This window comes from Aegilops tauschii, chromosome 3 (assembly GCF_002575655.3).
Source record: "Aegilops tauschii subsp. strangulata cultivar AL8/78 chromosome 3, Aet v6.0, whole genome shotgun sequence".
Classification (NCBI taxonomy): domain Eukaryota; kingdom Viridiplantae; phylum Streptophyta; class Magnoliopsida; order Poales; family Poaceae; genus Aegilops; species Aegilops tauschii.
Genome location: NC_053037.3, coordinates 456755559 through 456827182, shown reverse-complemented (window position 1 = coordinate 456827182; position 71624 = coordinate 456755559). Strand labels below are relative to the sequence as shown.

Genomic DNA, 71624 nt, shown 5'->3' with positions numbered 1-71624 from the left:
ATGCAAACATAGCACGTACCCCGTGCGGAAAACAGCATAGCTGATCATCTGTCAAAGTGTGTTGCGCAAAAGCTTCTTGTGGAACCAGGAACTTTTGTTCTCCATCTTACTCAGCCCTCTGTATCCCCAGCAACAATGGCCCGAAAAGGAGAAAATTGGACTCTGTTAAGCCTCTCCCGGTAGAGCCTCCCGGGGCTCCTGGTAGGGACCCTGCCGGAAACAACTCCCCATCACTTGCCAGGCTGCACCCTCCAGCCGGGCCACTGGACCCCGCGAACAAGGAATGCACCCCCGCGAGCAGGGAGGTGTCGTTAGTCCTTGTTGCCGAGCCTCAGGCTCTAACTTGGGCAAGGCATATAGTCCACTTCCTCCAAACCAGAGAACTTCCCGATGAGCAAGATGAAGCTGAAAGAGTAGCCCGGAGGGCCAGTATGTATCAGTTTGTCGATGACACTCTGTACAGAAGGAGGCCCAATGGTGTGAAATTGAAGTGCATCTGCCTTGAAGAAGGAAAGGAACTGCTGACAGAAATACACAAAGGCATGTGCGGCTCCCACATTGGATCAAGGGCATTAGTTGGGAAAGCATTCTGGCAAGAATTCTATTGGCCCACAGCCCTCCAAGATGCGGTCGAGCTAGTTACCAAGTGTGAAGCCTGCCAGTTCCATTCCAAGAACATCCATCTGCCTGCATAGGCTCTTTAGTCAATCCCTTTGTCATGGCCATTTTCGGTCTGGGGGCTCGATATTCTCGGCCCTTTCCCCCGAGCTGCCAGGGGCTTTGAATTCTTGTTCGTTGCTATCGACAAGTTTACAAAGTGGCCGGAAGTAGCTGCCATGAGAAAGGTGACTGCTCAGTCAGCTATCAAGTTCTTGAAAGAATTGGTGTGCCGCTTTGGGGTCCCTGCCCGGATCATCACCGACAACGGCACCCAGTTCACGAGCCGCGCCTTCATGCAATATGTTCATGCCCTCGGAAGCAAGATCTCATTTGCCTCTGTTGCGCATCCCAGAAGCAATGGACAAGCTGAGAGGGCGAACGCTGAAGTGCTACGCGGACTCAAGACGAGAACCTTTGATAAGCTGCAGAAGTGCGGCAGGCGATGGATCGATGAGCTACTGGTAGTTCTCTGGTCCCTCAGAACGACACCAAATCGAGCTACCGGGTAGACTCCCTTCTCCCTAGTCTATGGGGCAGAAGCAGTTATCCCCACGGAACTCATTTACGGGTCCCCTCGAGTGCTTGCATACGATGAAGTAGCGTAAGATCAGCACCGGCGTGACGATGTTGTGCTACTCGTGGAGAAACGTCTCCGGGCTGCTATGCATGTTGCACGCTATTAGCAAGCCCTGCCTCGCTATCACAGCCGCAGGGTTCATGCCCGGTGTTTTGAGGAAGGTGACCTTGTCCTTAGGCGCGTTCAGTCCGCCAAGGGTGCAAACAAGTTGACGCCGAAGTGGGAAGGCCCTTACCGGGTACTACGAGTCACCAGACCTGGTGCGGTCAGTCTGGAGACCAGAGATGGCATTCAATTGCAAAACTCATGGAATATTGAGCATCTCCACAAGTTCAACCCGTAAGGCGCGGCTATCGGGCCCTACCCGGCAGCCACCCTTTTGTACAGGCCTTGCCTCAGTTGCATGTAACCCCTTGTACAAAGCCAGGCGCAGACCATGAGCAACAGGGAAATAAACGAAGCACTGGGGCCCCCTGACAAGTTGCATGCATGCATAAGCATATCATGAGCATAACTTGCATACATGCATAAGCATATCATGAGCATCGCATCCTCATGTAGATAAGATTGCATCTGGCATCATTTTCATCTGCATAATCGACAGGCTCCTGCCGTGGATTCAGCCCTCAAGAGGAGATGAGAAGACAAGCTAGCGTTGCGATCTCCGGCAAGCCAAACATATAAGTTCTATCTCTTATCCATACGTGTTCTGTAAGTAAAAACTTGTGCATAAGAAAACCTCACCACTTTTTGAAACTTAGGTGCTCCCATCCTTTGACTCGAACGTTGCTTCGGTCAGGATGGTCGCAGTGGCCTTTGATGAAGAAAGATTGGCGGGGGGTTGGTCCCTCGTTACAATTTATGCCCGGCAAGCCTAGCTTCCCGACAGCCAAATAGAGGGTACCGGCAGGATAGCCTACCGGGGAAACTCATTTATTTTAAAATATAGAGGCATTTCACCTCGGCATGGCCATATACATGCACGAGTCCCCGACAAGGTTTATCTTTTTCATTGATATGCTTCAAACAAGTACAAACCTTACAGGACACAAACATGGATTCAAGAGATTACATTATTTGAACTAAAATTTGGCAAGTGCCTACAGATTTAAGATTGAAAAAAGATAAGTGCCCCGTGATGCCTTTGCCCTTGTCCATCTCCTTCAGGGTATTACAGGGAGGGTCCAAGGAGGAAGGGAGCGGGCCTGGCTGGGATTCGGCGCCTCCCCAGGATCAGGGTGGCTCCGCTTCCCAGCAAGGAGGAAGAAACCGGAGGGCAGCCGCCAATGGCGACGCTGAAGGGAGCCCATACGGGGGTGGCGGAGTCACCGGCAAACATGACTCGTCGGAACAGTCGCCCCCGTTCTTGGCGCATCGTCGGTTGCCGCTACCCCCCGTGCCACCACCGTCCAAAGACCCCGTCACGGCAGCCGCGACAGACACCATGCTCTCTGAGAAATTCCACAGAGAGCATGGACGTCCCCAATGGCCCCGACATCAGAAACCATCGCACGTTCAGAAAACGTGTATGGAAGCAAAGAGCCCTCCTGCACGACAGGCAGGCGATGCCCAGGGGAGGTCAGGTTCGCCTTCGCTAGTGGCGAACCTGCCCTACGACCCCTCTCCAACACCACGGGAAGAGAAGAAATGGGCCACGACCGACTACCACGCCCCGCACCCACTATATATGGGCTGCGGCGTGGTGTCGTTTGTGTCGCCCCACACTAAAGTTGCAGCTACGGGCGGCCCGGTGATGAGCGCGCCGGAGTCGCCACCTCCAGCGCTACCACCGCGCCGCCCGAGCGCTCTCTTGAGACTCATGCAGAGCTCTAAGCTAGGGCCCGGCCCCAGGCTCTTCCCTTCAGCATATCCAAGATAAAGCAGAGGGTGGAGGAAGAAAGGAATGAGGATGAATGCCTCCACCTCTCCCTGCTCCTCCTTTTATAGGCAAGCTGGGTCTGGGGGCTGATTCTCCGATAGATAACCGCGGCCCTTGCCTTGATGCTCTCCCGCACCACGTGCCCTCTTTACCTACCCCGCTCAATGCATGCAACATACGTGGCTCAAGATAAGGGCGTGGTGGGAAGAGTGAATTGGCAGTTACCCGCCCATGCGTTAAAGTCATTCATGGGCCATTAAAAGAATGGCCCCACCATGATTGGCATTACGCAACGTGCGGGGAAACCGGAAACTGGCCCGGGCTCAAGGTTAATGAAGAAGCAAAGAAGATCTCAAAGGGTAGATCCACCTCTGCACTCATGTGTGTGCACTGGTTAGGGCCTACCCCGACGACGCCCAGCGGCGCGTTCGTGCCAGGCCCGGGGGCTCCTGTCGGTGCAAGAAACCCTGGGTCCGTTGCCCGAACTGTGCACAGGCCCGAAGACAAGATTACAACACCATGACCAATAGATCAAGAAGACCCAGACTAGCCAGACAAGCAAGATCCTGCTAAGGGAAAAGACTCCCTTGCCGGGCAGGCGAGCCTGGCAAGGACGAGGATCGTCCCGGCAGCGATCCCCAAGACCGTCCCGGCAGGCCTGCCGGGGCCTGCGGAAGCACAACACCCCACCAAGACTCCACCGCACCACCTCACCACAACGCACGTCATCGATCAGTGCGGTGTCAAGCTCCAAGGTGACTAAGTGGCTGCTATATGCCACATGGCAGCCACTTTCTACAGAAAATACCTGCAAACGACACCCGTCCTGTGACGTGTCAAACGAACAGGTGCAAAGCTGGTGAAACAGCCCGGCAGGGCCTGCAGGGCAAGCTATGATGTGACATTGAGCGGCGCATTTAATGCGCTCTGTTAGCCTGCAGAGTTAGGTATGACAGCACTATTTGTTATCTAATCAGTGCATAATGACTGATTTGCCACTGTGGTAACCCCTTTGATCTATAAAAGGAGGCCCATGGCAACCAGACAAGGGGTTAGCGACTCCGGACCCTTGTACACTCATACGCGCGTAGCCGTTCTTGTCCCAAGGCGACCCTGCCGGGCAAGAACTCTGCGTTTTCCACCACAATCCACAAAAGCAGGAGTAGGGTTTTATGCCTCACGGCAGCCCGAACCTGGGTAAAATCACCCGTGTGATCTCTGTCGTGCTGTCTCACGCTCCTCCGCTCTTTGTGCAACGTGCCATCCCCCCGCCAAACCAGAAAGGGGCTCATGGCCCCATAGGTGGCCGTGGTTTCCCACGACACTCATGCTTGCACTCGATGTTGGTTAATCTTAATGCATGTTTATGACTGTTGTCGCTCTCTAGTTGGTCGCTCCCCAGTCTTTTCTAACCTTCACTTGTACTAAGTGGGAATACTGCTTGTGCATCCACTTCCATAAACCCAAAGTTGTTCCATATGAGTCCACCATACCTACATATATGCGGTATTTACCTGCGGTTTCAAGTAAATTTGCATGTGCCAAACTCTAAACCTTCAAATGATAATCTGTTTTGTATGCTCGAATCGCTCATGTAGCAACTAGGGTTGTCTATATCTTCCATGCTAGGTGGGTTATTCTCACGATGAGTGGACTTCGCTCATCATTCATGAGAAAATGGCTGGTAAGCGGGATGCCCAGTCCCATGCTCAAATCAAATCAAATTTATATCAAACAAAACTCCCCCAGGACTGTTGTTAGTTGGACGGAACCCGTTGTTTCGGACCAGCCGTGGAATGTGTTTGTTGGTGGAGCGGGAGTATAAACTTTACCATTCTGTTTGGGAACCGCCTATAATGTATGTAGCATGGAAGATACCGAGATCTCTTGGTTGTTATGTTGACAATGAAAGCATGCCGCTCAAAATATTATTTATCTCTGTTTAAAAAACTCGAGCTCTGGCACCTCTGCAAATCCCTGCTTCCCTTTGCAAAGGGCCTATCTATTTACTTTTATTGCTGAGTCATCATCCTCTTATAAAAAGCACCAGTTAGAGAGCACCACTGTCATTTGTATGCGTCGCTATTAATTTATATGGACTATGAATGTGACTGGATCTCTTTTGCCATGAATTACAATGTCTAGTCAGTCCTTGATCTTCAGGGGTGCTCTGCATTTATGCTTTGCGGTCTCAGAAAGGGCTAGCGAGATACCATCTTGTTATTTCATATCATGATTGTTTTGAGAAAGTGTTGTCATCCGAGATTTATTATTATTGCTCGCTAGCTGATTATGCCATTGATATGAGTAAACGTGAGACCTAAATGTTATTGTGAATATGGTTAGTTCATAATCTTTGCTGAAAACTTGAATGCTGGCTTTACATATTTGCAACAACAAGATCAAACAGAGTTTGTAAAAGTTTTTCTTTATCACTTTCAGTTTATCAACTGAATTGCTTGAGGACAAGCAATGGGTTAAGCTTGGGGGAGTTGATACGTCTCCATCGTATCTACTTTTCCAAACTCTTTTGCCCTTGTTTTGGACTCTAATTTGCATGATTTGAATGGAACTAACCCGGACTGACGTTGTTTTCAGCAGAATTGCCATGGTGTTATTTTTGTGCAGAAATAAAAGTTCTCGAAATGACCTAAAATTTCACTGAGAGTATTTTTGGAATTAATAAAAAATATTGGCGAAAGAATCAACCAGAGGGGACCCACACCCTGTCCACAAGCGTGGAGGGCGCGCCCACCCCCATGGGGCACGCCCTCTGGTCTTGTGGGTCCCACGAAGCTCCACCGACCTCAACTCCAACTCCATATATTCATGTTCGGGGAGAAAAAATCAGAGAGAAGGATTCATCGCGTTTTACGATACGGAGCTGCCGCCACCTCCTGTTCTTCCTCGGGAGGGCAAATCTGGAGTCCGTTCGGGGCTCCGGAGAGGGCAAATCATCGCCGTCGTCATCATCAACCATCCTCCATCACCAGTTTCATGATGCTCATCACCGTGTGTGAGTAATCCCATCGTAGGCTTGCTGGACGGTGATGGGTTGGATGAGATTTAACATGTAATCGAGTTAGTTTTGTTAGGGTTTGATCCCTAGTATCCACTATGTTCTAAGATTGATGTTGCTATGACTTTGCTATGCTTAATGCTTGTCACTAGGGCCCAAGTGCCATGATTTCAGATCTGAACCCTTTATGTTTTCATGAATATATTTGTGTTCTTGATCCTATCTTGCAAGTTATAGTCACCTACTACATGTTATGATCCGGCAACCCCGGAGTGACAATAGTCGGGACACTTCTGGTGATGACCGTAGTTTGAGGAGTTCATGTATTCACTAAGTGCTAATGCTTTGGTCCGGTACTCTATTAAAAGGAGGCCTTAATATCCCTTAGTTTCCAATAGGACCCCGCTGCCACGGGAGGGTAGGACAAAAGATGTCATGCAAGTTCTTTTCCATAAGCACGTATGACTATATTCGGAATACATGCCTACACTATATTGATGAATTGGAGCAAGTTCTGTGTCACCCTAGGTTATAAGTGTTGCATGATGAATGCCATCTGACATAATTATCCATCATTGATCCATTGCCTACGAGCTCGTTTCATATTGATCTTTGCTTCGTTACTTTTCCGTTGCTACTGTTACGATTACAAAACTGCTATTGTTACTTTTGTCACTGTTACCATTACTTCCATACTACTTTGCTACTAAATACTTTGTTGCAGATATTAAGTCTTTCAGGTGTGCTTGAATTGACAACTCAGCTGCTAATGCTTGAGAATATTCTTTGGCTCCCCTTGCGTCGAATCAATAAATTTGGGTGGAATACTCTACCCTCGAAAACTCTTGCGATCCCCTATACTTGTGGGTTATCAGTACCCCATGCGCACGGGGTCTTTTTACCCCCGTGCGCACGGGGTGGTGTGAAAGTCTCTGAGTACCCCGTGTGCACGGGGCTGACTTAGCCCGTGCGCACGGGGTCCAACGGGCAGAAACGGCCACCCCGTGACCAACACTATAAAAGCCCCCCTTCTTCTTCCTCCATCCCCAACCCTAATGTCTTGTTGAGCTCCACCATTGCTACACCTCAATTTGCTCAATACTCTCAATCCCTCCACCCAAACTTGTTGAAACTTTGGGGATTGGGAGAGCAAGACCCGATCTACAACTTGACCAAACCAAATCACGTTCCCCGCAACATTTCTTCACCATTGAGTTGTTACTCTTGGAGCTTGGGCTCCTAGGTGGTTAGAGGTTCCTCCGGAAGCTTCCTTGCTTGTGTGTGCTCCAGAGAAGTTTGTAAAGGTGTGGTGGTCCCCTTCAAGACCCACCCCGAGTGATTCGAGGCTCATCCGTTGGGTGTGACTCGAAAGACGGTGAGCCTTCGTGGCATTCCGCAAGATTTGGCTCCGGCACCGCTCTAAACGGAGAGTAGCTCTTCCCCAAGAAAGAGTGAACTTCGGGATAAAATCCGCGTCCTCGCCTCACTTGTGGTTAATCCTTTCCCGCACTTTACTTTGCATGTTATGCTTGTTGGCTTGCTAATTAGATTGTTGCCTAGCATACCTTGCTTTAAGCTTGCTTGTCATATAGGTTGTGTTCACCTAGTTGCATATCTAGTGAACCCTATTTATCCGCTAAACGTTAAAATTGACAAGAAAGATTAAAATTGGTAGTCTCCTATTCACCCCCCTCTAGTCGACCGTATCGATTCTTTCATAAGACGTTTCCACCATCGCACAAGCTAAACTACATTCTGTAACAATTAAGCACTACCAATGGAACATCTAAAAGAAGAAAACTTATATAAGTCAAGATAATAATTTCACAACCTTAAGGATCAATTCTTCCTGAAGTGCTTCTTGTCCTTCTCGTCACTGAACCTGGCACTGCAAAAATCAATTCAATGGGTTAAGGTCGCATTGTGCGAAGACTAACAAGACAAGATGAAGTGAATGACAAGGCTAACTAAATGAGGAAAATCCAACTAAAATAAGGAGCAACTCAAACTTACGTACCACTGGAAACATCCTCAGCGTCACGAGCAGCTCTTTGATCTCTCCATTTCTTGAGGTAATCTTGCAGCTGCTTCAGCTTTTGATCTTCAGCCTCTTCCATGTTCTTAGCAAGGGCAGTCAGCTTCTGGATATCGTCATTAAGCTTTGTCACTTCGGACTTCATTTGAGCATTGATTATTTTTACTTGATTCTTCAAGTTGGCATTTTCTTTGTACTTCTTCTGCATCTGCTCCTTCAAAGTTGCAATCTCTTGCATCCGAGCTTGCATCTACTTCTTTAAGGCAGTTTCGTCTTGCATCTTCTGTTGCAGCTGCTCTTCCTGGCTGGTGTGGTCCCTAACCGTGTTCTCGGCCGTGGTGATGAACTTGGACATCGTTCGAGATTCTTTCACGAGCGTCTTAATCTAAAACAAGAAACAAACTAAGCATAGGGTGCAAGAGTCCTCTATTGGTGAGATGTATCTATGTGTGTAAGACGTACTGTTTGCACAGTCCGTTCAAGATCATCCAACTCCCAGCAACCCCGTTGTGGACTGTTTTCAGTTCGTTCACCAACTCAAGTGTTAGCAGCTCCATCATCGCAACATGGCGGCGGTGCTGGGTTGGGATCGGGAGGCGGAGGGGTGGGCTAGAAGGGGATCGGATCGGGAGGCGGCGGGATCGGGAGGAGGAGGGGCTGGGCTAGACGGGGATCGGATTGGGAGGCGGCGGCGGGATCGGGAGGCGGAGGGCCAAGATATATATTGTACTCCGTCCAGTTCAACTTACTTTCTTTTTACAAAAAAAACCAAAAACCTCAACCATTCAATTCTTGCCTAGCAACTGGTTTCAGAGTAGAGGAGCAGTGGATCAGTTCAGTTGTACTGCTCATACTTGTGATTGAGAATAAATGATTTGGAATAATTGGATTAATTGCAATAATAGGGAGGGACTATGTCCTTTGCATTATGATGGAGTAAATAGCATAAAACTACTAGTTTACAGGCTATGGTTCCAAAAAACTACCGAATTTATTTTTTTCGCTGATAACTACCAAGTCAGGGGTTGGCTGTTTCAAAAAACCCCAAATTCTCTTTGTTAAAAAATTAAACAGGTTTATGACAGGTCGGGCCCGCCACTAAACACACCGTTTGGTTGACCATTTGTTTGACCGTTAACTGACTTGTGGGGGCCACATGTCAGCGCCTCATCAACAGAATTTTTACAAATTAGCCCCTACAAATATTTTTAAAAAGCAATCAGGTCCCTGGAATCAATTTCAAAAAGCAATCGGGTCCTTGGACTGTCGCCGCCGCGCCTCCAAAGGGCTCTGCCCGTGGTCGCCGTTGCGCATCCATGGGGCTCCGCCCGTGGTCGCCGCTGCACGTCGCCATGGGTGGTCGCCACCGCGCACTGCCGCCATGGGGCTTCGCCCGTGGTCGTCGCCGCGCACGCCATGGGGGTCCGCCCGCGGTCGTCGTCGCGCCGCCACCCGCGCCGCAGACAGCACCAGCAGTCCCCGCCCGCTCCCGCAACCCCTGACCTCCGCCACCAGCGCGACAGAGCCAGCAGCCCGCACCCACCTCGAGTTGGCGCGAGGAGGAGAGAAGAGGGAGAAGCCGCACTATGGGGAGCACACCGCGGTTGCGGGCATGGCTCGCCGGCCGGAGGAGGCGGCCGCCGGCACACACGCTGCACCATGGATCTGTTGGGGCCGAACGGGAGGTCCACCCCGCGCGCAGTGTACGACGACGGGCGACCGAAGGGAGGCCCGCGGCGACGACGGGGCTACTGGCCGGCGAGCTCCTCACGGCTGGGCTGCTGGCCGGCGAGTTCATCCGGCGGGGCTGCTGGCCAGCGCAGCTCCTATCGTTCTGGAGCACAGGGACGGGAGGGACCCGATTGCTTTTGTAAAAATTTATAAGGACCTGATCGCGGTTTTTTAAAACAGACAGTGACATGTGGCCCCTACAAGTCAGTTAACGGTCAAACAAATGGTCAACCAAACGGTGTGTTTAGTGGCGGGCCCGACCTGTCATAAACCTGTTTAATTTTTTAACAAAGAGAATTTGGGGTTTTTTGAAACAGCCAACCCCTGACTTGGTAGTTATCAGCGAAAAAAATAAATTTGGTAGTTTTTTGGAACCATAGCATGTAAACTAGTAGTTTTATGCTATTTACTCCATTATGATGATAGTGCACTACTCAAAATAATAGGCATAGACACTTGTAAGTGCCGAGGTGCGGCAGTCTGAGGCGATCGCGGGCAGCAAACGACTGAAGAAGGTATAGGAGGCCTAGTAGAAGGCGGGAGTGATTTGAACGGGTCAAGCAGTGTTGAGTGGGTCGTCTAGTATGCGTGGGCCGCTGGGCCGTGTAACCACTAGTGGGCCGGCGAAAGATATATAAGCCAGAGTGTAATACTGCTGTAGCATCGAATTTGAAATAGAATCAGTCTGGGCCTCTCATTTTCCCTCTCCTTATCTTATCTTCTACCTTGCGCTGTCCTTCCCTCGCTCAAGTTCGCCATTGCTACCTTCCAATAATTTGGATTAATTGGAATAATAGGGAGAGACTATGTTCTTTGCATTATGATGGTAGTGCACTACTCAAAATAATAGGCATAGATACTCTGCATCTTATATAGATGGCCTATTTACATGCTCCTAGATGGCTCTGAATGTTTTCCTAAAAATATATAGATGGCCTAAAAATAATTCAGAGTATATATAGATGGCCCAAAAAATACTTCTTTTCACTCTGAATCTTATAGACAGTCAAAGAACATTGTACACTGCCTAGCCACTGTTTCATCTTCATCCTAGCCACTGTTTTCAGTAAATGTTTGGATGTCAGGAGTACGATGAAAAATCAAGTTTTCCTCTGTGGTTGTTGATGGTGATCAAACAAGGGGCCATCTTCCTCTAGAAGAAACAAAGGGAGCACTCTCTTTGTGATGTCAGTAAACATGTCACCATGTTTACAGAGAGCGGTTTGAAAAACATGTCAGAATTGTTCCTACAGTTTTTGAAAAGATTTTGATTTTTTTTTTGAAAAAACACGTTTACCGATAGTACTCCTTTTCAAAACACAGCATTTTTACAGAGAGCAGTTTGAGAAAACATGTCAGCATGTTTACAGAGAGACAGAGTACTCCTTTTCAAAGCACGGCTAAAATACCCTCTTTCTAAAATTTTGAAAAGGAATCAAGACCTACAGTTTGAGCACATTTGGCATTGTATTACACACATTTGGCGTGCAAAAAAAAAAGAATCGGGATTCCTGCTTGCGGAAAAAAAAACATTCCTGGAGTTGGCCTTATTTACGATCAGATGCCACTGCGAAGTGGCCCTTACCTGTTCGATGGACAAGCTCGAAATAATCCCGATCCCCATTATCCTCTGTCCTCGGCCACTCGTCGCTCGTCAACCCTAGCCGCCAGCGACGAGGCCGTCCCGACGCCGCCATCTCTCGTCGCCGGTGAACTTCGTCCGGCGACCCCCTCACCACCCCGACTACCGTCTGGTCCTCGAGCCGCCCTTCCCCGACACCGCGAGTCCGTCCTTCTTCCCAACCTGCCAGCAGCCGACCCCTGCCGCCGGCGACGCTGCTCTTCTCCCCCGCCGTCGCCACTTCAGAGGCTCAAGGTGAGCTCGTCCAGAACCAGATGTGCAACCCCATCCCTCTCCATTCATTTTTCATGTCCTCTCTCACACCGTTTGCAGATTAATCCTCTCTCACTGACCCTCTCCTTCGTCCCGAAAACCCTTGTTCCCCTTTCCTTCTTCTCCAGCGGCGGCGGCAAAGGCGGAGGCAGAGGATCCAAGATGATCATCCCGGTTCGCTGCTTCACCTGCGGCAAGGTAAACCCCATCACCCCCACCGCCCCACGCCGCGGCTTAGGGCACATTGCCTCTTAGGGGGTATGCACTCTTCTTCTAGGTTTATGTGGTGGTACACTAAGATTTTTCTCATCGATCCTCTCAAATAACCAGGCGATGTTTGTACCCAAGATTTAATGCTAGGGTGTAGTTGTTGTGTGACACATCAATTTTTCTAGGGTTAAGCTTACTGAAAAGTATTCCATTTAAACTTCTGTGAATAGCTCTGCATGTTTTTTCCTATCTACATGTTCATATAATGAATTGGGAGAATTCTTGGCCTTTGCCTGAAGAAAGAGATCAACTCACAAGATCAGTTTTTATGCTTGGACAGGTGATCGGGAACAAGTGGGACCACTACCTCGATCTTCTCCAGGCCGATTACACTGAGGGGTAAACATTTATGCATCCTGGTTCCTGGGCTCCGGTTTGATTGTGCATATTGTACTGGCTCTGCCTTTGATCCTGATTTGGTGGATGAGGCCTTGAGGGAGCCTGCATTTGCAATGTCGGCTTCTTTTCATTTTTAGCTAGAAGACTAGTATGCTGTATATCTTGTGACGTACATGGTGCACCACTGAACACCATAGCGTACCTGATCCATAATGCATGAAAACTGAAAACTAGTGGCTGTGTCATGCACCTTTTGATGCATTTGGGGGCCCTTACTAGTGTGGTGCTTCCCTGTTTTAGATATTTCATAAGCCTTCTACTTGCCCTTTCACTGAACTGTCACTTTGACTGGGATGTATGGAGCAATTAGAATTATTCCAGTGTTAAACCAAATGGCTAAGAATGGATGATAGTTGCTATGTTTGCATCCTATTACGTGTTTTTCCCTTTGTTAAAGTTTTATCATATTTTCTTAGTGTCGAACGTAACTAGGTACTTAAGAGTATGGTAGTATACTAATCTTTGTAGTCTTTGCAAAACAATATTTCACCTTTTTAGCCATGTGTACTCTCCATACTCTGCATGCTGTGTCGTAATGTTATGTTGAATAATATTGTGTATCTTAAATGGACACTAGAAAGACAAAAAAACAGAAGCTGATGATGACTGTAATTTTTATTGCATACGATTGTATTATATTTTCTTATTATCGGACGCAGCGAGGTACATAGAGTATAGTAAAGAATGTCATCAGATTAGCCATATGTACTCCCCACCCCTACTCTGCATACCGATGTTATTGTGTAACAGTATGGTGTTTCTTGTTAATGAACACTATAATGACAAGACAAATGTTCATGTGTAAAATTGTAAATTATATTACATACATATTATAGTTACGAACACATTGGAGTCTACCGTTGAGTGTGGCTGAGGTGCTTGGTTTCTGAAATGTTGGAATCTTTGCTCGATGGTGTTCCACCTCGACATTTGCGTCTATGTTTTTGTTCCCCATGCTTAAGACTAGGAAATCACTACTTATTTGTCAATACAGTTCCTAAAAACTAGAAGAGCATCCTTACCCTACCTTTTTTTTTTACTTTTCTAGAGATTAGAATTATTAGAAGGGACATCGGTTATGGTTTATTAGATAACTTTATTGCTAATATTGTATATAATGTTTACAACTATTATATTGAAATCTGATTTTATCCATCTTTCTGCTGTTGTATGTTGTTAGGGATGCTCTGGATGCCTTGGGTTTGGTACGCTACTGCTGCCGCCGTATGCTCATGACCCATGTTGACCTCATCGAGAAGTTGCTCAACTACAACAGTAAGTTGATGCTGTTATGTGACTATGTAAGCTATATTCTGCTGCTTCCTTTGTTATTTCTTTTGGAACTGACAGTAGTTCATTTTCAGCCCTGGAGAAGACGGAGACAAGTTGAGTTAATTGAACCCATTCTGCCTCGAAACCCTTGTTCCTTTGTAGTTTTCAAGATGGATGGTATGCTGTTTCTTATGTCAGTGCTTAGGAGGTGCCAAGTGTGAGGTCCTGAAATGAAGTTGGTTTGTTCATGAATCTCCAAGGACTGTTAGTGTGACCATCTGTTTCTACTATCTAATATTCAGGGCTTCTTCTCAAAAAAAAAAAATCTAATATTCAGGGCTATATTAACCAACAGTCTATGCATTATCCAGTTTCAAACTTATTAAGCTCCAAGCGTTGAACATGTTATTCCTGTGCTTTCTGTTGGATCTTGTTGGTTGTGGGCACCCATGGGTATCTTACCATTGAATCGTTACTTGAGTTATATGCATTGAACTTCCACATTTACCTGCATGCTTGACACTATTTGTTTGTTTTCTATTCATGTGATGATATCGATTGTATTTAAAATCAAGATAGATAACAATTGCGGTTTTGAGCACATGCAAACAATGCTCGTCGAACATTTGTTTGTTACTGCTGTTAACTTGAATTGTCATCCATTCATCTATTGGTTGACCTAGGTGGTAATCATATTGCAAGGGTGCCATTCCCATTGTTCTTGACATATAGTGCAACCACCGTACTATTCATTGATGCATGCATAAGTCGTTGTACTGTAGAGATGCTCTGTTTGCGACGGTCGTGCTTGTTTATGGTGATGCTGCAGACATAACATGTTCTTGTAGGCCTAATCATACAATCCACCTCTCTCCTTTCCGTTGACCTGTGAATTTCGTGGAACATCCCCAGGGATTAAGATTAAGATCATGCTGCTTACTTAGCACGATCATGAAGTTTTATTAGACTAGCACAAATACCTGTGCGAAGCAACAGGAGACATTTTTACACGTCTCATGCCTCGGTAAATTCCGTTCGTCCTTGTCTCAGTCCGCGCTCCATATATTTTTTTTTAGTTGGATAGCTTTCCTTTCTTCATTCTGTAAACTGGATTGTTGTGTTGGTTGGTTCAGTAGCAGCTTTGCTACTCGCTGGGGACTCATCCTTTCTGGCCACGTCGTCACGTAGGTGTAGGATTATTGGGGTAACCCCTGACTAGTGATCTCGAAACGAATGACGTTCTGCGGTTTCATGTTTCGGGCCTCTTTGATTCGTAGGATTTTAAAAACGTAGGAATAGGAAAAGTATAGGGTTGGAGTGGCATGCTCACTTGAATCCTATAGAATTAGCAATGAGTGTTTGATGGCACGGGAAAAACAAAGGAATTGTAAAAAGAGGTTGGAGTGGATGTTAGATTTTCTATGAAATGTAGTACAAAAGATTTCATAGGAAAAAATCCCATGAAATTCAATCCTATGAATCAAAGGACCAACATAGGAAAAGATCCTAAGGATTTTAATCCTCCAGAAACTCTATAAAATTCCTTTGAATCAAAGAAGCCCTTCATTCTGCAGTTTTCTAACCGGATCTCTGCATTATTTCTATCCTTAGCTCAGTTTGCGGCTGCTGAACTGTGTCATGTGGTTTTTCTTTGAAAGGTTGTGCTTATTTATAACCAGTCATAGAAAATTGGGCATAAAAATATATCAAACGAACACTAAAAAAGCAATGTTATCCAAACGCAGCCTTACCATTCCTGTACGTTAAATGTTGGCATTCATTTGGTTCTGATTTTGTTATAGACTCCCTCTGTAACTTGATACTTAATATAAGACGTTTTTTGAAATAAATTTGTTCTTTAAAAACGTCTTTCATTTTGTTATACAGAGGGATCCTTTAGTTTGAGTATGTACGTACATAGTTATCCAGAGGGCTTCACTGCAAATATACATATTGGGTGGACATCCGAATATCTGAGCAGTCACTGTCAGATCAGATGTAGTACGAATCATGTACTCCTAGTACTTTTCTTAAGACTGTACGTACGAATCATGTGAGTAGTACTTATGGAAAACTAGCACTTGGTCTGCCGTTTACTTTAGGGAAACACTTTTTGTGTGGAGGGCGTGGGTTACGGGAGCAGTTAGGAAGCACGTAATTAGCTAATCTCATGTGGGCCTAAACTACCAGATCGGGCGTACATCATGCTTTCAATCCAACGGTCTACGACTAGTCTGATAGGTGCAAAGTATCTGTAGTCTGATGCCTAGTAGTGCCCTTTACTTTAAGAACCTTTTCTTCTGCACCGAGAGCGACCGTTCCTGACTTGCGATGGCAACTTGGCGATGGTGATCCGGCGAGGCGGTGACGCCCCATCCAAACAAACTGTTGTCGCGTGTGAACTGGCGCCCCTTTGCCACGATCCCATTTGAGGTGTTTTCACTGCCCTAGCTAGCAGATAACGTGCGAATAAAGAGACCATCGACGTCGAGATCCACCGCCGGTGCCGTGGCAGCGTGAAAGCTAGCGAGCCACGATCTTCCTGGTCCATCGTGTCTGCGTTCGTTTTCTTATGTCACTGATCCATCGTGTCTGTCGGGTGCCCTTGCCTTCCTCTTGGGTTCATCTTACGGTTTGGGCAGCAAATAAGTCGTCCGTGCCTTTCATATCGTGCTCGGTGAGATGGTGCATATGCCATCTGATGTCCTGTCTGTCAACGCGCGTGCTCGCTTTTGACATGACATAGCTAACGCGAGCCAACATATGGTACGTTATCCCCTGGGTTTTATGTTGCTTGATGATAAGACTGTCAAGGATGTACGTTTTGGTTGGTTGTACTTACCATGCCACTTGCCGGTGGGAGAAGCAGCCGTGACCTCCCAGCTCAGCGGTGAAAACGGAATCCCCGGCTGCTTCTGCATAGAGAGGAAACTTGATATTATTGCAATTCCTACAAGCACATATTTCTTTTTCATAATAATTTTTAACACATACTCTCTCCTTTCCGATTTATAGGGCTCAATTCAAAAATCTCACCAACCAACATAGATGATGAATGGTGGAATACTTTTTGTAGTTTGCAAAAGCACCCAATTAATGTTCTTATTTTCCTCAAAATATTATGTTTACCAATGCATTAATTGCAATGCATGCATGCATATAGTACATGTATTGGTCAATTTTCTCTTAATACTAGCATGCAATGATTTAATGCACCTTGGAATCTGAACATGTGATGGGGAACAACCAAATTGAGCCTTATAAAATGGAAAAACTAAAATTTTGAGATAAACCCTATAAACCGGAAAGGAGGGAGTAGAAGGTAAAATAAGCAAAACTTCAAGATTTTCAACACATAGAAGGTAAAACTAAGTGCAATATGGATGGTAGATACAGTTTTTTGTAATCTGAAAATATAAAAACAGCTAGGTAGCAAGTAACAAAAGTGAGCAAAAACGGTATTGCAATGCTTGAAAACAAGGACTAGGGTTCATACTTTCACTAGTGCAAATTCTCTCAACAATGATAACATAATTAGATCATATAACAATCCCTCAACGTGCAACAAAGAGCCACTCCAAAGTCACTAATAGCGGAGAACAAACAAAGAGATTATTGTAGGGTACGAAACCATTTCAAAGTTAGTCTTTCTGATCGATCTATTGGGCTATTTCCATAAGTGTCACAAACAGCCCTAGAGTTCATATTAAAATAATACCTTAATACACACATCAATCAAAACCCTAATGTCACCTAGGTACTCCAATGTCACCACAAGTATCCGCGGGTTTGATTATACGATATGCATCACACAATCTCAGATTCATCTATTCAAACCAACACAAAGAACTTCAAAGAGTGCCCCAAAGTTTCTACCGGAGAGTCAAGATAAAAACGTGTGCCAACCCCTATGCATAAGTTCACAAGGTCACAGAACCCGCAAGTTGATCATCAAAACATACATCAAGTAGATCACGTGAATATTCCATTGTCACCACAGATAAGCACATGCAAGACATACATCAAGTGTTCTCAAATCCTTAAAGACTCAATCCGATAAGATAACTTCAAAGTAAAAACTCAATCCATTACAAGAAGGTAGAGGGGGAGAAACATAATAAGATCCAACTATAATAGCAAAGCTCGCGGTACATCAAGATCGTGCCAAATCAAGAACACGAGAGAGAGAGAGAGAGATCAAACACATAGCTACTGGTACATACCCTCAGCCCCGAGGGTGAACTACTCTCTCCTTGTCATGGAGAGTGCCGGGATGATGAAGATGGCCACCGGTGATGATTTCCCCCTCCGGCAGTGTGACGGAACAGGGCCCCGATTGGTTTTTGGTGGCTACAGAGGCTTGCGGCGGTGGAACTCCCGATCTAGGTTCTGTTCTGGAGGTTTTGGGATTTATAGGAAGCGTTGGCGTCGAGAACAAGTCAAGGGGGCCCATGAGGCGCCGACAAAGATGGGGGGGCGAGCCCTAGGGGGGGGAGCGCCCTCCACCCTTGTGGTGGCCTCGGGACTCCTCTCCGATAACTTTTCGTTCTAGTATTTTTTATATTTTCTGAAAATATTCTCCGTAAATTTTCAGGTCAATTGGACTCCATTTGATATTCCTTTTCTGCGGAACTCAAAAACAAGGAAAAAACAGAAACTGGCACTGTTGAAAGATCGTGGATGTCGCCTAGAGGGGGGGGGGTGAATAGGCGCTTTTAAAATAATTACGGTTTAGGCTTGAACAAATGCGGAATAAACCTAGCGGTTAATTTGACAAGAACAAAACCTACAACAACTAGGCTCACCTATGTGCACCAACAACTTATGCTAAGCAAGATAAACAACTAAGTGATAGCAAGATATATGACAAGAAACAATATGGCTATCACAAAGTAAAGTGCATAAGTAAAGGGTTCGGGTAAGAGATAACCGAGGCACGCGGAGACGATGATGTATCCCGAAGTTCACACCCTTGCGGATGCTAATCTCCGTTTGGAGCGATGTGGAGGCACAATGCTCCCCAAGAAGCCACTAGGGCCACCGTAATCTCCTCACGCCCTCGCACAATGCAAGATGTCGTGATTCCACTAAGGGACCCTTGAGGGCGGTCACCGAACCCGTACAAATGGCAACCCTTGGGGGCGGTCACTGAACCCGTACACTTTGGCAACCCTTGGGGGCGGTCACCGGTACCCGTCAAATTGCTCGGGGCGATCTCCACAACCTAATTGGAGACCCCGACGCTTGCCCGGAGCTTTACACCACAATGATTGAGCTCTGAACACCACCAACCGTCTAGGGCGCCCAAGCACCCAAGAGGAACAAGCTCAAGGGCACCAAGCACCCAAGATTAATAAGCTTCTCAACTTGTAACTTCCACGTATCACGTGGAGAACTCAAACCGATGCACCAAATGCAATGGCAAGGGCACACAGAGTGCCCAAGTCCTTCTCTCTCAAATCCCACCGAAGCAACTAATGCTAGGGAGGAAAAAGAGAAGAAGAACAAGAAGGAGAACATCAAGAACTCCAAGATCTAGATCCAAGGGGTTTTCCCCTCACAAAGAGGAGAAAGTGATTGGTGGAAATGTGGATCTAGATCTCCTCTCTCTTTTCCCTCAAAAACTAGCAAGAATCCATGGAGGGATTGAGAGTTAGCAAGCTCGAAGAAGGTCAACAATGGGGGAAGAACACGAGCTCAAGAGATAAGGTTCATTGGGGAAGAAGACCCCCTTTTATAGGAGGGGGAAAATCCAACCGTTATGTGCTCAGCCCGCACACGAGCGGTACTACCGCTCGGGCGGAAGAAGCAGGGAAACGGATCAACAAAACATGAACCTTGGGGCGGTAGTACCGCTTATAAGCGGTACTACCGCTCACCCCAGCGGTACTACCGTGGAGTCTGGAGGACAGGAGAGTGACAGACCCGAGCGGTACTGCCGCGGTGGTTGGGCGGTACTACCGCTCGTGAGCGGCACTGTCGCTGCGAAGTACCGCACAATCCGACACGAAAAATGACCCCTCGAGTCGACGCGGCAGGGGCCTGGTACCGTAGCGGTACTACTGCTGAGGACCCACCAGCGGTACTACCGCTGCGGAGCGGTACTACCGCTTGTGACCCCTAAGCGGTACTACCGCTGGGACCATCCTAAAGCCACTTCCACGAAAACAAGAATACTCCACGGGAAACCAAAACTGCCATAACTTCTGCATATGAGCTCCGAATTGAGCAAACTCAAGCTTGTTGGATACAAGACGACGAGTAGCATCAAAACAGCGACCGAGAAGAACCGGCATAACCTCCAACATCGAAAACATCATAGAAGATGCGAGTGAACTCCGTTTTCGACGAACTCGAGCTTGTCATCAAGATGACCATAAGCTCCAAAACTCACAAAGAGAAGAACCAAACAAGAACCAATAAAGATGATGCAAGGATGCAATGGTTTGAGCTCTCTATGAACGATACGATCAAGCTACTCATCGAGAGCCCCCCTTGATAGTACGGCAATCGATCCTATAACCCGGTCTCCCAACTACCATCATGAGACCGGTAAAATAGAAAACCTATCAAGAGCAAACCTTTGCCTTGCACATGGTCCACTTGAGCTAGATGATGACGATCTTGACTCCCTAAAGATGGACCACCTTTCTTGATTGCGTTGGCTCGATGAAGACTAGTTGATTGCTCCCCCATACTCCACTATGGGTGAGCCACCCTTCCGCACATCTTCACAAGTCCATTGTCACCACAATGGCTTCAAGCATTTGATCTCTTCATGATGCTTTACTTGAACTTGCCCGCTTCACTTGAACTTGCACACCGCAACCTAACCCCACAAAGAACTCTCACAAAGACCATGGGTTAGTACACAAAGCGTAATTGACAATGCTTACCATACCATGGGATCGCTTGATCCCTCGGTACATCTTGTGCGCTTTGTGTGTTGATCAACTTGATTCACTCTTGACTTAGTCTTGATCAACCTTGACTCTTTCCAACTTTCTTCATTTGGATGATGTCTTGAAGGTAAACATGAATGATCACACAATCTTCTTCTTCAAGACATGCTTGCAATAAGCTCAACTCTCACATGACCAATCTTTGGATAATTCCTTAATAACACCTTGATCACCACATAAACTCCTTGAAACCAACACATGGACTTCAAGAAATGCCTATGGAGAAATCCTTCAAATATAACTCAAGGCAACCATTAGTCCATAGAGATTGTCATCAATTACCAAAACCAAACATGGGGCACCGCATGTTCTTTCAACTGTGCTCTGGGTTAATAGGTTAGTCCAAAAAATCATATAAAATATCATATAAATGCATATAAAACATCCAATATAGGTAATATAATAGCATGGAACAATAAAAAATTATAGATACGTTGGAGACGTATCAGCTATAAATAGCCCACCCCCTCCACCATAAGTTGGTGGCTGCTCAGAGTTAGTGTACGGCTTTTTTCATGTGAGAGCAACCCACCTTCGAAGCCTTTGAGAGAGAATCCTTGCGAGGACAAACCCAAAACAACCAGAGCCTAAAGTGTTTTGAGCATCACTGAAGTCTTTCTGTTTTGCGTGAACCGAAGACTGTGGTCTTCCAGTCGGTTAGGCATCGTGTTCTGAACATCCAAGAGTCATTGTGAATCGCCGGTGAATGAAGTCTTTGAATGTTTGGAAGTCTGCCTTGAAGACTTACCTAAGTGATTGGGCGAGATCTGCAGGTCTTAGCTCAAGGGGGATAAGGTGAAGACATGGTCTTCAGAGTTAAATCTCGGCCTCCCTAACCAGACGTATAGTTGTCACAATAACTGGAACTGGTCCAAACAAATCGATTGTCTTCATCAAGCTACTGATTCTATCACCTCACTCCTTTACTTACAGTTTAGTTTCGTGAAGCCATTGTCGTTCTGTTCGAAGACATTGTGTGAAGACATTCCCTCTGGTTGTATCTTTATCTTCTCACTATCTTCCTATACTACTCTGCTCTACCTAGTTGTTCTTTGTCTTGTCGTATCACTTCTATTGTTGTTAGTCATTTCAGCATGCCTAGTGTAGCTTATCTTCCGTTGCACCCTGTTTAGTTACTATTCCGCTTCCTCATCTTCGAAGACATTGCATGTTTGGAAGACATTCATAAAAATCGCCTATTCACCCCCTGTAGTCGATAACTAGAACTTTCAAACTCTCTCTTAACTTCCCACTTCTAATTGCCTTCATGTGCCAAACAGAAGAATGAGACTTAAAATCAATTTTCCATGTCTAATCCTTTGGCAAACTCCCATCCCTAAACTCACATTACCTCTCACTATCGTTACCAAACACACTATCAGAGTTTCCACCAAACAAGAAATCCTAATAAAATCATTTTATCACCGCAACCATGTGCCTAAAAAACACCATATATGTCTGTGTTGGGATCCAGACCAGAGAGTTTGCTCTTTGTATGGTCCGTAATCCTTGGATGTTTGTGATCTGGAAAATAAACCAAGGCTCTGGACCAGGAGATTTGCTCTCCAATTTGGTCCAAAATTGAGACCATTAGTGACCCGAACTCTTGACTCCATCTCATGGCTCTGGAATCTTGGAAAACACCCTAGAGCTTTGGACTAGGAGATTTTCTCAAATTGAGAACATAAGAGCCCCAAAGCTCCATCTTTGTCTACGAGGCTCCAAGATGGGCGCACACGAAGGTAACAACTGGATTTTGAGGGGCCTATATAAGCAACCCTTCTTCCCCAACTTGGCCTCTGTGTTCATTCACCATTGGTTCCCCTTGGGAGCTTATTTACACCTTCCATGGAACCCAAATATTACAACTAAGTGTGAAGAAAGAGACCCCCTTGCCAAATTTTCATCAATCTTGTTACTATTGGACTTGTAGGGATGATACGTCTCCAACGTATCTATAATTTTTTTATTGTTTCATGCTGTTATATTATCATTCTTGGATGTTTTACAATCATTTTATATCATTTTTTGTACTAACCTGTTGACATAGTGCCCAGTGCCAGTTGTTGTTTCCTGCTTGTTTTTTACATCGCGGGAAATCAATATTAAACGGAATCCAAACACAGCGAAACCTTTTGTGGATTTTTTCTGGACCAGAAGACACCAGATGGGCCAAGAAAGTACCTGAGGGGTGCTCCGAGGGGAGCACAACCCACCAGGGCACGCCTGGGGGCCCAGGCGCGCCCAGGTGGGTTGTGCCCACCCCGGTGGCCTCCCGCACCGCCTCTTTGCTCTATATATACCCCAATATTCCAGAAACCCTAGGGGAGTCGACGAAAATCAATTCCAGCCGCCACAAGTTCCAGAACCATCAGATCGAATCTAGACACCATCACGGAGGGGTTCATCATCCTCATTGGTGTCTCTCGATGATGCCTGAGTAGTTCATTGTAGACCTACGAGTCCGTAGTTAGTAGCTAGATGGCTTCCTCTCTCTCTTTTGATTCTCAATAGAATGGTCTCTTGGAGATCTATTTGATGTAACTCTTTTTGCGGTATGTTTGTTGGGATCCGATGAACTTAGAGTTTATGATCAGATCTATGTTTTATCCATGAAAGTTATTTGAGTCTTCCTCGATCTCTTATATGCATGATTACTTATAGCCTTGTATTTCTTCTTCGAATCTTTGGTTTAGTTAGGCCAACTAAATCGATTTTTCTTGCCATGGGAAGAGGTGCTTTGTGATGGGTTCGATTTTACGGTGCTTGATCCCAGTGACAGAAGGGGAACCGACACGTATGTATCGTTGCTATTAAGGATAACAAGATGATGTCTATTTCTACATAAATAGATCTTGTCTACATCATGTCATCATTCTTATTGCATTACTTCGTTTCTCCATGAACTTAATACACTAGATGCATGCTGGATAGCGGTCGATGTGTGGAGTAATAGTAGCAGATGCAGGTAGGAGTCGGTCTACTAATCTTGGACGTGATGCCTATATAATGATCATTGCATGGATATCGTCATGATTATTTGAAGTTCTATCAATTGCCCAACAGTAATTTGTTTACCCGCCGTATGCTATTTTTCTCGAGAGAAGTCACTAGTGAAATCTACGGCCCCCGGGTGTCTTCTTTATTATATTTTCCTTCACAATCTATTTTTATTTGCTTTTATTTTCAGATCTATTAATCCAAAAATACAAAAATACCTTGCTGCAATTTTTATTAATTTATTTTATCCCGCGTCCCGCAAGATCTATTTATCCAATCTATCATATTTTTTATCCCGTCTACTTGCCAATTTCTGGTGCTGCTGCCCGAAAGGGATTGACAACCCCTTTAATACGTCGGGTTGCGAGTATTTGTTATTTGTCTGCAGGTGCCGTTCACGTAGTGTTGCGTGGTTCTCCTACTGGTTCGATAACCTTGGTCTCATCATTGAGGGAAATGCCTACAGTTGCTGTGCTGCATCATCCCTTCCTCTTTGGGGAAATACCGACGTAGTTCAAGCAGACATCAAGGGACTCCTAGATAGTTGAAACTATGCAGAAGCCTCCAAGGTTGTGGATTGGGCCCGAATACCTTTATGAATATGGAGATTAATTATATCAAGATCTATCCAGCGTGGTTGGGTCAGTACCTTGTGCCTAGAGCTCAAGAAGAAGAATGTTAAGTCTTTGTGCCCCAAGCCTCTCGAGCAGAGATTAGAAACCCCCAAGGATTTTAACTTCGAGGTAACACCACCTTATCTTGTGTTCCTTCACATTGGTTATCTTCTATGCTCTGTGTTTCGTTTAATTCTAGCTTTTTTTGGCTTTATGTAGCTTCCTAGAGTTAACTTCCATGTAGGTTTAATTCGCTTAGTTGCATTTTAGAGAACCTAAAATTATGTAAGACCTAAAAGAAACTACTTAAGAAGAGTGGGGTTTTTGGCCCTTGTCCTCCTAAAAGAAACCACATTTATAAAAATTCAAAAGTTGACTATTTAAAGTTTCAAAAAAAATAAAAAAATACACAAGTACTTAGAAATACGTACTACATGTGTGTAAATTTTCATTATAAAATAGGTTTTGATGTGAGCTGTACATTAAAAATAAACCCATGTATTTTAATACTAGTGAATAATACATATGTTAGCAATGCATGCTTTTATTTTATTTTTGTGTAGCTCACACAAAAATGTATATCGCCATGAAACTTCACATGCAAGCAATGTATGTGTGTATTATTTTTAGATTTTTTTGCGGGAATTTTTATTAGAATTTTTTGAAACCTAAAAAAACAGATTTTGAGTTTTTCCAAAAACCAGGCTCCATGGAGATCGGGAGCTAACATAATTTCTGCTACATCTTTCGTACTTCTAAAGGTTCGAGTTGGTGGTGAGTTCGCTCGCTCTTCTCTACACACGTGGGATGTTTTGCAAAAAGGGGGCGGAATAAAAATATCGCCATGAAACTTCACATGCAAGCAATGTATGTGTGTATTATTTTTAGATTTTTTTTGCGGGAATTTTTATTAGAATTTTTTGAAACCTAAAAAAAATAGATTTTGAGTTTTTCCAAAAACCAGGCTCCATGGAGATCGGGAGCTAACATAATTTCTGCTACATCTTTCGTACTTCTAAAGGTTCGAGTTGGTGGTGAGTTCACTCGCTCTTCTCTACACACGTGGGATGTTTTGCAAAAAGGGGGCGGAATAAAAATACCAAGTCAGCAGTGAGTCGAACTCGACACCTTATCTAGAGGGTTCTAGCGTCATACTCCCTGTGTAAACTAATATAAGAGCGTTTAGATCACTATTTTAATATTCTAAACGCTCTTATATTAGTTTACGGAGGGAGTACCATCTAACCATATACGGGGAGTATGCCAAAGGGATCAAGCAACATGTATTAATTTAGCCCTCAATTATTTCCTCACGAGTCTTCCTTCTGCGATCTTTCTTCCCAGTCCCTGTCATCTAGCCACCTTTCCCTCCTATAATTGTCCTCCGGCATTTCAAAATTTGAACTATGATCCAGCTTCAAATTTTTCTAATGCCTATCCCATGGTCGTTTCAATTCCTACAGCACCACGTTGCTGTCATGCCCTTTCCCTGCCTTTTTCATATTTTCCTGTATGCTGAAAATTGAAAGGTAGGTGGTGTGTTTTTATTTTTCCATTGAGAGGATTGTTGTATAGTGGAATGAGTAAGAAGGCTAAAAATGGAGTGAAACCCATCATATGTGTAATGTTATACAACACGAATTAGGATGAAGCCTAAGAAGTTTGAGTGGTATAAACTATTGAATTTTTTTCAGGTTTGTGAGGACATATTTATCCATTCTGGGTCAGGTGCAACCCATAAGCACTTTGCAAGTAAGTTAAAAGTTGTAACCATCTAACACCCTTCTACTAGACATTTTTGATCTTTCATCATTTTTTATACTCTGTGTTTCGTTTAATTCTAGCTTCTTTGGCTTGTGTTATGTAGGTTTAATTCTCTTAGTTGCATTTTAGAGAATCTACAAATACGTAAGACCTAAAAGTAACTACTTACACAGAGGATTTTTATCGGGCTCCATGGAGCCCAATTTTTTTGAAAATTCAAAAGTTTACCTTTCAAGTTCTAGACAAAATCTGAAAATAAATACACAAGTACTTATAACTACATGTGTGTAAAATTTCATTATGAAATACGTTTTGATGTGAGCTGTACAATAAAAACAAGACCATGTTCTTTTATAGTGAATACATGTGCTAGAAATACATGTTCTCTTTTGTAGCTCGCACAAAAATGAATTTGGCCATGAAACTTTACAGGCAAACAATATACATTTGTAGGAATGTGTGTGTGTTTTTTCAGATTTTTTTGGAACCTAAGAAACAGTTTTTTACTTTTTTTAAACCAGGCTCCACGGAGCGCGGGAGCCAATACAATTTCTGTTACACAAGTTAAAAATTTGTAATCCTCCAACACCCTTCTAATAGACATTTTTTATCTTTCACCAAGCATGCCCATTGTGAAATAGAAAATATCCTCGTGGCATCAAGCGTCATTTCTTATCCCCAAATTTTGGTCATAGATTCATGGTCCACGTAGAAATGAATGGCTGGATCAACTTTTGTTAGCTAAGTAGCATCTCTAATTTTAAACACATGGCTTTCTATAATGTGCTCAGATAAGCTTATCTATCTTTGACCACTAATTCATGATTGATTGTTGAGAATTTGTTTGATAAACTTATACAACCAAAAAAATCCATGAAAAATTAGTTCCGTAATGCACATGATATATAATTTATGCTTGACTATTCAATACAAGGATTAATTTATGTTTTGGGCTGCTCATCGAAAATCATATCGAATCTAAAACATCATCTGTTTTCAGACAAAGAGAGTGTATGTATCATATATATTTTTGAATCATCTGGGCCTCTTCAAGCCCAAAAAGCAATATGTGCATCTTTTTTGAATCACATGGGCCTTTTCAAGCCAGAAAAAAATATGCGCCACTTCAACCCAAAAAATAATATGGCCTCTTTTCTGAATCATATGGGCCTCTTCAAGCCCAAAAAGCAATATGCGCATCTTTTCTGAATCACATGGGCCTCTTCAAGCCGGAAAAAAATAACATGGGCCACTTCAAGCCCGAGAAACAATATGGGCCTCTTTTTTGAATCACATGGGCCTCTTTAAGTCAGAAAAACAATATGGGCCTCTTTATGCCACAGTTCCCTAGACAAACGACATTCTATTCCAGTTTCATGTTCAATCTAACTTCATACTCTACTCACCGGTTCTCTGTGCATTATTCTGATGCCGGCTTAGTTTGCGGTTGTTGAACTGTGTTGTGTGCCTTTCTCTTCTTTGAGAGGTTGTGCTTATTTTGTTACCCGTTGCAGAAAATTAGCCATAAAAACATATCAAACGAACAGTAAAAATAGCAATATCTAGTGGAAAATAAAATGAATTACCGACATCCAAAGCGATACAAAGCGCAGCCTTACTAGTCTCTTATTAAATAAATGCGGGCACTCGTTTGATTCTGACTTTGGTATACTCCCTGTCCTCCGAAGTAGAGAAGTATTGGGTGGACATCTGAATATGTGAGCCGTCGGTGTCAGATCAGATATGCTACGAATCATGTACTTTTCTTAAGAAGACTGTACGAACCATGTACTTATGAAACCTCCTCTTCTTCGGCGAAAGCGACCGTTCCTGACTTGCCATTTGGAAATGGCAACTTGGCGATGGTGATCCGGCGAGGCGGTGACGCCCCCTCTCCAAACAAATGCCGTCGCGTGTGAACTGGCGCCTCTTTGCCACGATCCCATTTGAGGTATTTTCACTGCCCTAGCAGAATAACGCGCGAATAAAGAGAAGATCGACGTCAAGATCCACCGCCGGCCGGTGCCGTGGTAGCGTGAAAGCGAGCGAGCGAGCCACGATCTTCCTCCGCGAGCCCCCTGCCTTCAGTTTTTACGCTGCGTCCGTTTCGCTTATGTCACTGATCCATCGTGTCTGTCGGGCGCCCTTGCTTTCCTCTAGCTCTTGGGTTTATCTTACGGTTTGGGCAGCAAAGTCATCCGTGCCTTTCATGTCGTGCTCGGCGAGATGGTGCATATGCCGTCTGCTGTCCTGTCTGTCAACGCGCGTGCTCGCTTTTGACATGACATATGACATATCTAAAGCGAGCCAACATATGGTACGTTATCCCCTGGGTTTTATGTTGCTGAATGCTGATGATAAGGCTGTCAAGGACGTACGTGTTGGTTGGTTGTACAGTTGTACTTACCATGCCGCTTGCCAATGGGAGAAGCAACCGTGACCTCCCAACTCAGCAGGTGAAAACGGAATCCCCAGTTTCATCTGCATGCAAGCTCAGCGTACTACTCCTAGATTACTTGCTCTTGTTCCCAACAAGCTATATGATCAGCAGTTGAGATGATTAAGCTAGCCAACCAAACCTAGATAGACCATCCAGAAGCCGATGAAGAGGACGCACGAGAAGCCCATGGATCTACTCTGCACAACGAGTGATTGGAGTGCAAGCCAAGTCACCAGGAATTTAACGTCTACGTTATCCCGGGCTTAGACACGAGAGAAATCAACAACCGTGTGATCCCTACGTTCGAATGGAATAGCCCCTTCTTTAGAACCACCGGCACGTCACAGTACGGTCACGCTGTTCCAGTAACCCAGATCGACATGGAATGATGGAAATGTCTTCCGCTTCCTCTGGTCCTAACTAAATAGTGTTGCAGATCGTCAAGCTTATTGAATCGAATCCTCCGAGTTCACAAGGAACGGAATAGTGGTGCAGGGCTGGCACACGGTGTGTCCTCGTGCCATTATCTTGGACTGATCAACGGCGCCGTACACTGAAATGAAATGAAAGTCGCGCATGTCGACCCCCACTACAAAATCAGGCGATACAGCGTTGCCAACAACTGTTTCTTCGCTCGTCGCTCGTCGCTCGTCGCACTCGACTTATTGCAGAATGTCTCGCCGACTTTGTTCGCATGCACCGTGAGGTTCCTTTGACCCCGAGAAAGATAAAGAACCATCGATGCATGTCCGGCTCTCATTCTAGCAGCCGTGATGATTGTCTTCCTCCAGCTTGGTTACACGTCTTACATAGTATATAAAATTTTCGTTGTTCAAGATCCAGTGGTTACAGAGTTGTCCATGTACACACGTACAAAGATATATACATTGTCGGCGGCTACAAGCTAGCAGGCGCGTTTTCTTTTTTCGAAAAACATTCAGTCTATTCATTTTTAATCATGATAGTACAACGAACACTAAAAAAATATAAATTACATCCAGATTCGTAGACCATCTAGCGACGAATATAAACACTGAAGCAAGCCGAAGGCGCGCCGCCGTCATCACCCCCCCCCCCCCCTCCCCTTCACTGGAGCCGGGCAAACCTTGTTGTAGTAGACAGTCGGGAAGTCGTCGTGTTAAGGCCCCAACCAGCGCACTAGAACAGCAATCGCCGCCGTTGAAGAGTAGCATAGATCGGAAGGATCCATGCAACCTGACGACGCACGAACATAGATGAACTACGACAAGATCCGAGCAAATCCACCAATCACAGATCCACCGGAGACACACCTCCACACGCCCACCGACAATACTAGACGCACCATGCACCGAAACTAGGACTAGGCGGGGAGAACCTTATTCCATCTTCAGAAAGCCGTCACCGCCTCGTCTTCCTGAGTAGGACACAAACTCTAACAAAACTTGAAGGAACATCTAAAGACGGAGCCCTCCCGCCGGCAAGGGCCAGGATCCACCACGCCACCATGGCCCTAAGACCACCGGAGATGAGGCGGATCGGCGACGGAGCCGGCAGGAGACAGAGAAAACCTAGCCACAATTTTATTTGCATTGGATTCATGGGTCCATGCATGCATGCACGTGGGGACCGTAGACGTCTCCTTCGGCTTGATTGTTTATCTTCCCTCTCCAGCGACCTTGAATAGATCTATTGTAGTGACTGCGCGCCTAGCTTGGTTCATCGACCAACGTATTTTTTTAATACGAGACCAGGTCTATTTCTTCATCAAGTTTTTTTTTCGAGAGCACGCAAAGCGCGTGCCTTAATTTTATAGAAGAGAGCAAGATAATTTACAAGAGGTCTAGCGAGTGTGGGACACTCGAAGACAAACACCCACTACCACTCCTACAATACAACACGAGGCTACTCTCTCACAAAGCGTTGCAAACTACCTCCTCCACGGGCCGCCAACTTCCAATCTCTCATCTCATCGAGGATCTTCACCACGAGCTCTTGCGTGTCTACCTGTTGCTCAGTTCTGTTGAACGCCCTGGCATTCGTTTGCTTCCATAGTGACCATGTCGTGCAGATGACCAGGGTGTCGAAACCACGCTTGTCTTCCTCCGCGAAACCCGATCGTTGTTGCATCCACCAGTCCAGAAATGAGCCTGTGCTCGTGGGGCAAGTAGTCTGTAATTGCAGCTGGTCAAGACAACCCATCCAAGTATCGCACGCATAACCACATTGCACTAAGATGTGGTCCACAGTGTCTGCGTCCTGCAGGCACATGTAACAGGCCGAGGTATGATCTTGCAATCCATGTCTAGCGCGTCAATCCGCCGTCCACAAGCGATGTTGTGAGGCAAGCCAAGCAAAAATCTTGCATTTGAGAGGGGCGAGGCTTCTCCAGATGGCTGCGGGTAGGGGCAGACCGGCAGGCCCTCACAAAGGCGATTGTAGGTAGATTTGGCAGAGTATGACATGGATGTCGCGCATGGCCATAAGAAGCTGTCAGGCATCTGATCATCCCTATGCACCGAGGCAATGACATGTCTCAAGTGCATGAGTTGAAGGAGCGCCATGTGAGAGGAGACGAAGGGGACGTCCATCGACCATTGCTCATCTTCCAGCGCCCACTGCACAGTCCTAGTGTTGATGCGGCGTGTTTCTACGAGCTCAAGAATTAGAGGCGTGATGTCTTGCACAGACTGGCCATGAATCCACCGATCCTTCTAGAACAACACTTTATCTCCTCGACCAACCTCAATGTGCACCAAACAGTCGAAGACAGCTCGCGCCTCCTGGTCGACCAGCATTCCTAGCCCTTGCCAAGGCCGTTCTGGCTCGGTGCGTCTCAGCCATTCCCACCTCACTCGCAAGGCCAACGCCTGAGCTTTCAGATTCTTGATTCCAAGGCCTCCATACTGCACCGGACGGCAGATTCTATCCCACGCGACCAAGCATTGCCCACCATTGACCTTATCTTTCCCAGCCCAGAAAAAAGACCGCAACCAGCTGTTGATGTCTTCTAGAACCCATGCGGGGGGCTGCAGCACCAGGAGCTGGTGAATTGGGTGAGCAGAGATCACGGATTTGGCAAGCACCAGTCTGCCCGCTCTCTGAACGAGCCCTCTATGCCATGCGGGCAAACACTTCCTCACCATGTCGAGTAGAGGCTGCCAGTCTTGCTTTGTTAGTTGCTTGATTGCCAACTGCAGACCCAGATATCGACACGAGAACTCCGCAAGCTTGCATTGCAGAAGCTCAATAACTGCTCTTTGTCCTCTTGATCTCCATGAATGAGAGTGGCAGTGGATTTCAGGTAGTTGACTTTAAGCCCTGAAGCTTCTCCGAACATATCCAGCGCGTGCTTGATGAAGCTGAGGTCGGTGATTGTGGGATGTACGGACAGCGCAACATCGTCAACATATATGGACACCCTTTGCCAAGTTGAGATTCCTCTATAAGCGGATAACACTCTCTGCTCCAGCGCCTTGCCGATGATCGTAGTCAGAGCATCCATGGCAATCATGAATAAAAGTGGCGAGACGGGATCACCTTGACGAAGGCCACAAGCATGCGCAATGCTTCTCCCAGGCACACCATTCACCAAGATCTTAGTCGTTGCTGATGAAGCAAGATCGAGACCCACTTGATCCACTTATTGCCGAATCCTTTTGCTTTCAGTACCTCAAAGAGAAACGGCCAGGAGAGGGAGTCGAACGCTCTCGAGATGTCAAGTTTTAGGAAGACCCCTTTTCTTCATCAAGTTCACAACATGCCATGTGTCTCCGCAGACCTCATAGCATTTTTATTCTCCAATGTATATCCCCGATATTCTCTTCTTCAATATAATCATCGCCATGTCAAAACCGAGAAGAAACTTCTCCCCATAGATTGAATGCACAACTTCTATCTCCACAAGATCAACATCGGCCTAGATCTCCACAAGATTTTTTTTGCATCAGCTAGAATGTCATAACTTAAGAACCACACTCATGTTGGCTATAGTTGGTTGTCTTAAATATACATCTACGTCTACGATACATTATGCAATGCACCGAGAGATCCCTCTGACCCCAAGAAGGATAAAATACCATTGATGTCCGGCTGTCATTCTAGCATCCGTGATGATTGTTTTTCTCCAAGTTGGTTACTCTATATATCAGTGCAAGTATAAATTTTGTGTTCTTTCAAGGTCCAGTAGTTGCGTAAGTACGTACATATATAAAAATGTGTATATCTATACATGCCGGCGGCTCCAACAGACACTACGAGCAGCCGCAGTTGTATTTCCATTTGATTCCAGGTTACATGTATGCACATGGGGTTGGCGTCTCCCTCATAGTTTCATGCCATATGCCATGCATGTCTGCTCAGCACGAGTGGATTCAACAAACATCACTATGGCATCAGAAAAACGGTGCATGTTCTCCAGATTATATATTGACCTTGGGGAATACATACGAGGAACGAACATATTACTTAAAGTGCGATTATTGTCGTATATGCCAACGGTCAACTGAAATTTCGTATTACACGTCATGGTTTTAAATTTCAGTTTCATAAATATTGCAGCGTTTGTCCAAATCATTGAATTTCACTGAAATTCAGTGATTTCCTTTTTCATTTCAGCCCAAGGACCAAAATTTTCAATTCATTTTTACTAAAATCCAACCAGATACTTTAATATTTCAAAAAACTATTATTTGAACATGCGGGTAACACCGGTTGCTGAAATATTTAGACCTAAAGTCAATAATTTCAGTATACACCGAGATTAATACGAAATTACACTAAAAGTGAAAACCATTCTATGTGCGCATGGATAGCTTTGTTCTAGTTTATTAGAAAGGCCAGGCAATACAAACATGGTTCCCTGTATTATTTCAGATCCAGATTCTTTTGGTAAAGAGACAATGAAAAGAAAAAACACAGACCGACAAAATGGAGCGTGGTTTGTAGGCCTACCTCTTTAATTAAGTCCGGGAAGGAAATTCTTTAGCCATACAACCTGCTCAGTGGCCTCAAAACATGCTATATATTCTGCTTGCATCGTATATGAGGCAACTATCATTTGCTTCGAGCTTTTCCACGATATGGCTCCTCCTACGAGTGTGAGTATATAACCTGACGTGGATTTCATACTATCCACACATCCGGCAAGATCATATTCTGAGTAACCAATAACTTCCGGGTTATCGAACTTTCTATACGTAAGCATGAAATTCTTAGTACCTTGCATATAACGCAGACATTTTTTGCGGCCTTCCAGTGGTCCGGTCCTGGATTAGATTGAAATCTGCCAAGCATCCCGATTACAAAAGCTAAGTCAGGGTGTGTATATACTTGAGCGTACATAATGCTTCCGACAGCTGAAGCATAAGGAACCGATTCATCTGATCAGTTTCATTTCGGTTCCTTGGACATTGGAATGTCCCAAACTTATCACCCTTGACTATGAGGGCAGGTGAGGATAAGCACTTATGCATATTGTATTTCATTAGTACTCTCTCAAAGTATGCCTTCTGTGACAGTCCTAATGTTCCTTTGAACCTATCTCGTTGGATCTCAATGCCAAGGACATACGAGGCTCCACCGAGATTCTTCATGTCAAAATTCGAGGACATAAACCTCTTGGTCTCATGGAGCATATCTTTATCGCCGCAAGCCAATTGAATATCATCCACAGGTTTTATGTTGCTGATGATAAGACTGTCAAGGTCGTACGTGCTGGTTGGTTGTACTTACCATGCCACTTGCCAATGGGAGAAGCAACCGCGGCCTCCCAATTCAGCACGTGAAAACGGAATCCCCAGCTTCTTGTGCATGCAAGCTCAGCGTACCAGATTACTTGCTCTTGTTCCCCACAAGCTATATGATCAGCACCTGAGATGATTAAGCTAACCAACCAAACCTAGACCATCCAGAAGCTGATGAAGAGGGCGCAACCATGAATCAACCCTTCACAGCTAGCTGCACTGACGATCTCAATAATAATAAAAGAACAACTGCACTGGTCGAGTGATTGGAGTGCAAGCCAAGTCACCAGGAATTTAACGTCTACGTTATTCTGGGCTTAGACACGAGAGGAATTAACAATCGTGTGATCCCTACGTTCGAATGGAATTCCTCTTCGAATGGAATAGCCCTTTCTTTAATTAGAATCACCGGCACGTCACAGTACGGTCACGGGTGGTGGTGAGAAAAACTTTTCCCCTCTCCCTCCCGGGCCGCTCGCGCGGGCGGCTCCGGAGGAAACCCTAGCCGCCCCAAGCACCCCTCCACTCCTCGATTCCTTGGCCGCCGCCGCCGTCGGCTCCGGCGGTGGTGGCGGCGGGCGGGGGTGGCGCGCCCCGACGGGCCTTCTTCGCGCGAGGAAGCTTTGTCAAGCGGGCGGCGCAGTGGATGTCTCTGGAGTGGCGGCGCACGGCGGGGAGCACTGGGAGAGGAAGAGCACGGTCTGGAGGTGAGGGGTGGAAGCTTTCTCAGGGCGCCGGCGCGGTGTCGGAGGGTGTGGCGCGGTGGGATCTCGGCGGCAGCGGATCTTGGCCTGGGCCTGGAGCGGCGGCCGGGAGACGCTGCGGAGGCCGGGGCGCGCGATGCGCCTCCTGCTGTCGCCGGCGTGGAGGTGGAAGGCTGCGCCTTGGGGAGCTGGTGGCTGCGTGACCGGATCTGGGCGCTCGATCCTGGGTCTCGCGGCGGGGAGAGCTGCGGTTCGCGGGCGCGTGACGGCGGTGGTGCGATGGCCTCTCGCGTGCGTGCTCCCGGGGCGCAGCCGCGGCTCGGCTGGCTGCTGACTGCGAGGAGTGGCGTCTCCAGCCCTGCCTGTGGCCGGCGGTTCCTGGCCAAGCTGGAGTGGTGGTGGTGCTGGTGCTTCTTCTTCATACGTGTAGGAGTTGGAGGTTGGCCTGCGTGCTCCTGGTCGTGCGAGGGGTCGGTGTCCTGCAACAGCTGGAGCATGACGGCAAGGTGCTGTGGCAGCAGCGGTGTGGCCTCGCATCGACTGTTTGGCCAAATCCGATGGTAGGGGTGGGAGGTGTGCGATGGTTTGGATGAAAATCCTGCTTAACTTCGGTTGGAGCTGGCGACGACGGCGCCTGTGGGTGTCGTTCCCCTCTTTGGAGGCGTCGCCGAAGTGTGTCGGCATCTCCTCCTCTTGATCGGGTTGTGGTCTCCGGGCGAAAGCCTTGGTCCGTAGTAGGAACGGCGATGGCGGCGTCTTGACGTCGTTACTCTGTTGAAAGCATCGTAGACGGAGACTTGGCTTGGCGGTTATGTGATGTGGTTCTCCGGTGCTTGCTGCTGGTCCGAGTGATCTTCGTTGGCGCTATGTACGCTGCTGCCGGTGCCCCAAGAGGATGGCTTTGTTCAGGTCCGACCGAGTCCCGCTACCTACTTGCCGTCTCCTCTTAGGCATTTAAGGGTGGGTAGCGCGTTGGCAAAGAGAGCCCGGCTGAAGTTGTTGCTCTTAGTGGTGTTCGGCATTTGTTGTGACGCGGCTAAAGGATTGATTTAGGGCAGGCCCTTCGCGTTGTGTTTGTAATTGTTGTGGTGGCTAATCTGTTGATTAGCTCGGGTATGGAGTCTTGCTACATTTGCTGTTCGCAGCAAGTCGTAGTGTCTTATAATTCAACTTCTGCCTTCTATAAAAATATGATATGCTTAGGCGTACTCTTGAAAAAAAATAATACGGTCACGCTGTTCCAGTAACCCAGATCGACATGAAAATGTCTTCCGCTTTCTCTGGTCCTAACTAAACAGTGTTACCGATCGTCAAGGTTATTGAATTCAATCCTTCGAGTTCACAAGGAACGCAAATACGGAATAGTACTACTACGTACTACGTGGCTCGCACTAAAAGTAATGGGAGTGTCATTATCTTGGACTGATCAACGGCGCGGCACCGAAATGAAAGTCGCACATGTCGACGGTGTTGGGTGTTGCCAACAACTGTTTCTTGGCTCGTCGCACTCGACTTATGCACATTGTCTCGCTGACTTTGTCCGCCGGTTGTTTTGGGAGTTTCCGTACTGCCAAACCCCTCCGGCTTTAACTAACCCCCTTTGAGGTATGAGAACTGGTTGAGGAAAAGGTCAACTATACGACCCACGGCACATTTCAAGTCTTGATTGATTTCTGGGCCGGTTCTAGTTCAAGAATTAAAGCCTAAAACCGCGACGCTCTCTCTGCCGGGAGACCAAGCAAGGAGCGTACGTATTCGAATCTTGATGAACCCTATGTGGAAGCGTCCTTCTTCAACTTCAATTCACACAACGGCACTCAGGTGAAGGTCAAACCCTTTTTTTCCCTCTTTACATGGCCTTTTGTACGTTCTCTCTGTTATATGTGTGAATGTCGATTGCAAATTTGAATGAAATAAATTGCAAGATGCCCAACAACGCATACATTAAAGCTATTATTAGATGGAGGTGAGTTTTTCTTTACAAAAGTTTTGAGTGAATTGCAAGAAACCACCACATTTGGGGCTTCTCTTGCAGAAAACAACCTGATCGCTAATCTTTTGCAAAAGCCACCGCGGATTCAGTAAAACTTTTGCAGAGTGCACTGAACCTGTCATTTGGCGCGGTTGAGGGCGTTTCCGACAGGTGGGGCCCAAAATCTCTGACGTGTCCTAACGGACGCGCTGACGGCGCCGTTTGCTTAAGACCGACGCGGTCGGGTCGCGAGAGACAGACCGCCGGCGCCCGACCACATCTCGCTCCCCTCCCTCTGCTCTCACGCTCTCTCGCTCCCCTCCCTCTTGCTCGTCTCCTCTCCGGTCGTCGCCGGCCGCCGGCCGCCATGGTTTCCTGGAGCGATAGCGAGAGCACTGAGGGCTCCGCCGCGCAGTACATCTCCTCCGACGACTCCCCTGTCAAGGTTAGAACCTTCTTATTGCTCATTTGTGTTATATGGTTTCTAGGGTTCAACATTTGCTCGATTTGAACAAGTTTTTGTTGGATTTCTCAGATCCCAGCTACAATTGATGAGCCGTCATTCGAGAGTCTTGCTGACGACCTGAATGTGATTTGTGAGCATGGGAATCCAGGGAGGAAATATGTTGCATTTGAGGGGATAAGCACTGGGAGGAGGTTCATTGCCTGTGCCACTGAAGTAAGATTCAAGTTGTGTCTTTGCAACATTCTAATTCTTGTTCTAGGGTTTGTAGGTACTGTTCATGTTCTAGGGTTCATAGTTACTGTTCATGTTCTAGGGTTCATAGTTACTGTTCATGTTATAGGGTTCATAGTTACTGAATTTAGTTGTAGGGTTCATAGTTACTGAATTTAGTTCTAGGGTTCATAGGTATTGTTCTTAGTTGTAGTTTTCATAATTAGTCATCATTAAATGAATCTGATTCTGAATCAGCTATTTAACTGAATTTGTAAGTAATGTCTGTAATTTTGAACTGATTTTTTCTGTTGTAGAGTGTTGCAAATTGTGGATTAGTGCAGTGGGTAGATGAGCATTGTCCAGAGCATCTGCAGAATGCTATTCATAAGCTGTGGCTTATGTATGAGCATAGCCAGCATGATAACAGGATGGCATGCCTGGAGCATTCAAGCACTGTACACAATCTCACACAGCAGAAAAAAGAGTTGCAGGAGACATATGAGAAGCTTGTTGAAGATGTGAACAACCTCTTGGATTATAAGGATAGCCAGCCTGAGGTAAACCAGAAGAATGATGCTGAGAACATTTCAGTGAGTGTGGAAAGCAGCATGACAAAGGATGCTGAGATCAAAAAATTGAAGGTTGTTGTTGACCAGTTAAAGCAAATTCATATAGCTCATGCCACTGTCATTAGGAATTTGAAGTTCAACCATCTTAAAGAGAAGGAAAAGTTGAGCTCTGATAAGAGGACTTTGGAGATTTGCTATGCTGACCTGAAGAAAGAGAAGGATGACCTGAAGAAAGAGAAGGATAAGCTGGATTGTTGCATTGCTGAGTTGATGAAAGTGAAGGAGAAGTTGACCATGGAGAATAGTACTCTTGCTTCCTGCATTGTTGAGCTCAAGACAGCAGGTGATAGCAACAAGAGGAAGCTTCACCAGATTAAGGCTATTTGTGATGAGGACTAAGTTGTGTTGTTGTCTGACCATGTGTGTCAATGCTGTCTTTTGTAGTAGCTATGGAGGAAAGCTTGTAATGTGTTAAGCTTTATTGTGGTGAACTCTATTATTTCTGTAGCAATGAACCTTGTATTGTATGTTGTTTGTGAGAGTACTCTGTTTGTGATGAATTATCAGTTTCAATTATCAGCTTTAACTAAGTTCAGTTTGTGATGAGTTATCAGCTTGGATTAAGTTCAGTTTGTGATGGATTATCAGATTGGATTATAGCAAGTAGATAGTGAACATAGATAGCAAGTTCATACTGCTAGCATACATAGATAGTACCTGCATAGATAGCCTGACATAGATAGAACTGACATAGATAGAACTGGCATACTAACATACTGACGAAACTGAACTTTTTCTTCTACTGACGAAACTGAAGACAGCATGTCACTCCTCCTTCTTCAGCATCTTCAGGCGTTGGGAGCGCCGCACGTCATTGTTGTTCACCCCTGCCCTCTTCTTCTTGGCCGGCGCTGGCTCCACCACATCTTCACCGCCGCCCTCCTCTTCTTGCTTCACGACGACGAGCTCTGTGTTGTCGGCGACCTCCGGCAGCTTATCCACATCAATTGGGCTGTTCTTCTACCCCTCCACGGCATCGAGGACGGGCGCCAGGAGCTGCACATCAGGCTCGTCATCGGAGGAGTCGGAGGAGAGTACGACGACCTTGTCCACCTCGTCGTCAGAGGAGTAGTCGTCAGAATCGTCAGAGTAGTAGTCGTCAGAGGACTCGGCGTCAGAGTCCTCGTCTGGCCCGAGGACCCATGGATTGCGCCTCTCCTAGTAGGCGTTGTTGATGGGGGCTGGGAGAGCAAGGACGGCGTCGGTGATGTCATCCGTGGCGGTCGGAGGCGTGGTGGATGAGCGGTACATCCACCAACGGGCGCGCTGCCTGGGGTCGGGGGAGCACTGCACCTCACGCATCGCCCACAGGAGAATGGTCACCGGCGGGACGGTGCGGCCGGCAGGTGTCATCACCTTCACCAGGCCGCAGGCATGGTTCCTCAGCATCGCCAGACTGGGGAACCAGCGCGCAATCTCCCTGTACTGCGCGCGCAGCTCCTGGTTGTTGCCGGCGAGCTCTTCGATGGCCAGCTGCCAGTCCATGGCGACGGCTGTGGGGGTGGCTGTCGGCGATGGTTTCGACAGGAGAGAGGGGGAAGAGGAGTGGGCGGTGCGGCCGGCGAGTGGGCGAGTGATCGGAGAGAGCGGTGGGTGGACACGTATTAAATGTTGAGAAACCGAAACGACGAGTTATACTAAACGCACGTTCACCACGCTGCCGGCCTGAATGCACTCTCAACACAGTGCGTGCCTAACTAAATATAAGTAAAATTGCGGATACTACTCAAACAAGATCACTAGCACTATCCCATTGGTATTGAACGCATGGTTACTACCCACTGGTCCTAGGTTCGAGCCCCAGGCCAAACTATTTTTGTGCAAATTTTTTTGGTTTTCTAAAATTAATATGTCAGTAACTTCTGCTGCATATTAGCACCCAAAATGCCCAAGTGGACCCATTTTGGGTTTTGTCGACGCCGGGGCACCCTAAATGCCCAACATATCAACACCATGAAAACTATGATCACCAACATATCAACACCATGAAAACTAAGATCATCATCATATCAACTATGAAACTATGATCATCATCACAACAACAGAATGAAAAACTTCTTGAAAACATCATAACTAATAAGTTCATCATCATATCATCATAACCAGAGTACCATAGTGCATCACAACCATTAGGTACATTACATAGTCCACCACTTGGACTTGAACTAACTGGTTTCAACATGAAATTCTTAATATTCTTCATCACAAATTAGCCAAAACAGGCTGAATTAAACATGTTTCAACATGACATCACTTCTTGCTGCCTTGAGAACAATTGAACCATTCAGACATCTTGTATGATGGCTTTCTCACTCTTCCAGTACCTGACACTCTTGGTGGTATGAATGTTCTCTTTGCCCTTGACCTAGCAGCAGTAGCAGAAGATGAATTAGGCCTATGAGCAGCAGCAGAAGATGAACTTGGCCTTGCTGGAGCAGGAGCAGAAGGAGCTGCCCTAGGTGCAGCCCTAGTTGCAGCTGGAGCTGATGGAGCTGTCCTTGGTGTTGCACTGGTTGCAGCAGGAGCTCTTGCCCTTGCTGCTGGTGGAGCAGATGGAGCTGCCATTGGTGCATCAACTCTCCTGTTTTCCTGCAGTGCCAACATATAGACAGATTAGAACATAGTATTAAATACACACAAGATTTAACCTGCAGTGGCAACATATATACACAAGATTTAACCTGGTGTTGGTTCCTTCTCATTGCTAGGGCTGGCTTCAAATTTTTGTGGCAGCTAGTGTACCTATGACCTGTCAAGTTGCAATTGCTGCAGGTTATTGTTGCCATCCTTGAAGTATCCTTGGGAGCTGGCTTCTCAAACTAATTCCTTCTCCTCTTAGTCTGCTTCTTTCCTGGCTTGTCTTTGAAAAATGGTGGTTCTATGTCAGGGGTCCCAGTATTTGGCCATAGATCAGGTCCAGGCAAAGGATACACAATTGGATTGTAGGCTGCTTGGTACATTGGTTTCTTGAAGAAATCACTAACAAAATCTTCTGGATGAAGTTTTGCCTTGTTAATTGCAAAAACACCATGCTTGCAAGGAACACCAGTCATGTCCCATTTGCTACACCCACATGTGTGCACTTGCAGATTTACTGCATATGTGCTTTCTCCACTGCTAACCTGGTATAGATCAGGTCCTGCTTTGATGGACTGACAGTATCTAGCATGGTGTTTGGCTTCTTCTAGCTTTTCAGCATATGTTGGGCATATCTGCCACTTGGCTGTCTCAGTCTTGGTCCTGTTTGCATTGAACTTAACTAGCAATTTAGTTCTGATGCCATCAACCATGGTTTTAATTGGTTTCCCTCTCACATCAAGTATCATTTTGTTGAAAACTTCACTAATATTGTTAACAACCAAATCAGTTTTACAACTTTTGTCCATGGCATGTCTAGCCCATGTATGCTTGGGTATCTTTCTAAGCCATTTCCAAGCTGCCTCACACTCTCTTTTCATGCCTTCCATTGCTTGATCAAAACCATGATCAGTATATGAATAACTAGCCTGATTCATATACTTCTTTAACTCTTCACCTCTAAAGCCAGCTGTTTGAAAGTTCTGGTAAATATGTCTAAGGCATTATCTTTGAGGGCAATTTGGGAAGACATTGTTTATGGCTTTAAGAAGGCCCTGTTTAAATAACTAGTGTTCAAAATATAGTATAACAACAAACAATTTGACAGTACTAAGCATGGTAAAACTTCAGTAAATATAAGAATGATGATGTGTGAGGTACCTTTTGTCTATCAGATATGATAGTGTAGTTGCCATACTTCCCTGACTCACCACCAAGAGCATACTTGAGCTGGGTTAGAAACCAGGACCAGCTGGCAGTGTCTTCCTTGTCAACAATTGCAAATGCAATGGGAAAGATGTTGTTATTACCATCTCTTCCAGTTGCAGCCAATATTTGTTGCCCTGTTGTCAACTTAACAAAGCAACCATCAACACCTAAAACCAAACAGAACACATTAGTACCAAACATAACCAAATGCAATGGGAAAGTGATACGTCTCCAACATGATTTATTTATTGATTGTATTCCTTATGAGTGGCGGTCGGGGACGAGCGATGGTATTTTCCTACCAATCTATCCCCCTAGGAGCATGCGCGTAATACTTTGCTTTGATAACTTGTAGATTTTTGCAATAAGTATATGAGTTCTTTATGACTAATGTTGAGTCCATGGATTATACGCACTCGTCTTCCTTCCACCATTGCTAGCCTCTCTAATACCGTGCACTTTTCGCCGGTATCATACACCCACCATAAACCTTCCTCAAAACAGCCACCATACCTACCTATCATGGCATTTCTATAGCCATTTCGAGATATATTGCCATGCAACTTTCCACCGTTCCGTTTATTATGACACGCTCCATCATTGTCATATTGCTTTGCATGATCATGTAGTTGACATCGTATTTGTGGCAAAGCCACCGTTCATAATTCTTTCATACATGTCACTCTTGATTCATTGCATATCCTGGTACACCGCCGGAGGCATTCATATAGAGTCATATTTTGTTCTAAGTATCGAGTTGTAATTGTTGAGTTGTAAGAAAATAAAAGTGTGATGATCATCATTTTTTAGAGCATTGTCCCAAGTGAGGAAAAGGATGATGGAGACTATGATTCCCCCACAAGTCGGGATGAGACTCCGGACGAAAAAAAGAGGCCATAAAAAAGGCCCAAATAAAAAAAAGAGAGAAAAAGAGAGAAGGGACAATGTTACTATCCTTTTACCACACTCGTGCTTCAAAGTAGCACCATGACCTTCATGATAGAGAGTCTCTCATTTTGTCACTTTCATATACTAGTGAGAATTTTTCATTATAGAACTTGGCTTGCATATTCCAATGATGGGCTTCCTCAAAATGCCCTAGGTCTTCGTGAGCAAGCGAGTTGGATGCACACCCACTTAGTTTCCTTTGTTGAGCTTTCATATACTTATAGCTCTAGTTCATCCGTTGCATGGCAATCCCTACTCACTCACATTGATATCTATTGATGGGCATCTCCATAGCCCGTTGATACGCCTAGTTGATGTGAGACTATCTTCTCCCTTTTTGTCTTCTCCACAACCACCATTCTATTCCACATATAGTGCTATGTCCATGGCTCACGCTCATGTATTGCGTGAAGATTGAAAATGTTTTGAAAATGTCAAAAGTATGAAACAGTTGCTTGGCTTGTCATCGGGGTTGTGCATGATTTAAATACTTTGTGTGGTGAAGATAGAGCATAGCTAGACTATATGATTTTGTAGGGATAACTTTCTTTGGCCATGTTATTTTGAGAAGACATGATTGCTTTGTTAGTATGCTTGAAGTATTATTATTTTTATGTCAATATTAAACTTTTGTCTTGAATCTTTCGGATCTGAATATTCATACCACAACTAAGAAGAATTACATTGAAATTATCCTAAGTAGCACTCCGCATAAAAAATTCTGTTTTTATCATTTACCTACTCGAGGACGAGCAGGAATTAAGCTTGGGGATGCTTGATACGTCTCCAACGTATCTATAATTTTTGATTGCTCCATGCTATATTATCTACTGTTTTGGACATTATTGGGCTTTATTATTCACTTTTATATTATTTTTGGGACTAACCTATTAACCGGAGGCCCAGCCCAGAATTGATGTTTTTTTTTGCCTATTTCAGAGTTTCGCAGAAAAGGAATATCAAACGGAGTCCAAATGGAATGAAACCTTCGGGAACGTGATTTTTAGGAAGATTATGATCCGGGAGACTTGGACCCTACGTCAAGAAACAAAGGAGGAGGCCACGAGCGCCTACCCCCCCAGGGCGCGCCCTCCACCCTCGTGGGCCCCCTGTTGCTGCACCGACGTACTCCTTCCTCCTATATATACCTACGTACCCCCAAACGATCAGATACGGAGCCAAAAACCTAATTCCACCGCCGCAACCTTCTGTACCCACGAGATCCCATCTTGGGGCCTGTTCCGGAGCTCCGCCGGAGAGGGCATCCATCACGGAGGGCTTCTACATCAACACCATAGCCTCTCCAATGAAGTGTGAGTAGTTTACTTCAGACCTTCGGGTCCATAGTTAGTAGCTAGATGGCTTCTTCTCTCTTTTTGGATCTCAATACAATGTTCTCCCCCTCTCTCGTGGAGATCTATTCAATGTAATCTTCTTTTTGCGGTGTGTTTGTTGAGACCGATGAATTGTGGGTTTATGATCAAGATTATCTATGAACAATATTTGAATCTTCTCTGAATTATTTTATGCATGATTGGTTATCTTTGCAAGTCTCTTCGAATTATTAGTTTGGTTTGGCGTACTAGATTGATCTTTCTTGCAATGGGAGAAGTGCTTAGCTTTGGGTTCAATCTTGCGGTGTCCTTTCCCAGTGAGAGTAGGGGCAGCAAGGCACGTATTGTATTGTTGCCATCGAGGATAACAAGATGGGGTTTTTATCATATTGCATGAATTTATCCCTCTACATCATGTCATGTTGCTGAAGGCGTTACTCTGTTTTCATGAACTTAATACTCTAGATGCATGCTGGATAGCGGTCGATGAGTGGAGTAATAGTAGTAGATGCAGGTAGGAGTCGGTCTACTTGTTTTGGACGTGATGCCTATATACATGATCATACCTAGATATTCTCATAACTATGCTCAATTCTGTCAATTGCTCAACAGTAATTCGTTCCCCCACCGTAAAATACTTATGCTCTTGAGAGAAGCCACTAGTGAAATCTATGGCCCCCGGGTCTATCTTCATCATATTAATCTTCCAACACTTATTTATTTCCTTTGCTTTTTTACTTTGCTTTTATTTTACTTTGCATCTTTATCACAAAAATACCAAAAATATTATCCTATCATATCTATCAGATCTCACTCTCGTAAGTGATCGTGAAGGGATTGACAACCCCTTATCGCGTTGGTTGCGAGGATTTATTTGTTTTGTGTAGGTGCGAGGGACTCGCGCGTAGCCTCCTACTGGATTGATACCTTGGTTCTCAAAAACTGAGGGAAATACTTATGCTACTTTGCTGCATCACCCTTTCCTCTTCAAGGGAAAACCAACGCAGTGCTCAAGAGGTAGCAAGAAGGATTTCTGGCGCCATTGCCGGGGAGGTCTACGCAAAAGTCAACATACCAAGTACCCATCACAATCCCTTATCTCCCGCATTATATTATTTGCCATTTTCCTCTCGTTTTCCTCTCCCCACTTCACCCTTGCCGTTTTATTCGCCCTCTCTTTTCTGTTTGCCTCTTTTCCGTTTGCTTGCCTTGCCGTCATGGCTAGTCCTTTATCTTCTCCATTGTCTCCCGAAAATAAGTTCTCAATTTTAACCAAAGGGAGGGAGAAAATCTAAAAGACGCTTGGTATAGAATTTGCAATGCTCAAAATAGATCTACCAGGAAGCAATCTACTTCCGTTCTTCTCCGCAATTTTTATGTAGGCGCTAATCCTTGGTATAGATATATCCTTGATACCATTACCGGAGGGAATTTCTTGGGTAGCCATACTTTTGATTCTTATAATGCTATGATAGATTTGTTTGGCTCACCGCCCCTTTTGGTTAATGGAACTATGTTAACTTTGGAGCATGTAGTGCAAAGACTTGAAATTATTGGAAATAAGGTTGCTACCGTAGAGTTAATTGAAAATTTGGATAAAAAGATCCACAACCGAATCACTCAATATGGATCTAAGGTAGGAGTCACCTTGAAAAATATTAAAGAAAAGGAACCCATAGTTAATGAGAAAGTAAATCAGGATTCCACTAGGATCGATAAACTTGAGGATATCATTACCAACTTGGGAACCGATTTTTCTTCCGTTAAGAATACTCCTAGTCCTCCTACTAAAATTGCCAAGCTTATGTATGTTCCTAAAAATAAGGGTGAATCCTCTAGTAAGGAAACTGCGGATCTCAAATCTATAAGTATTCATCCCAATCTTTTTGCTATCATTAAGGAACCATTTATTGCAAATGAATTTATCGATCTTGTGCCTAAAAGTTTGATAATCAATACAAAGAAAGAAACTCCAAGGGTGGTAGATGCCTCATTAAAGAATTGCCTACCAAAGATGGCAATACCTAGATCTATCCTTGCTTTTATGCCTAGCTAGGGGCGTTAAACAATAGCGCTTGTTGGGAGGCAACCCAATTTTATTTTTTTTATTTTTAATTATGTTTAGGAATAAATATTTGATCTAGCCTCTGGTTAGATGTGTTTTCGTGTTTAATTAGTGTTTGTGCCAAGTTAAACCTATCGGATCTTCTTGGATGATAGTTATTTGATCTTGCAGAAATTTCCAGAAACTTTCTGTTCACGAAAATAATTGTTAAAAATCACCAGAACGTGATAAAATACTGATTCCAATTGCTGCTGATCAATAAACAACTTTTCTAGGTCGTCCTATTTTGGCTGATTTTTTGGAGTTCCAGAAGTTTGCGTTAGTTACAGATTACTACAGACTGTTATGTTTTTGACAGATTCTGTTTTTCGTGTGTTGTTTGCTTATTTTGATGAATCTATGGTTAGTAAAAGAGTTTATAAACCATAGAGAAGTTGGAATACAGTAGGTTTATCATCAATATAAATAAAGAATGAGTTCATTACAGTACCTTGAAGTGGTCTTTTGTTTTCTTTCGCTAACGGAGCTCACGAGATTTTCTGTTAAGTTTTGTGTTGTGAAGTTTTCAAGTTTTGGGTGAAAGATTTTGATGGATTATGGAACAAGGAGTGGCAAGAGCCTAAACTTGGGGATGCCCATGGCACCCCCAAGATAATCTAAGGACACCATAAAGCCAAAGCTTGGGGATGCTCCGGAAGGCATCCCCTCTTTCGTCTACTTCCATCGGTAACTTTACTTGGAGCTATATTTTTATTCACCACATGATATGTGTTTTGCTTGGAGCGTCTTGTATGATTTGAGTCTTTGCTTTTTAGTTTACCACAATCATCCTTGCTGTACACACCTTTTGAGAGAGCCATACATGATTTGGAAATTGTTAGAATACTCTATGTGCTTCGCTTATATCTTTTGAGCTATATAGTTTTGCTCTAGTGCTTCACTTATATCTTTTAGAGCACGGTGGTGGATTTGTTTTATAGAAAGTATTGATCTCTCATGCTTCACTTAGATTATTTTGAGAGTCTTAAATAGCATGGTAATTTGCTTAAATAATCCTAATATGCTAAGCATACAAGATTTGTAAGAATTCTTATGAGTGTGTTGAATACTATGAGAAGTTTGATGCTTGATAATTGTTTTGAGACATGAAGATGGTGATATTAGAGTCATGCTAGTTGAGTAGTTGTGAATTTGAGAAATACTTGTGTTAAAGTTTGTGATTCCCGTAGCATGCACGTATGGTGAACCGTTATGTGATGAAGTCGGAGCATGATTTATTTATTGATTGTCTTCCTTATGAGTGGCGGTCGGGGACGAGTGATGGTATTTTCCTACCAATCTATCCCCCTAGGAGCATGCGCGTAATACTTTGCTTTGATAACTTGTAGATTTTTGCAATAAGTATATGAGTTCTTTATGACTAATGTTGAGTCCATGGATTATACGCACTCGTCTTCCTTCCACCATTGCTAGCCTCTCTAATACCGCGCACTGCGCCGGTATCATACACCCACCATAAACCTTCCTCAAAACAGCCACCATACCTACCTATCATGGCATTTCTATAGCCATTCCGAGAAATATTTCCATGCAACTTTCCACCGTTCCGTTTATTATGACACGCTCCATCATTGTCATATTGCTTTGCATGATCATGTAGTTGACATCGTATTTGTGGCAAAGCCACCGTTCATAATTCTTTCATACATGTCACTCTTGATTCATTGCATATCCTGGTACACCGCCGGAGGCATTCATATAGAGTCATATTTTGTTCTAAGTATCGAGTTGTAATTGTTGAGTTGTAAGAAAATAAAAGTGCGATGATCATCATTTTTAGAGTATTGTCCCAAGTGAGGAAAAGGATGATGGAGACTATGATTCCCCCACAAGTCGGGATGAGACTCTGAACGAAAAAAAAGAGGCCATAAAAAAAAGAGAAAAGGCCCAAATAAAAAAAATGAGAGAAAAAGAGAGAAGGGACAATGTTACTATCCTTTTACCACACTTGTGCTTCAAAGTAGCACCATGATCTTCATGATAGAGAGTCTCTCATTTTGTCACTTTCATATACTAGTGAGAATTTTTCATTATAGAACTTGGCTTGCATATTCCAATGATGGGCTTCCTCAAAATGCCCTAGGTCTTCGTGAGCAAGCGAGTTGGATGCACACCCACTTAGTTTCCTTTGTTGAGCTTTCATATACTTATAGCTATGGTGCATCCGTTGCATGGCAATCCCTACTCACTCACATTGATATCTATTGATGGGCTTCTCCATAGCCCGTTGATACGCCTAGTTGATGTGAGACTATCTTCTCCCTTTTTGTCTTCTCCACAACCACCATTCTATTCCACATATAGTGCTATGTCCATGGCTCACGCTCATGTATTGCGTGAAGATTGAAAAGGTTTTGAAAATGTCAAAAGTATGAAACACTTGCTTGGCTTGTCATCGGGGTTGTGCATGATTTAAATACTTTGTGTGGTGAATATAGAGCATAGCTAGACTATATGATTTTGTAGGGATAACTTTCTTTGGCCATGTTATTTTGAGAAGACATGATTGCTTTGTTAGTATGCTTGAAGTATTATTATTTTTATGTCAATATTAAACTTTTGTCTTGAATCTTTTGGATCTGAATATTCATGCCACAATTAAGAAGAATTACATTGAAATTATGCCAAGTAGCACTCCGCATCAAAAATTTTGTTTTTAGCATTTACCTACTCGAGGACAAGCAGGAATTAAGCTTGGGGATGCTTGATACGTCTCCAACGTATCTATAATTTTTGATTGCTCCATGCTATATTATCTACTGTTTTGGACATTATTGGGCTTTATTATTCACTTTTATATTATTTTTGGGACTAACCTATTAACCGGAGGCCCAGCCCAGAATTGCTGTTTTTGCCTATTTCAGAGTTTCGCAGAAAAGGAATATCAAACGGAGTCCAAACGGAATGAAACCTTCGGGAACGTGATTTTTAGGAAGATTATGATCCGGGAGACTTGGACCCTATGTCAAAAAACAAAGGAGGAGGCCACGAGCGCCTACCCCCCCAGGGCGCGCCCTCCACCCTCATGGCCCCCTATTGCTCCACCAACGTACTCCTTCCTCCAATATATACCTACGTACCACCAAACGATCAGATACGGAGCCAAAAACCTAATTCCACCGCCGCAACCTTCTGTACCCACGAGATCCCATCTTGGGGCATGTTCCGGAGCTCCGCCGGAGAGGGCATCCATCACGGAGGGCTTCTACATCAACACCATAGCCTCTCCGATGAAGTGTGAGTAGTTTACTTCAGACCTTCGGGTCCATAGTTAGTAGCTAGATGGCTTCTTCTCTCTTTTTGGATCTCAATACAATGTTCTCCCCCTCTCTCGTGGAGATCTATTCGATGTAATCTTCTTTTTGCGGTGTGTTTGTTGAGACCGATGAATTGTGGGTTTATGATCAAGATTATCTATGAACAATATTTGAATCTTCTCTGGATTCTTTTATGTATGATTGGTTATCTTTGCAAGTCTCTTCGAATTATCAGTTTGGTTTGGCCTACTAGATTGATCTTTCTTGCAATGGGAGAAGTGCTTAGCTTTGGGTTCAATCTTGCGGTGTCCTTTCCCAGTGACAGTAGGGGTAGCAAGGCACGTATTGTATTGTTGCCATCGAGGATAACAAGATGGTTCTTTTTTATCATATTGCATGAATTTATCCCTCTACATCATGTCATGTTGCTGAAGGCGTTACTCTGTTTTCATGAACTTAATACTCTAGATGCATGCTGGATAGCGGTCGATGAGTGGAGTAATAGTAGTAGATGCAGGCAGGAGTCGGTCTACTTGTTTTGGACGTGATGCCTATATACATGATCGTACCTAGATATTCTCATAACTATGCTCAATTCTGTCAATTGCTCAAAAGTAATTCGTTCACCCACCGTAAAATACTTATGCTCTTGAGAGAAGCCACTAGTGAAATCTATGGCCCCCGGGTCTATCTTCATCATATTAATCTTCCAACACTTACTTATTTCCTTTGCTTTTTACTTTGCTTTTATTTTACTTTGCATCTTTATCACAAAAATACCAAAAATATTATCCTATCATATCTATCAGATCTCACTCTCGTAAGTGACCGTGAAGGGATTGACAACCCCTTATCGCATTGGTTGCGAGGATTTATTTGTTTTGTGTAGGTGCGAGGGACTCGCGCGTAGCCTCCTACTGGATTGATACCTTGGTTCGCAAAAACTGAGGGAAATACTTACGCTACTTTGCTGCATCACCCTTTCCTCTTCAAGAGAAAACCAATGCAGTGCTCAAGAGGTAGCAGAAAGATGTTGGGAAAATAATTATGCAAGTACCTATGAAGGGTCTGCAACCATTTAGGAAGCCCTCTTTGCAAGCATTGAGGCACATGAACAAGCCATGAAATCTAGGGGTTTTGCTAGGATGAGTCTTTAAATGCTTAATTGTAACAATGCATCTACTTCCAGGATTGGTATCCAGCACAGCTTGGAGGTAATCCCTTATCCTAGTGTATTGTGCCCTCTGATCTCCTTGGACAACTTCCTTAGTTGCTTTCCTTGCCCTGTAGGCCATGTGAATGGACACTTCAAGTCCATGTTTTTTCTTCAAATTGTCCATTATTGCCTGGACTGGTGTGTTTATGTCAGACCTTAACTGTTGCTCACACTCATGTGCCAACCGCCTAGCAGTCACTTTGGTGCTCTCTCCAACAGCAGGACAATTGTGGCACAAGTTCATTTTCTTTATGCAAAATGTCTTCTCATGTGCAATTTTGGAAGCAGCAATGAAAAAAGGACAGTCATCTGTACTGCAAACTACAATAACTCTATCTGAGTTATTCCTATGAAATGAGTAGTTCCTGTTTTGTGAGATGTGAAATGTAAGCAGTGCCCTTCTGAACTGCTGCACATCTAGGAAACAAAGTTTCTTCACAAATTGTTCTTGTGGGTTTTCCCTCTTCTCATCATACCAAACCCTAACTTTATTCTTTTTGGCCCTGCTCTTCCTACCATTTGGTAGCTTAAATGGTGGAAGCTGAGCCCAATCATTCTCTTCCTGACTTAAGTCACCTGGGTTGCTCTCCTCATCAGATGAAGGTGCCCAGTCTTGCTCTATGATTTGATCCAAACTTGCATGGGATCTTGTTGTTGGCCCCTTCCCCCTCCTCTTTCCTCCTGTGCTGCTGCTACCTCCTGCACTGCTTCCTCCTCTCAAGCCCTCATCTAGTGGCTCCTCCTGTCCTTCCTCTTCATCTCTTCCTTCATTCTCCTCCTCCTCCTCATCTGGTCCATATAGCTCTTCTACATCAGTGTCTCCTTCAAAGTGATATAGTGGATCATCCCTATGCCTCTTCATTGCCTCCAACCTAGCCAATATGTCCTCATCTTCTAGATCTTCATCCTCACTTTCACTATCAGTGAACTCCTCAGCAAGCAGCTATGGGAGTTTTCTTTTTGCTGCCTTGTACTTCTCTCTTTGTATCTTATTACTCCTATACCTCTGAATTTCTTCATTTCTTTTCTGCTCCATCATCTGCTCAATGTGCTCTTGCTCTTGGTCTGTCTCCATGAAATACTCATGCCTCTCATTACCATTGTCCAAAGCAAACTCAGGTTCACTTGGGCCCTTTTGCTTCAACAAACAAGAGCTCTCCTGTGTGTTCATTACTTGGACTGGCTGTGGTTGGGGTTTCACTGGACTGGGGAAAAGAACTCCTGAATTGTCTACCTCATAGACAACTGGTACACCTATTTCTGACAAAGGAACCTGCTCTTCATAAGCATGACCAATGTTCAAATCAACTGGTCTAGGTGCATCACTTCTCATAACTGTAATGTTAACAACATTCTTTCCTTTACTAGCTATGTGATCCAACATTTCTTCCACCTTGTCATCATCATTTAGTTCTTCCATTCCTGACACCCCAACTCCTGGATCTCTAACATAATACATAAAATCCCTTGAACTATAGCCTTCTACCTCTATTAGGGCAATGAGATTCCAGAAGGTTATGTCTGATAAACAGATTGTTCTTTCCAAGTTATCTCTGTCTAGGAAATGGAACCTCACTTCCCATTCTTCATCATCCAAGCTACAAATTCAGATAAAATTCATTTAATTTTGCTGTTAAGTAGGACAGTTAACAGGTATAAGAATAAGATGAAATAATTCATTTAACAATGTTAAAATTATTATTAAGAGGTCAGATTGGTGTTAAATGGGTCAGTTCATAGCCCTATTAATAAGTTGAAAAAATTCAGTTAATAGTGTTAAAATTGGTGGCAACAGAAATTTCTGATTCAAATACTAAAGTTGGTGAAGACCAGTATTTGATCAAACAACAAACCGAGAGGATTTCTGTCAAATTACTCATGTTAAAATTAATTTCTGTGAGACCAACAATCATGTGACAGAGAGGATATCATATAACACTAACCCTAATGCTAGAACCCTAACCCTAGAACCTTAACCGTACTACACTTACCCAAGAACACTAACCATAGAACCCTAACCCTAGAATGCCAATCGGGGAAATGACAAAGAAGGAGGAGGATGACTTACTCCACACCGCCGAAGGAGGAGGCAAAATGTTGGATGCCCGTCGGATTGGCCTTCACCGCCTGGGCGAACACAGTAGCCGCCGCGTATTCCAACGACTTCGGAGGCGACGACGGTTGGGGAAGAGGCAGCGCGCTCGAGGGATTGGAGCTCCCGCAGAACTCCGGTGGATCTCCAGCACCGCTGCACGGAGCATCCCCACCGGCAGCAACTCCGCCGTCGCCGTCCATGCTGCCAGGTTTCGTCGTCGCCATGGATTTGGAGCTGGAGAGAGAGGTCTGGTCTGGTCGGGTGCGGGCGGTCGGTCTGTCCGGCGCGACCAGACCGTGTCGATCTGGACCAAACGGCGCCGTCCGCCCGTCTGTTAGGCCACGTCACCCAAATTGGGCCCCACCTGTCGGAAACGCCCTCAACCGCGCCAAATGACAGGTTCAGTGCACTCTACAAAACTTTTACTGAATCCGCGGTGGCTTTTGCAAAAGATTAGCGACCAGGTTGTTTTCTGCAAGAGAAGCCCCAAATGTGGTGGTTTCTTGCAATTCACTCTAAAAGTTTTTCTAGAAAAACTTCCGATCTATTCATGTTCAATCATGGCAGTACAATAAATAACAAAAATTACATCCAGATCCGTAGACCACCTAACGACGACAACAAGTACTGAAGCGAGCCGAAGGTGCACCGTCGTCATCACCCCTCCCTCGTCGGAGCCGGACAAAACTTGTTGTAGGAGACAGTCAGGAAGTCATCGTGCTAATGCCCCATAGGACCAGCGCACCAGAACAACAACTGCAGCCGATGAAGACTAGCGTATATCGGAACGATCCAACCTGAAGACACACGGACATAGACGAACGATGAACAGATCCGACCAAATCCACCAAAGACAGATCCACCGGAAACACACCTCCACAAGCCCACCGACGATGCTAAACGCATCATCGGAACGGGGGCTAGGTGGGAAGAACTTTACTTCATCTTTAGGGAGCCGCCGCCGTCTCGTCTTTTTGAGCAGGACACAAACCCTAACAAAACTCGAAGAAACATCTAATAATGGAGCCCTTCGTCGGCAAGTGCTGGGATCCAAAACGGGGCTAGGTTTTTTAGAGATAGAGGTGAGTAAAATTTTGTTTTTTTATATGAATGTGAGGTTTATTGTAGATGGAGGAAAATTAAACAACTCCTTTAGGGGGTGGGGCGAAATTGATTCAAACCCTGGGACACGCTCAGGAAGAATGATGGGGAATTGAGCTCGGATTTCGAGAATCCGAATCTTGCATGTTGGTGAAATCATATCCACCAACATATTATGGTAAAAACATTTGATAAATGAATTTGCCAAATGGCATACTAATCAGAGGGATGACCTTGAAGTCAGAATCTATGTTGGCTTGGCGAGAAAAACTCGGGGCCGAGAGAATGATTTAGGGTGTGCAATAAGGGAGCAAGCGATCGATGGTAGGTGAGGTGAGTGGAGTGAATAGCATAAAACTACGACTTTTCGAGTTAGGGTTCCAGAAAACTACCAGAAATTTGTTTGTCACTCATACCTACCAAAAGTGTGATCGGTTGTTTTGGAAAAACCCAAACCGCCCGTTGAGAACATTTTAAACCGGTTTATGACAAGTCGATCCCACGCCTAAGCGAACCGCTTGTTCGATCGTTTACTTACATGTGGGGCCCGCATGTCAGCTATCTCTTTCTCATATATGCTAATAAAGAAACGTGGCTTCTTCCTCACCTTGCCCCCTTCCTCCACCAGCGCCAGGAGAGGCGCCGCCCAACTGTCCACGCCACATTGGCCAACCCCAGCAGCCACCACCCCGCCGGTGACCCTCTTCTGTCCGGCGTCATGCCCATGGCCCTTATCGGGGGCAACCGTGTCGGAGAAAAAAGGGTGGGGGAGGAGCTCGGAGGAGCCGTACCTGAGGCCGTCGGAGGGGAGGCTGAGGTTGCCGGCTCGAGCCGAAGATGCCTCTCCATCCACAGGCCACGCGCCGTTCACCAACGATCAAAGGGCTGCGTGCTCTAGGCACCGATTCAGGGGGAGGCTGGCCGTGCTGTTGGCAAGGGAGAGGGAGCGACAACAGATATCTTATAAGTGTATTTGTTACAAATGACGAGAGATATAGTTTATAAATTACCTTGGAATAAATACTTAAAATGTGCATACATGCAATCTTATACGTGTATTAATGTCGTATATTTTGGCTCTAAGTATTCTATTGTATACCTAACAATATTTGTTCCACTAGCCTATATCGTATGTGTGAGTGTTGAAAATTGTTACATATAACCAAAATTGGAAGTTGGAACAACATAAACTGAACATGGAGTGGTAGAGATTTTACCCTGAGATGGAGGCGCAACAACAAATTGGAGGGAGACTCCCGGTGCCGGTGGCGAAGAGCTATCGATGGCCGGTACACCATAAATGCTGAGTAAGGTGTCGCGACTATGTCGACAAAGCCGGAGCATAGGCTAAGGGAGCCGTCGGGGCCTCCGTTGGGCAGAGGGGGAGCACCATCATCGACAAGGCATGAGGATTGACATAGACTCCATCTTTAATTTACTTTATCGAGAATACAGTAGCTTCTTTTAACATGAGAAATAGCAAAACGATAAGAGATTGCAATCAAATGACCGCTTTCCCGCAGCTCATTTTCGAGCGGTCTAAAACATGGATTGACATAGACCCCATCTTTAATTTACTTTTTGTACCGTGAAGCCGCAACTTCTCTGCAATCCGCAGTGCAACTTTTGTTGCACCATCGGCCTCACCTCAGCAGCCACATCGTACATATATCAGACCGTCCATCCCAAAAAAAAATGTAAAAAAAAGGAGTGCAACCGTGTGGAGCGCAGCGTACTAGTCAGACCGGGGTCAGCATGGTAACCAGAGGAAAAATCACCACCAACCATCGTCAGCCCCAACTCGTCGCGGTCGGATGATGGCACGGGTGCGAACAGGAGAAGCTACCGCAACCGCAACAATCCACCCATCCACTTTCTCCCTCGAGGAAATGACAGGTTTGGGTGGGGGCACGCGGTCCCGGCCATCTGGGAGGTTTGAAAGTCCAACTCCAAACCACCATATCGGCACGAGCGGCAGCGGTCGCCCACCCGTTGAACCGCGGCGGACGCCTTCTCCCTCCTTCCTCCCTCCTCCGCGCCACCCCGACGCTACCATAGTCAATAGAATAAAGCCGCGCGAATAAACTACGGGCGCCGCTGCTTACTAGTAGTACGAGCAGTGGCACCGGTCAAGGCCCTTGGCTCCTCCTCTCGCCCCCCTCCCACCTGTTCGTCCGAGCTCCACGCCTCCACCAACCCACTCGCTCGCTTGCCAGCCGCTGGCGGACGCCGCAATCGGGAAGGGGCGGGTGGAAAGCGCCGCTGGGCGGCAGCAACAGTGGCTTACAAAAGGCGGAGGCCCCCCCTTTCCCAAGCGGGTAGCAGTCGCCGTCCGTCGGGGAGGGAGCGTCCGCGTCCGCGTCCGCCTCCACATTTGCTCGCCTGCTCCCGACCTCTCCGGTCGCCGTCCTCGGCCAGGTATCCGTCTGCTGCTCCTCCTCTCCTCTCTGCTGCATCGCCGAGCTGCGCTGAAGCGAATCAACTCAGTTCAATTGCCGTTTGGGAGCGGGGTTTGAGGCCGGTTTCTTCGGTTGGTTGGTTCCTCTCTTCCCCTTGGCAGCCCCCTCTTCGCGATTTTTCAGCCGGGGAAAGGAACCCATTGATTTTCCTCAGATTTTTTTCCCCTTCTGGGCAAAGTTTCAGCCTAAGACTCTACGGTTAAGGTTACAGTTTTGTTTCCCCTTCTTCTGCTCATTCATCATACTCCTAGTGTTCTTGGTTTTTTGTTCCTTTTTGGATTCTCGTACTTTTCCATTTCCACCTTCCGTTTCCCAAAGGTAATCTACCCGTGTCTGTGTGTGTGTGTAAACTGAAAACTGACAAAGTAACTTTGGGAGATGCCGGTGATACCAGCCAATACCTTGCGGAAACGTGCATGCTGTTGCCGTGACAAAATCCACCTGCTTTTAGTCCATTATTTACCACCCACTCTGTTTACCTTGTGCGCATACGCGTCATCGACCTTATTAGCACGTCGGCCCAAGTCTGGATTGCTGATTAGGATGGTCTTGCTGTCCCTATCAATTCATAAATTATCATCACCCGCGGTGTTTAACATTTAGTAATATGCGAGTTGCCTTATTTTTCTCCGGTCAATGAAAGAGAGTTGCTTCATTTTGATCAACCCTCCCTCCGGGCCATAGCAGAGTTGGGTCAGGCACGTTGTTAGTATTTCTTCTTAGAATCCGATTCAGTCGAAATGCTTTCACAACTGGTTTCTTCGGAGGCATCAATCTTTTGCCACTGATACCAAGCTGCTCTTAATTCTCTTGTACAGGCATGGCCACCTTCGGACGGTTCCGGTGTGCGGCGATCCTGCTGCTTGTTTTGTGCATTCTCCACGTGGACTTCGTAAGGGGACAAATCACTCACCCTACTGAAGGTAACCTCTCTCGTTGTTACATGGAAATTGCTCATCCCAGAAAAGACTTTGAATTGGCTCCTGATTGGTCACTGTCAGCTTATCGAAGCATCACCCGTTCCCTTTTACATGCCCTGCTTGTGCAGATTTTGTTAGATTTGTTTGTTTGTATGTGTGGACATATTGAAAGTATCTTCGAAGAGCTCATTCTTCTCATCCTGTGAAGATTCCACTTATGCGATGTATACTCCACTAGTATTCAGTTATGCTGATGAACTAATCAAACTAGTTCACAGACTGCACCTAGCCATACATATAGCTCTCAGTGATGCACATGTTATTCCAGTAGTTACGTAGTAGCCTAGTGGACATAAGTTTAACTACATGATGGTTTTTGTTGCGATCACATATTAATATTACACTGCTGAAGGTTAAATAATTGTCTCTCTTACATGCAGTAAGTGCCCTCAATGCTGTCAGAGGCAGGTTAATTGATCCTATGTACAAGCTGAAGAAATGGAATAGAGGAGATCCCTGCACATCAAATTGGACAGGAGTCATCTGCCACAAGATACCCAATGATGCATATCTTCATGTAACAGAGCTGTATGATTGACACACCATCCTTATTTATATCCCACTTCCGTTTTTTTCTCCACCATGTTAATGGTTAGCTACAAAAAATGTATTCCGAGTACTTGTACAGTGAGCCCTCTGCTGAAGCAATTAATCTTGCAAGTCGCAACAAACTGCTGCTCACAAATAATAGCAACATGCAAAAAAAGAGCTCCCAAGTTAAATTATAACTGAAATAGCAATCACTGTTAGCTAGAGATCTTCCACATCTCCAATTTGCTTGCAAGGATATTTTCTTACTCCAAAGAATATTACACTCAAACTTTATACAAAACCTTACAAATCACCAGGTTCCCCCAATATTTAACATTGTTTCTAGCATTATCAGTACTGTACTCCTCTTGTTTACTGTTTCAGACTAACTTTGCAATTCCTGGTCAAAATTGTGGTCATTGGCTGATGCTTTTATTGCTTTAACCTATTCTGGGTCTTAAAATCTGCTTGTTATTCATTTATCTATCATTTCTGTGTAATGCATAATATAATGATCATGTGTCATATTCCCTTCTGCTTAATAATGCATACCTTTTGCCCACGTAGGGAGTTGTTTAACATGAATCTTTCTGGAACTTTGGCACCAGAGGTTGGTCTTCTGTCTCAGCTGAACAAGTTGTAAGTATAAAAAGCTGCTAACTGAATTTAGTGCATTCAAGTGGTTCTTTAATATTACCTGAAAAACAAAACATGTTTTCTTGTTGGAAGGGACCACTTCATGTTTTTTTTAATGTAAAGTGGCTTTTGAGCAAGACTCAGATTCTCTGGCAAAATAAGCTTACTAGAGTGACATAACAAGACAAAAGAATTGATAGATCTTGTCCCATTTGAACTGTTTCTTTCTTTATTCTGCATCTATGCTTTTCAGGCTGTGCCATTAGGTACCCAACATATATTGAGCTAACTTCTATATTTTTCTGTTTTGGAAGGGATTTTATGTGGAACAATTTGACTGGTAACATCCCGAAAGAGATAGGCAATATCACAACACTCACTCTTATGTAAGTTCCTCTTATCTAAACTAACTTTTGTACTCTTTTTTTAGTATGGATATGACCACGGTACTGTTTATCTTGCAAGGCTACAGAAGTTTAAGCACTGAACCCTGCATGTTGAAACTGGCACAACATTTACCGTCCTTTTCTCCATCAAAACAAAAATATAGGCCCACATATCTGATTCAGCATTTGTGTTTTGGTCTCATCCTTTTTTATTGTTTACACAGGCACAGTGGTCCAATCTTCTATTTTTATTTAAAAAAACCCAGTAGATGGGCTAAAACAACGTGGCTTTGGACTACAAAATTGTCATATTCATATTTTCTCTCAAATATACGTGTACACTAGCACTGAGCCCATGCGTTGCTACAAAACCAGAAGATAGTGAGTGGCATGGATGATCGTTGGGGAAGCATTTTTGTCATCAGATCACTGCATGGTTCCAGTGAGGGAAAATAAAGCAAAAGGATGTGGGGGAAGTTGCAGACAGCGATGCCCCGGAGCAACTGAAATGGCCATGTGAGAGCCATTGCAATATTTGAAGAGAGATGAATTTCCAATTTTGAAACATGGGGGAGGGGGGGGGGGGGGATAGGGGAAGAGATACGGCACGAGGAGTGGTTGGGTAAGAAAGAAGGTAGCAGGACGTATGAGGTCTTTCGTTGCGTTACAATTAAGTAAAATTGTTCGCTCCTGTATGCTACAGTATACCCCATGGAGAGTTGGTTGAGTGGAGGGCTCGAACCCAGAGAACTATTTTTAGCTGGTGTCTCATCCTGCATTTGTTTAATTGTGCAATTTACATGAGTGTTGGTCCCGCATGCGAGTAAGAACACAGTGTAGCGCATCTTTGAATCTTTCCTCGTCTTGTGGCAATATTTGTTGTGTGGGTTAATGTCCTTACTCTTCTATATTCACTTTTATCCAAACATAAATATGTGCTACTGTCTAGTATTTTTCTTCAATTCTAGCATGGAAGATGAGTAGAATTTTTCGGGACACAAGTAAACATTCATAACCCTTCGTAATAATCTTCACTGTTGCTACCTCATTTTTATGCAGAACTTTGAATGGTAATCAACTATCTGGTTCCCTACCAGATGAGATTGGCTATCTCCAGAAATTAAACAGATTACAGATTGACCAAAACCAAATATCTGGACCCATACCTAAATCATTTGGTAATTTAACAAGCATGAAGCATTTGTAAGTTTCAGGATCATAATCTTCTCACTTTCATTCCTACGCTGCCTCTTATTTAAGCATTGTTATAATCTTGACTCTTCTTTTATCTCTAGTCACATGAACAATAATTCATTGAGTGGGCGAATTCCACCTGAGTTGTTCAGATTGCCTGTGCTCCTTCATCTGTAAGTGGGCCTCTGCTTTTACTTTGAGTTCTGAGCTTTTTTTTTCTCCCTCTTATGCATTATTCAGCATGAGTTTGTGTTTTAAATTGTCTCATACTATTAACTGTGCAGGCTTGTGGATACCAATAATTTATCTGGGCCTCTTCCTCCAGAATTAGCGGAGACACGTAGTTTGAAAATACTGTAAGCCCATCTTAGATACCCAATGAGATTTCTTTGACATAGAGAATGTGTTCTGGTTTCTCTCAGAGAATATATGTATGTTGGTTGCCTGATGGTTACTTTAGTTTTGCTCATCTGAGGTGATTAAATAATGCTGCAAATTTCAGGATTATATTATGATATAACTTTACTGGTGTATTAAATGTCATTTAAATCTAATTTATTCTGCCTACTAAACAATAACAAATATTTTTCTCACTCAGAATGCTTCTCTCCATTAAGATTAACTTGATACTGCTATCAAGCTAATAACATGCATTTCTTATCTGCATCTTTCTACTTCTAGTCAGGCTGATAATAATAACTTCAGTGGAAGTTCCATCCCTGCTGTATACAACAACATACGGACACTTTTAAAGCTGTGAGTACAACACCTTTCTTTGTACCGTCCTATCCTTTATTTTAGTATTTGAGTAAGATGCAGGGGACTGCATATCATACATAATCATATTAAGAAATATGCTTACATAGGTAATCATAAGTTGAGTGAAGACAAACTTTGTTTGAAATGTATGTGTCGAGACTTGAGATATGAGGAAGCCAGAACCATACTGTGCACTGAGGCTTCAGGTGTACTAGTGTACTAGAATCCAAATTAGCACCTCCGGAAGTATTGAAAAACTCCAATGGAGAAGTCGGTAACACTAACACAACCTGCATCTAAGCTTGTACTCAAGATCTTATATAATCACGGAGAAACAAAAAGGGAAATCATGCTATGGATGCTGGATAGTACTCCCTCCGTAAACTAATATAAGAGCATTTAGATCACTACTTTATTAATCTAAACACTCTTATATTAGTTTACAGAGGGAGTACTAAACTAAAAGTTCTTCTGGGTACTCCCTCCGTTTCTTTTTAGTTTGCATATAAGATTTGGTCAAAGTCAAACTTTGTAAAATTTGACTAGCTTTGTAGGAAAAGATATCAACATCCACACTATGAAATCAATAATATTAGATGCATGATGAAATTAATTTTCATAACATATAATTTAGTATTGTAGATGTTAATATTTTTTTCTATAAAGTTAGTCAAACTTTACAAAGTTTGACTTTGACCAAATCTTATATGCGGACTAAAAAGAAACGGAGGGAGTATGTACTATCCTTAGCAGGATTTGTAGTTTTCGTTTCTCGATGTGGATAATTCAGATATGAAAAACTGAGGCATGGTAGATGTCTTCTGTATCTGTTGTGGAAAACTTTTCAATTTTTTCTTGACTCTTAGACATGCTAATATTTTGGGCATCATTTAATTAAGAAGAGAAGTTTTCTAGTTACAAGTTGTTTGGCTGTGTGGATTACATGATGCAGAGGCCGGGGGTTATCCTCCTCGAAAAAAAAATTACAAGAGCTGTGCAAAGATATGCCAGGGTCTGATAAAAGGGAATAAAGCATTGCTCTCATGGCAAGCATAGTAAAGGCTACTCTCATGGCGGTTCATGAAACCGCTGGTGTAATGCACTCCGCCAATGCTCGGTCCCCACCATGATGTCTGAAGCCACTGCCTCATATTGCAGTTCTTCCCCTGGAAGACCCTCATATAGCAGCCAGATCAGGATGCACTCGGTCCACATCTCTAGAGATCTCTATGATTGTAGTTACATAGGTTATTTTGTTTCTCTCGAGGGGCAAGCGTTTGGATGGACGTAATTTCTTTTGGGTTTGTTGAGTTCAATAAAAAGTACTCCCTCCATTCACTGTTATAGGATGTTCTAACTTTTTTCTGTTTCGGATGTATATAGATGCATTTTAGTGTGTTTGTCCACTCATTTAATTCCGTATGTAGTCCATATTGAAATATTCAAAACATCTTATATTTATGAACCGAGGGAGTATATCTCAAGTATTTGGGGAGAAGTGCCTATCCAATTAGGCCCTATTGGATAGGGGACTTTTTCTCAAATACCTAATATTTTCATTTTGTATGAACTGAATCTCAATAACGTGCATTCTCTATCTTACTTAAATTCAAAAATGGAGACATATATTGAAGTTCATAACCCTTTTTCATCTCCCCAGGAGTCTTAGGAATTGCAGTTTGCAAGGAGTTATTCCTGATCTAAGTGGCATACCTGACCTTGGCTATTTGTAAGTCCAGATCAAATAAATGCTGCACTTCATTTTTCATTCTTACTGTTTCTGACCCTACTATCAGAGATTATCCTTTTTATTGTTAGTTCATAGCACCAATTTTGGAACAATTGCTTTGTCCAGAATATGTTTTCTAAGTAATTATCTTTTAATAAGAAGATTAGTCATTCAGCTTATGATATCTAGGAGATTATTCACATCTCTTTGCTAATTCTGGCATCCACCTGCAGGGATCTTAGCTGGAACCAACTGACAGGATCTATACCAACTAATAAACTCGCTTCAAATGTCACCAAGATGTATGATGCTCTTAGTAACTTTTTATACCTTTTAAAATAACCAAATTAACTTATATTTTCTGACAGTGATTTGTCGCATAACTTTCTTAATGGAACTATTCCGGCAAACTTCTCCGGGCTGCCTAATCTTCAGTTCTTGTAAGTAACTTGCTTTTCTGCTTAGTGAAAAGATGAGTAAAGCTTTTGCACAACCTCTAAAAAGACTGGTCCTACTTTACAATTACAAGTATGTCTGCCAGCACTACTTTGCTATTTATTTTGTTAGAGATATATGAAGAAGTCATTTTACAGGTCGTTTGAAGCGAACAATCTCAGCGGCGCTGTTCCATCGACGATCTGGAGTGGTATCACTTTTACGGGAAACAGAAGCCTTCTTCTGTATGATACTCTTTGTGTATGTACTTTCTACTAATCTGTTTGTGGTATGCATGTGTAATGTATTTTCTCCAATAATGCAGGGACTTCCAAAACAACTCCCTTGACACTATTCCAGATGCATTTGAGCCTCCAAAAGCTGTCACTCTACTGTATGTTCTTTGCCACGGAAAATTTCGTTGACAGTTTGCACTTCCTGCACATGCATACACATAGCCCAGGTTCAGCTGTATAATTTGTTGGGAGTATGGAAATTTGATTGCTACTAGCTAGTGCAAACCTATAAAAGAAACGGATTCCTAAAAAAAGATTCCTCATAAAAGAAATATTAAGGTTAATAAATATCAAATAATACGGACAAATATAATATTGATTGAGAGAACTCCATTCTAACCCGTGACCTTGCCAATGGGTAAACATTACAAGCCGGAACTTTGATTTGGTTCAGTTTGCTCCCCTGAACTCAGAAAACCGTTCACAATACCCCTTCCTTCTCAATTGAGAGTTTTACCTGTTTCACTCTGGTTTCATGTTAGTCAACAATGCCACGTCAGATCCCCCCTCTCCACTATCTACGTCATCTCTTTTCTCTCGTAGCTAGAATTCTTTTGGAAAAATCGAGTTGTGCAGGAAAATTGTAAACATTCCAGTAAATCAGAAATAATTCAGTGACGAATCTGGTCAAATTTCAGCATAAATTGACTTAAGGTTTGAGAGAAATTTGTGAGTTCCAAAACTGAAACTACATAAAAATAATGAAACAATTCCAGTAAATCAGGAATATTCAGTGACCAATGTGTTAACATTTCATCTAAACCTAACATATGGCTTGAGAGAAACCTTATTTTTTAGTTCGAAGTTCAATTTTGGGTCCAAAATTCAAACTGCACACAAAAAATTGAAAAATAAAGCAGTAATCAATAATAATTCAGTTACAAATTTGTGAAATTTCATCTCAAATTGTCATAAACTTTGAGAGGAACCTAGTGTTTTTGTTTCAAGTGCGAGGAGATAGAAAATTGATGATGTAGCAGAGAGGAGAGAGAAAAGATATGATGTGGCAGAGAGGACATTGAAAAATCTGCTGAATAGTCTGAAACCGGTCTGTTGAGAAGGAAGGGGTATTGTGAACATGATCAGAGGAGCTTTATAAATCAAACCATTTCTCTTTCTGATGTGACAACTAATCGTTACCATCATTGTGCTGCAGGCTTTCTGGAAACCGCGTATGTGACACTTCTAATCCAGCTCGAGCAGCCGGACTTTGTCAGCCCGCATCTGTAAACGACGCACCATCTGGACATGGGCCACAAGTTAATTTGAACTGCGCTCCTTGCCCGACGGATAGAAATTATGAATACAATCCATCATCCCCTATACCTTGTTTCTGTGCTGTGCCTCTGGGAGTTGGATTTCGGCTGAAGAGTCCAGGGATCGCAGACTTCCGCTCCTACAAAGAAGCCTTTGAGATCGACTCGACCTCTGTATTGGACCTGAGTGTTTACCAGCTATACATTGAGCAGTACACATGGGAGGCTGGTCCAAGGCTGAATATGCATTTGAAGTTATTCCCAAATAACACTAATTTATTCACGATATCGGAAGTTATGCGGCTCAGGCAATTACTTGCTGGATGGCAAATTACTCTATCAGACATTTTTGGTCCGTACGAGCTTCTCAATTTCACGCTTGGTTCCTATGGAGATGGTATGTAAACTTCACTTTGCACCAAGGGATGCCATTCGTAATTCTAACATACTAGTGTGTTCTTTGTCTGTATTTATTTTGCTAGACAGGTGATGGGATATTAGCAGAACTTCTGTTGCTGTTTATATGCTAGTAGAATTAGAAATCCATGAATTTTATTAACTGATTCTCCTAGCATATGGAATAATATGCATTATTATGTTATTACAAGTGTTTAGCGCTATTATGTTAAATATTGATAAGTATTGCATGCAGCATAATAATATTATTATTTTTGCCTTCATCTGGCCTATATGCCATGAATTTTATGGTATTTTTATTAAGGTATTTTTCATAACATGAAAGTTTGAAAATGGGCGTACCCTTGTTAATATCTCTAGAATTTCTCAAAGAACGGTCCTTCACGAGGCGCTTCGGAAGGTAAGGGAGATTGAGGAATTTAGGATCCATGCCCTAATATGTTTCCACGGAAATGAAAAATTCTGAGATCTTCTCAAAAGGCATACTAACTTAATGAGGAATTAGATTATATTTTTCTTATTTTAAAATTCACCACTCGATGCTTCATACTTGCACTGAAATACTCCATCCAGTTCTATGATCCACTTGTTTATTGTTTTGCCTCTTTTTTTTGCAGATTTTCCAACTGTGGTGTCATCAGGTTTAAACAAGGGCGCACTAGCTGGGATTTTGACAGGAACAATAATTGCTGCTATCGCAGTTTCAGTGGTTTCTACACTTTTTATAGTGAGAAGACGCTCAAAACGTCGAACAGTTTCGAGGCGGTCATGTAAGTCGGTATATTTGTTTAGCAAACATAGCTTTTCACGTGCTGTGTATTAAAACCTTATTGTCTGACAGATTAGAAATTCCTCGCTGCTTTATCTGGTCACTGGTGCTTAGGAGCATCTTTATTTTAGTATGAAGTTACTCTTTTACAGTCTTTTTGTAATACTGGAAATTGTATTTAAGCTGTGAATTTATCACATCATTTCTGACTTGACCTCATCAAAATGCATTAGATAGGAGTTCTAAAGAACATCTGATATGTTTCAACTCCATGGCAAGTAAACTTTGAAATTGCAGTGGACATTAAAATTCAATCCACAACATCTGAAGAAGTTGATAATTTTGCAGTACTGTCGAGGTATTCCGTCAAGATTGATGGTGTGAGATCCTTCACATTTGAAGAAATGGCTACAGCAACAAATGATTTCGATGATTCAGCTGAAATTGGTCAGGGAGGTTACGGAAAAGTCTATAAAGGAAAACTAGCTGATGGAACAGCCGTTGCAATCAAACGAGCACACGAAGATTCTCTGCAAGGTTCAAAGGAATTTGTCACAGAAATAGAATTGCTGTCAAGATTGCATCATCGTAATTTGGTATCTCTGATTGGCTATTGTGATGAAGAAGATGAGCAGGTGTGTCTCAATTTACGAATCATTTACATAGGATAAAATATAGTGTTGAAATTCTCTCACAATCCCGCACATTATGTTAGAACAATATATTCATTCCTGTCAAAAAAAGAAAAAGAAAAAAAGAACAATATATTCGTTATGTTGTGCTAAACGTGCTTATGATTTGGTTTCTCCAGTTACCTCAGATTTGGCGAGCTTATAATATATGGAAGGGTATCTGCAGATTGCAGTAATTGTTGCTCATAAATGATTGTGTTTTGCAGATGCTGGTGTATGAATTCATGCCAAATGGCACTCTGCGTGATCATCTTTCTGGTGAGTAAGCGGGAAGTTGCACATTCAAGTTTTCTTAGCTTCTTTTCGCCCCATATAAACCATCTTTGTGTAGTTGAAGTCGGTCATTATCCCAGCCTGTCTCCCGGAATTTATAGTTACTGCGTTTATCAATAATGCATGTTGGTATATCATGTTCTTTCGTTTGATCCTTGATAAATTAAAGTCCTAATCTAATGTAACACTTTCTGCAGCAACTTGTAAAAGACCTCTTAACTTTGCTCAGAGGTTGCATATTGCACTGGGTGCTGCAAAGGGAATCCTCTATCTACACACCGAGGCAGATCCTCCTATATTTCACCGTGATGTTAAGGCCACCAACATTCTATTGGACTCCAAGTTCGTAGCAAAGGTGGCTGACTTTGGTCTTTCGAGGCTTGCTCCGGTCCCGGACATTGAAGGAAAATTGCCAGCTCATATATCCACTGTTGTTAAGGGCACCCCAGTAAGTCTCATTGTCAATGTACCAAGATCTGCACCCACAACAATCTACTTACTGCTGTTCCATGCCACACAATAGGAAACAGCTGAGCATACTTACTCAACTTGTAGTGTGCAAGTTTGGCTCATCGTATCTATCCTGTTTCCTTTTGCCAGGGATATCTTGATCCAGAATACTTCTTAACTCACAAACTGACAGAAAAAAGCGATGTGTATAGCCTTGGTGTTGTGCTGCTTGAACTATTGACCGGGATGAAGCCAATCCAGTTCGGTAAAAACATCGTTAGAGAGGTACGGAGGTTCCCACACTGATCCGTATCTAATGTACAGTTCAATTTAACTCTTTGCAGGTGACAAACAGGGTACACAGCCTTACACTTTAGCTTTTGAGAATCTTTTTTGACCGTTCAGTAGTTTTACTAGTGACCTATTTAACCTGATCCTCAATGTAGGTGAACACGGCTTACCGATCCGGAGACATTTCTGGAATCATCGACAGCCGAATGTCCTGGTGCCCTCCGGAATTCGCCACGAGGTTCCTCTCGCTGGGCCTGAAATGCTGCCAAGACGACACCGACGCGAGGCCTTACATGGCCGAGATCGCCAGGGAACTCGATGCCATCCGGAGCGCTTTGCCCGAGGGAGAAGATCTCATGTCTGTAACCTCCATGGAGATAAGCTCCTCAGGCACGCTGACACAGTCTACGTCGAACTCCTTGATAACGACCACCGGGGAGCATTTCGATATATCCCACGCCTCCAGCAGCGGCGTCCCTTCCAGGATGGCGATGAATCCTCGCTAGCGTCGCCTCGCCGACGTTCTTTGCTTTTGTAAATGGGTGTGGGCAGTAGGCGTGTAAGTAATAGCTTTGTAGAATTAACGCTGGTCCGGCCTGCCCGTCGGTTTCTTCGTCTGTACATGAAATGGGCGTTGTTGTTGTTGATGATGATGTGTGTTTGAAGATCAGGGGGTTAACTTATTGTAGGAGGTGTATTTGGTAGACACTGTTGACGAGTGCGAATGATGAATGCTAACTAGTACTAATTCTTTTCAGCTATGCTCATATATTGGCTGGAAACTCCTTTCATTTCTCTCTGCTTTCGAGTTTCGACTCAAGTAAGGTGTACAACCTCATCAGCCGCAACTGCCCAATCCTCGGCAACCTTCTCCCGAATCCCACCCGCTTGACCTAAAACCTCTTGAACTTTAAACGCCGCCCGCGAGGGAAGGAGGGTGTGGCGTGCAGTAAGAAGGGGGCAGTGGTCGGACATAACGGTAGAGTAGACAAGAATCCAACAGCTGGGGTGTGGCTCCTCCCAGTCCACCATGCATATAACACCCGGTCGAGCTTGACCGGCATGGGAGCGCCACGCTTGTTAGACCACGTGTAGGGACGACCGTGAAGATACAACTCTTTGAGCTCGCAATCATTTGGGAAGCAGAAAAATCTCCCCGAAGGTTGTCACTGTTTTTGTCCTCGCCATGCTAGCTAGTTTGTGCTCGCAATCATTTGGGAAGCGGGAAAATCTCCCCGAAGGTTGTCACTGTTTTTGTCCTCGCCATGCTAGCTAGTTTGTGCTCGCAATCATTTGGGAAGCGGGAAAATCTTCCCGAAGGTTGTCACTGTTTTTGTCCTCGCCATGCTAGCTAGTTTGTATTAAAGTCACCGGAGGCCCGGATAGACAATTTGCACCCCTCACATCTCATCGAGGAAAGCAATCTTGTCTGCATCCTCCTGCGGGCCGTACATGCAAGTCAACCCCAGTGCTCTCCTGCGAATAACCATCAAAATCTGTGTCTAAGGCTTCCATAATGAAAACACGAGAAATATCCGACAAATTGGTTTCCTGGAGACACACAACATACGCGCATGTTGTGGTGAGCGGTGGTAATATAAGCCGCGATGACCTCGCCAGAGATCTTCTCCTCTCCCTCCACCAAGCCCAAGGTTAATTACTGAATTGTGAATTCTCCAAGCTCACAAGGAGGATCTTTTTTTTTGTTCTTTCTTCCTTTTGCTCCTCCCTCATTTGTAACATACTTTTTGTTTATGTAATGAGAAAATACCGTTGAACTATTGTTCTACGATTTGCGGCTCAAAAAGAGGAAAATAAAACCCGGAAGAGTAGTACAGGATCGTACTATGTATCGGAGTGTCATTGTCTTGGACTGATCAGAGGCGCCGTTACTAAAATGCAAGTGGCGAAAAACAGGCGGTGACGCCAACAGTTGTTCCTTGGCTGGCCACACTCAACTTACGCAGCCTGTCTCGCTGACTTTGGTAAAGCCAGTTGTTTTGCCGGGAGACCAGTTAGTAGGGAGCACATGTGGCTGCATCGTCATTGGCTCCTTGCATTCACTGGGTATCGCCCTACATTTTTCTAAGGCGCGTGCTTCATTCAACGAATTGAAGCAAGTATGATATGACTCCATCCAATATTATCTGAATTTTGTGTCATCGATAGATGGTGTGAATCCACAGCGCCCGTGTGAGGCGACCCCAAGAGCGCGTACATGAAATTAGTAGCTGAACTTTGTGTTCATAAGGTGAATGTTACGTGTGTGCGTTTGTATACAGGGTTGGCGGTTTTGAAAATTAACCTGCGGGAAGGGAACGTCAGCCAGATAAGATTTCGAAAAAAGAAAAAAAGAAAAAAAAAACACGCCCAACGCCTTCATCCTCCTCCTCCTCACCTCGCCGCCCCCGACGCAACAGAATAATAAGCCGCGCGGAATAAACTACTCCAGTGATTAGTTCTAGTGTCAAGGCCTTGTTCCTGTTTCCCCCACACCTGTTCGTACGTCGCAGCTCCACTCGGTCGTGCAATCGCGAAGGGACGGGTACAAAAAGGTGGACGCCTCCCTTTACCTGTAGCCGCCGTCGGGGAGGAAGCGTCCGCGTCCGCGTCCGCATTTGCTCGCCTGCTCTCGAGTCGTCTTGGGCCTGGTATCCGCCTGCTGCGGCTCCTCCCTGCTGTATCGATCGACCGAGCTCTGTTGAACTTGAATCGAATCAATTCAATCGGTGTTTGCGAGCAGGGCTTGAGGTCAGTTTCGTCGGTTGGTTCTTCTCTTGTCCTTTTCGATCCTCTCTTCGCTAATGTTTCTGTTGGGTAAAGAAACTCGTTGATTTCCCGGTGGCTAGTTCACTTCACCTTTCTTCTTCTTCTGATTAAAGTTTCTTTCACTCTAGGTTATATATAGTTCATCCTTCTTTTGTTCATCATAGTTTTCTTGGTTTCTTGGGCGCCAATAGCCTGCAGCGGTTCGCCAGCCAGGATGGCATTTGTGAGCGGCTCGGCTGGCAGTTTTTTTTAAAGTAATATAAGACTTTATTCCTCAGATAATCGCCATGTCGTTTACAATGAGATGAGAAATAAAGTCCGGGTCAAAGACTTTCGGAAAGAAGAAGATCTAGAGCTAAAACAAGTTTTCGAGAGGTGAATATTTTCAAGACTGCCATGACAGTTTATTTAAATCATGGGAGTTTCTGGTGTAAAATTGCCACCGTCTGATCCCGATCAGACGACTCTGGGGATATTAGCTGGGATTTCGTCCCCAGAGAACGTACCTCAGATAGCATTAGGGGTGCAGGGCGGCGTCCCGCCAATGTGCTAAGCTAGCACAAATTGTACTGGCGTACTGAAATCAAAACTATAACTAAAATGTTCCATTTTGTATATCAAGTGGGCCGGGTTCGAGCGCCGCTCTGCACCCCTAGATAGCATTACCGTTCTTTTTGGATTCCCATACTTTTCCTTTTCTACCTTCCGTTTTTCAAAAGTATCTCTATCTGTATAAACTGAAAACTGACATTATAGCCAATACTTTGCAGAAACATGTATCTGCCGTGCAAAATTTTACTTTACCTTTTTGGAGTCATTTACCTTCTCGCCAAAAAAAAAAACTCCAATTTACCTTGTGCACGACCTTAGGACACCTGCTCAAGTCTCTCGGTTGCTAATTTTGGACACCGCCATTGCTAATGTATTTATTATCATCATTGTGGAGTTTATGTCCTAAATATAATTCTTATTAGATTTTTTAAAATCAAATATTATAAACATTTATCAATTGTATAGAAAAGTTTGTCGACATCAGAGTACCAAATCAATGCCATTAGACTGATCATGAATAGTATTTTCATATATTTGATATTGTCAATATAGATTATTTCTTCATAAACTTGGTCAACATTTGTGTGGCTTGACTTTTGCAAAATAAAAACACACTTTATTATTATAAGACGGTGGGAGTAGTAAGTATACTGTGAGTTCGCTTA

General features: G+C 44.2%; 3 protein-coding genes across 5 annotated transcripts; all 3 read left to right on the top strand.

The window, feature by feature from the left end:
* The first annotated feature begins 11495 nt into the window (after positions 1–11495).
* Positions 11496–14144, top strand: LOC109773739 (DNA-directed RNA polymerases I, II, and III subunit RPABC5). 2 transcript variants are annotated; one of them, XM_020332447.4, is made up of 5 exons: positions 11496–11777; positions 11924–11993; positions 12346–12404; positions 13645–13739; positions 13829–14144. In XM_020332447.4, exons 2-5 carry the CDS (start codon positions 11958–11960, stop codon positions 13852–13854), a joined length of 216 nt encoding a protein of 71 aa, XP_020188036.1. In that variant the 5' UTR covers positions 11496–11777; positions 11924–11957; the 3' UTR covers positions 13855–14144. The 2 variants fall into 2 exon arrangements, with proteins under 2 accessions (XP_020188036.1, XP_040260312.1); XM_040404378.3 differs by having other exon boundaries at positions 11503–11777; positions 11856–11993.
* Positions 14145–37282: 23138 nt separating this feature from the next.
* Positions 37283–38562, top strand: LOC109773747 (uncharacterized). Its single transcript, XM_040402674.2, has 3 exons — positions 37283–37360; positions 37451–37594; positions 37909–38562. Exons 1-3 carry the CDS (start codon positions 37283–37285, stop codon positions 38560–38562), a joined length of 876 nt encoding a protein of 291 aa, XP_040258608.2.
* Positions 38563–55976: 17414 nt separating this feature from the next.
* On the top strand, positions 55977–68420 carry LOC109773740 (probable LRR receptor-like serine/threonine-protein kinase At1g06840). 2 transcript variants are annotated; one of them, XM_020332448.4, is made up of 21 exons: positions 55977–56503; positions 57363–57467; positions 57905–58052; positions 58623–58694; positions 59006–59077; positions 60137–60280; positions 60373–60444; positions 60556–60627; positions 60953–61027; positions 62691–62759; positions 62993–63061; positions 63128–63199; positions 63353–63439; positions 63520–63588; positions 64647–65143; positions 65781–65933; positions 66281–66567; positions 66831–66882; positions 67095–67345; positions 67498–67632; positions 67794–68420. In XM_020332448.4, the coding sequence occupies exons 2-21, from the start codon at positions 57365–57367 to the stop codon at positions 68142–68144; spliced, it is 2850 nt and encodes a 949-aa protein (XP_020188037.1). In that variant the 5' UTR covers positions 55977–56503; positions 57363–57364; the 3' UTR covers positions 68145–68420. The 2 variants fall into 2 exon arrangements, with proteins under 2 accessions (XP_020188037.1, XP_040260311.1); XM_040404377.3 differs by having other exon boundaries at positions 56023–56503; positions 58623–58665.
* Positions 68421–71624: the final 3204 nt, after the last annotated feature.

Coding starts and splice junctions, on each gene's coding strand:
- LOC109773740 (XM_020332448.4), top strand. CDS start 57,365: ATGGCCACCTTCGGACGGTTCCGGTGTGCGGCGATCCTGCTGCTTGTT. Junction 62,760..62,992: donor ATACCTGACCTTGGCTATTT/GTAAGTCCAGAT, acceptor ATCCACCTGCAG/GGATCTTAGCTGGAACCAAC. Junction 63,440..63,519: donor GGAAACAGAAGCCTTCTTCT/GTATGATACTCT, acceptor CCAATAATGCAG/GGACTTCCAAAACAACTCCC.
- LOC109773739 (XM_020332447.4), top strand. CDS start 11,958: ATGATCATCCCGGTTCGCTGCTTCACCTGCGGCAAG. Junction 11,994..12,345: donor GCTGCTTCACCTGCGGCAAG/GTAAACCCCATC, acceptor ATGCTTGGACAG/GTGATCGGGAACAAGTGGGA. Junction 13,740..13,828: donor GAAGTTGCTCAACTACAACA/GTAAGTTGATGC, acceptor GTTCATTTTCAG/CCCTGGAGAAGACGGAGACA.
- LOC109773747 (XM_040402674.2), top strand. CDS start 37,283: ATGGTTTCCTGGAGCGATAGCGAGAGCACTGAGGGCTCCGCCGCGCAG. Junction 37,361..37,450: donor CCGACGACTCCCCTGTCAAG/GTTAGAACCTTC, acceptor TGGATTTCTCAG/ATCCCAGCTACAATTGATGA. Junction 37,595..37,908: donor TCATTGCCTGTGCCACTGAA/GTAAGATTCAAG, acceptor TTTCTGTTGTAG/AGTGTTGCAAATTGTGGATT.